Here is a 72,089-nt window from a genome sequence, read left to right on the forward strand (position 1 = left end):
TATTCTGACTACAGAATTGGATTCATAATATCCTAGAACTTTGGATTCTCTTTTTGACTTATATTGGAGTTTTAATGCTTTACAATAAAGTGGAATTTAAGCCTAACTCTAACTGTTTCCAAAAAAAAAAATCCCTTTCCCTTCCTCCTACCTATTCTGCATACCCTCTATAAAAAATATCAGTACTCTTACCTTACTTGTGACCCATAGGCTCCCATGGCCCAGTTGTGGTCGCTGCTACTTAAACTCGCCTGCAGCAGCTGCCCACTGACACAGAGGATCACATGACCAGACCCGAGCAAACTAAAAAAATGTAAGTATACAGATTTTTTTTTTTTTACACAGGGTAGGCAAAATAGGTAGGAGGAGGCATGAGGGAACAATGGTTGGTGTAATGCCACGTACACACAACCAGACTTTTTGACAGCAAAGGTCCGACGGAACGAGTCCCTCGGGCAATTCGATCTTGTGTGGGCTCCATCGGACCTTTGCTTGCCAAAAATCTGGCAGACTTTAGAAATAGAACATGTTTTAAATTTTTCCACCGGAACTCCGCCGGACCCAGTTCCTACCGAGAAATCCGCTCGTGTGTATGCTAGTCCGACTGACAAAAACCGACGCGAGGGCAGCTATTGGCTACTGGCTATGAACTTCCTTATTCTAGTCTGGTCGTACGTCATCACATTCGAATCTGTCGGACTTTGGTGTGATTGTGTGTGGCCAAGTCTGTTCATTCGTCCATCAGAACTCCACCGAAAGTCTGTCGGACCTAGTCCCTTGAAAAGTCCGGTCGTGTGTACGTGGCATTAGACTTGAATTTCACTTTAAGCCTTTCTTTTGAAGTAGGAGTAATTAGAGTGTTTTCTATTTATTTCCTGATTAGAGACTTTAAAAGGGAAACCTTTGCATTTTCTCCAGTGGCTCTATACAGTATGTGCTTTAGTAAACATACAATGTTTTAAATATTTATGTGCTTAAAGAAGAACTAAAAGCTGAAAGCTGTGCCCAAAAATGTCAGGCAGAGGGAAAAGGACTAAGTCTAGGTTCACATCTATGCGGTCTGTGCTTTATGCATTCTTCAGGCGTGTTTTGCGGTGCATTTTGCATTTTTAAACACTTGTTTTTTATGCATTTTTGCATGTAGTTTTAGTGCATTTAGCATTTTGCATTTTGCATTTTTTTCTCTTTAACCACACTGTGTATAGCTGGTTGCTAAGGAGTGGGCTGGGTAGCCTGCCGCTGCATCCTTCACAACCAATGAGTCATCGGCTGTCAGCGGGGTTCCCTGCTGGCAGATCAATGTAAAAATAAGGAATTGCCAGCAAAAAAATTGTAAAAAAAACGGCGTGGCTCATCTGATTTGGAGGGTATCCCCATGCCAAAATGTAAAAACGAAATGGTGTGGGGTCCCCCCCAAATCCATACCAGACCCTTATCCGAGCATGCAGCCTGGCAGGCCAAAAAAGGGAGAGTACGAGTGAGTTTCCCCCCTCCTGAACCATAACAGGCTGCATGCCCTCAACATGGGGGGGTGTTTTGGGGCAGGGGGCTCTGCGTCACATGACATCACAAGGGGTGGGTTCTCCGGGGGATATCACCGGATGGCCATGCCCCATGGCTATATAATAACTGGCAGACAGTGGAGCTGACAAAACAGAGGGAGCCGAGACAGTGTCAGAGGAGGACTGCTTTTCTTAATTTTTGGTGAGTCAGCGGTGGCAGAGACGGAAGACATCACTAGAGGGAGAAGACAGCAGAGGGAGAATATACCACTGGAGGGAGAAGACTGTGAAGGGAGAAGAAACCACCGTAGGGAAAAGACAGCAAAGGGAGAAGAAACCATTGGAGGAAGAAGACATCGGTGGTGGTACCAGAGAAAGAAGACATGTTGGAGCTACAGCGGGGGACATTCTTCATTTTTAATAAAGGACTACTGTTTTTCTTTATTTTTGACACTTTTTTGGTGAATGAATGTGGGTGCAATGTACCCCATACTCATTCACATGGGTGGACTGGAATCTACAGGCCCCCTTGTTAAAGGGGGATTCAAGATTCTGATAAGCACCCTGCCCGCAGACCCCCACAACCACCACCCAGGGTTGTCAGGAAGAGGCCCTTGTCCCCATCAACATGAAGACAAGGTGCTTTGGGGTGGGCTTCCTTAACAATTAGCTATATACAGTGTTTTTAAAGGGAAAAACATGAAACATGAAATGCAAAATGCTTCAAAAATTGCATCACAAAAGCAACACTTGCATATCTGGTGCAACTCCATTGAAGTCTAATACACACAAAATGCAGGAAAAACGTCAAATCAGCTGCAAAACGCATAGATGTGAATGTGTACCATAGGAAACCGTGTTAAATGGACTGTAGTGTATTTCTGCAAACTGCAAAATACACAAAAAATGCATAGGTGTGCTGGTATGGTAAGAATTGCTGTATTTAAGGTTTACATTTACTGACTTATCATGCTTTGTTTTGCCCTGTGTGACTACATGAATGAACTCATCTTGGTACAGACATGGCCTACAAAATGGACAGCAGTGAGAACAGTAGTGACATCAACAAAATTTACTCCAAAACTCCTGAGACTAGCAATCAGAGGCAGCTGTACCTTAATCTTACAATGCAGACATACAAACATGAGGTTATAGGTACAGGAGTGACTAGGCACACCCACATACTATTTTTTTCAGGAGGAATTCACAACAAAAGTGAATGTTTTAGGGTACTGCTGAGGCTCATTTAATACTTCTAGATACTGTATATATCATAGAAAATCTATTTTTGAGTTCAGGTCCACTTTAATGTTGAGTTGAAGTAGTAAATTATAATGTTTAATTATATGACAATAAAAGATGTACATGGGCTGCATTCTAACCATAATCTTTTAAAAATAATTTTCCCTCTGCTAGCCATGAAATCCTAGCAGATATTTTTAGCATTACACCACTCAAAAAAAAAAAAAAAGTATTGTTTGGAGTTATACAATAAAGAATTAAAATAAAAATAAAAACATTTTATTTACATGTGCACATGAGCCAACAACCTTTTTTTGCTCTGAACGCATTTCCGCAAAGCCTGTTTTATTTCCTTGTTTCTTAGACAATAGATAAATGGATTTAAAAGTGGAGTCAAAATGGAGTAGAACACAGAGATCAACTTGTCCTCTTCAAATGAATAACTTTCTCTTGGCCTAACATACATAAATATAACAGCCCCAAAATATATTATAACCACAGTCAGGTGGGAGCCACAGGTGGAGAACACTTTCTGACGCCCTACTGTGGATGGTATCTTGAAAATGGCAGAAATAATACTGATGTATGACAAAAGAATGAACATGAGGCAACTAAAAATAATGATCCACATTAAGCTGAAAAAATAGGATTTTAGCAGAGATGTATCAGTACATGAAAGCTTTAATAACGGTGAAACGTCACAAAAGTAATGGTTAATGACATTTGGTCCACAAAAAGATAATCCTACTAAGGAGACCATAGGTAATAAAGAACCAAGGAAGATACCCAGCCAACAGCCACATGCTAGGCTCCAACAAACCTTTGAGGTTACAATGGTATTATACCGTAAAGGATGGCATATAGCCACATATCGATCATACGCCATAATGGCCAATAGGAAATGCTCTATTCCTCCAAGTAAAAATAACACTGAGTAAAGCAAGCTCTGATGGATATTTTGTTTATGCTGGTTAGAAAACCTAAGAGCAGCTTAGGTACAGTCACCGTCACGTAGCAAACCTGCATGAAAGCAAAGTTGCTGAGAAAAAAGTACATAGGACGATGAAGGTGACTGTCAGCTTGAATTACAGTAATGATAACAATATTCCCTGTCACTGTTAATACATAGGCAATAAAGAAGATACAAAAGAGGAAGCGCTGAAAATTCAGATTTGTTGGAAATCCCACGAGTATAAATTCTGTTACAGCACTTTTATTCCAGAAACTCCAATTTTGCATTGTATTCTAAGGCAATCCTAATCATGAATTTTTTTTTTAACTTTTTACATAATATATGCTAACATACAGTATATGCTATATTTATATGCTATATGTCAGTTAAGCAGATGATTATTATAGTTTTTTTTCCTTTTGAGTACATAATAAAACACAAAACAACAGTATTGATTGTCTCATTATTATCTCATTATTATTATTAATTATTATGATTATTTAGATATGGAAAATCCACAGTTATTTCTGTTGATATTTTCCAGTTAATGCAAATAAATTTTGGATTAACAATATACATAACATATTTTTTTAGCAAAAAATATACACAATCATACACAATCACACAGCATAGATTCCAAAGTAAATATTGCATGTTTTCCTAAATAATAAAGGGTTGACTGATTATTGAACGAAGAGTGCTTATTCCAAAGTTCCAATTCTTCAATTTAAATTGCTCTACCGAAATGAGACCATTAAAAATGAATTCTAATTAAGATCTATTGGGTTAATGCACTTAAATTTTAGCACATAAGTATAAGTACTCTTTATTGTATAACAAAAGTCATTTTTTTCTCTATTAGGATAGAGTAAGGGAGGGTTGTAATCTTGTCAGATGTTCAGTTAACAGGTGGGCAGATTTTTTTGTCTCTTCCTTTTCCATAGTGAAAACAGGAAGAGAGAGGAAATACTTGATTGACACCATGGAAAATGTCCCCTCTGTTCCTGTAATGGTGACAACCAAACATTTGAAATGTACTTAAATCCCATTGATAAGGAAAGCAGGACAAATAGACAGGGTGAATATCTGTAAAAGGGGCACAGGCAGCAATAAAAACCTGACAGGTATTCTTATCCCTCTCTATTCTATCTAAAACTAAAATAAAACTCTGTCTTAAGTTATACTTTAATAAATAAGGCAATTAGTACTATTTTGATGTCATGGAGAATGTGTATTATATGTACAACATGTGGAAAACATTTATGCTAAACAGAACTGAATCAAATAAAAAAAAAATCAAATTAAGGTACAGGATAAAGTATACATTTTTCACTGCTAAAAACATAATTGTGATAAAAACATATTTTCATCACAGGATGATTTCAATTACCCAGGAGTAAAAAGTTAGAAAGTATAAAATTTGGACCTAAAAATTTGAAAAACACTCCTTAACTTCAACATTATGGTGTTATCTAAATATTGGTATTAACAATCTAATACAGTTTTAAAACATATCTTAACTATTTGCTTGTTAATGGTTAGAAATTTGAAAGGGCCAAAAAACTGCTATGCCAGCAGGAGAATTGCTCCTTATATTATTTTACCCAAATTATCAAAAACTGCCTTTTACATTTGCATCCTAATGTCATACAGTTTTCTTTCTTTTCAGCTTCAGCTATTAAGATTTTTTTTTTTTTTACTGATGTTTATGCACAAAAATAAACAGTGTACATCCATGCACAACAATATGCCTTGTGCATGAAAGTGCCTGGTCTTCTGTCCCAGACTGTCAATATGACTGGCTCCTTCAGGCACAGACACTTGACTTGTGCTGTACTCAGGGCTGCTGTTAGAAATCACAGGGCCCCGTACAGCCTACTTGACAGGCCCCCACCCTAAAATATCAAATTATATTTTTTTATAAAATTCAATGGTTGCAACGCTGTTTTGTAGCCATGTCAGAAATTATACTCTTGCTACTGCCACACCCTAACACCTGTTTTTTGTATACTTTTTTAAAATTTCTAAATGGTCATTTTTCATTGCGAGACTGTGCTGCAACTGTGAGCCAAGTATTTGGCTTGCAGTTGCAGAATGGCGCCATTGAACTCAACAGGGAGTTTGATATGTGGTGCTGCCTGTCAAATTCTGCAGCCTGCATTAAAAATGCCGCAGCTGTGTAGTAAAACATTGCAGTCACAGCATGTATAAAGCCCCGACTGACCATATTGTTAGGATTTGGGTGGGCAGCCAGGGATAGCGGTAAATCTATGGCTCAGCCGCCCATGTGAAAGAGTCCTTAGGCCACATTCACACTGCATTTCCTGAACATGTGATAAAGTGAATGGGAAATGCATGCTTTGCACGCATTTTAGAAATGCAGTGCAGACCTGCATTTTGTCATGTGGCAAACTTGTAAAGCTACATGCCTAAAAAAGTTCTAGAGCTTCTAAGGTGCATTTGTCAAATGTAGGGCAGCCCAGTCAAGTTAATAGGCTGTCCTATGTGTGAAATCCCCAAAAAAAAAAATGTGCACAGGAATATTTTCTCCCCTTACAGGAAGTGTGAATGGGGCTCCAAGGGTGGCATATAGAAATGGCTGGGCAGAGATATCTGTCAGCTGGAGGAAGAGATGTATTTACTGGCCCCTAGCACCAGCACTGCAGTGGCAGCCAGTGTCTACCTGCAGTTATAGGCTGGCTTCTGGCACATTCACCCCCTCTCTGAATCCTGAGCTTTATGCAAATCCATCCCCTCCCCCACTCACCAACTTCCAGCAGAAGCACAACAACATTCAAGCATTGAAGCCACTGCAGATTACAGTGCACACAGAGCACAGTGTGGAGGTCGACAGAGCAGAGGTCAGGATTCAAGGAGGAGGTGGAGCAAGCAGAGAACTTCTTTCCTCCTTGATCTTTCTTCTTTGCAAGACATAACACTATCGATCCCAGGGGAAGGAGAGGGGGAAAGTTTCAAGACCAGGCAGCGCAAAGATTTCAATGCAAAGTCAGAGAGAGACTCTACAGCTGTCCCCGCTGCTCCAAAATCAGAACGCAGCATGAGAACAAAGCCGGCATGGAACAACTTGCTAAATAAAGGAACTGCAGGCAAGTATGTAAAATTGATCCCCCGCAGAGCAACAGGAGGTAGAAAGCTGGCAGCACTGCAAGGGGTTCCACAAGAGTCACAAGGCAGTACAGCTGGCTCTCTTCTCATGAAGGTGCCCGGGCCCCCTTTTAGTCTGATGGGTCTGATGGGACTCAGGCCCGGTACAAAGGGGCAGGCTGTACTGCCTTATCAGTGGTCCTAGCTGTACTACTACAACATTACATATCATTTCACTGTATAGCTCATCTGTTCTTCTTAATGGCTGTCATATTGTAGCTTGATCTACAGTTGTGCTCAGAAGTTTACATACCCGGGCAGAATTTATTATTTCTTGGCCATTTTTCAGAGAATATGAATGTGCCGGTTCACATTACAGTGACTTGGGATTCGACTTGTCAGACCTCAAGTCGCCCCACGTTGCTAGACATAAGAAAATCCATTGAAGTGAATGAGAACCGTCTTAATGTACACTATTGAAGTTGATCCGACTTCAGAAAAGGTTCCTGTACTACTTCAAGGTGACTTCTAGGCAACTTGTACCCATAGATTTCAATGGAAGTTGCCTCCAAGTCAGGTCTCCATCTATATTGAAGTGACTTTACGGGAAAAATAAAATAATTTACCCAAGTACTTCCAACATTTATCCAGGCAACCCCCTCCCTCCCACAGAGCTGATTATTCTGTGATTGGCCACAGCCAAAGTCGCCTATCCTGGAGGCAACTTTAAGTCACATTGTAAGTTGCACAAAGTCATGCTGAAGTCATCTCCAAGTCGCCTTGTAACGTTTCACTGTAAGTCGGGTTGCCCCTGTGTAAACCAGCATTTATGGTTAGTGTTTATTTTTATGTTAGTGTTTATTTATTATCAATGAACTGTGTTTACTCTTTTTGAAATCATAATGACATCAGAAACTACCCAAATGACCCTGATCAAAAGTTTACATACCCTGGTGGTTTTGGCCTGATAACATGCACACAAATTGATACAAAGGGGGTTGAATGGCTATTAAAGGTAACCATCCTCACCTCTGATCTGTTTGCTTGTAATTAGTGTGTGTATTAAAGGTCAATGACAGACCCTTGCATATTTCATCCAGCGCTGCACTGATGTTTCTGGATTCTGAGAAATGGGGAAGCAAAAGAATTGTCAAAGGATCTGCGGGAAAAGGTAGTTGAACTGTATAAAACAGGCACTTGAAGAAAGATGGGCTGCATGGTCGAGTCGCCAGAAGAAAGACATCACTAAGTAAATGCCACAAATTATCCCAATTACAATACGTCAAACAGCACAGAGACAAGCCTCAGACCTTCTAGCACGTAGTCATTTGGAGTGATAAGACCAAAATTGAGCTTTTTGGCCACAACCATAAACTCTACATTTGGACAGGAGTCTTGTTGGCAAGATGAATGAAGTATGTTATCACAAAATACTGTAGGAACATTTGCATTCATCAGCCAGGATGCTGCACATGGGATGTACTTGGACATTCCAACATGACAATGACCCAAAACACAAGGCCAGGTCGACCTGTCATTGGCTACAGCATAATAAAGTGAAGGTTCTGCAGTGGCCATCTCAGTCTCCTGACCTCAATATCATTGAGCCACTCTGGGGAGATCTCAAACCTGCAGTTAATACAAGGCAGCCCAAGAATTTACAGGAACTGGAGGCTTTTTGCCAAGAGGAATGGGCAGCTTTACCATCTGAGAAGATAAAGAGCCTCATCCACAAATACCACTAAAGACTTAAAGCTGTCATTGATGTTAAAGGGGGCAATACTTGGTATTAACAACTGGGGAATGTAAACTTTTTATCAGGGTCATTTGGGTAGTTTCTGTTGTGATTATGATTTAAAAAGAGTAAACACAGTTGATTGAGTATAAATGGCTTCAGCCAAACACTAACCATGAGTGGAAGAAACAATTTTGGGTTATCATTCATATTCTCCGAAAAATGGCCAAGAAATCTGCCAGGGTTTGTAAACTTATGAGCACAACTGTATGTTAAAAATAATTTGCTAAGCAGCATTTCATTTGGTGTCTCAGTAATACAATACAATTTTTTTACTGTTAAGCCCCTGTATTGTGGCCTGTGAAGAAAAATGCTCCTCTGTTCCAGGTATATGGTTGAGTCAGATTGTGTTTTACCATGACCTTATAAACATCATTTGGAAATGGAATATTGAAGCTTCTGCTTGGAACAAATGTCAAATAGGCTTGGTATCTCAACTTACACATTTTCTTGTATTTTAATTTCTCCTAAATGGCATGGCTCTACTGCTAAAATCTATAAAACTATGGACTACAGTAGTAATGAAAACACTTTGAAGAATCAGCACTGTAAAAATAAAATCACATAAATTCAATTTCAAATACCTAATACTTGCAGCAGATAAACAATCAAGGTTCAAGTAACTTTAAGTGTTGTGAGAATCTAGATCTCTCACAAACCTTGTGAAAAGACTACAGTTTCTAAATAATTTTATATACGCTACCTTAGCAATCAGCTATCCCTTTGACATTAGAACTCCTGAGAGCATATGTGTAAATATACAAAATAACAGTTACATCACACATTTTTTTTTTAAATGTGCATTAAGAAACCCTATAATCATTTATAATATAGCCTTAAAAAAGCAAGCAAATGCATTTTTTTCTTTAAGGCTGGGTTCACACCTATGCGAATTGGATGCGTGGTTTCTCCGCATTCAATTTGCATAGCAGGAGAATGTGACTGGCTCTCTATGGAGCCAGTTCATATATCTCCTGGCCAGATGCGGGGCACACTGCACAGAAACACTGTGTTTTTAGCTCAGTTTCAGGGCCAAATTCAGGCAAAAATTTGTCCCCGATTCATCCCTGAACCGGAGAATGGGAATGCACAGCGTTCCTGTGCGATCCGCAGCCAGTTCCAGTGTGAACCAAGCCTTGAGTTCATGGTTATGGTGTTCTGGATACCTGGTGCCAGGGGGTTGTCACTTACTATCATGGGGGGTGTTGGTGCCGGCACCATGCGGGCGCACAGCGCCATAACCCGCAGGGAAGGTATCTTCCACTGCGGATATGGCGCAGGGATTGTCCCACCAGGGGCTGTTTTGGTTCCCCCGAAGGAGCCGCGTGACGCTGCATGCGTCTAGTCTCCTAGCATGATGTGTTAATACGCGTCATATCTGGGAGGTGGGGACCCATGTGGGCAACACATCACTAGCGGCCAGGGTGGAGCTTGACAGCCTCGGTGGCCAATCTTTTGTCGCTCCGTGCTGCCCGGCCGTTTGCGATGTTGAGCACGGTGCGCATGCGCATGGCATCGGCCGGGCGTATGCGCAGTGACAACGCGGCCGACTTGGATGACGTCACGTCGGCTCGTAAGCCGATTGGTTGACTACGAGTGGGGCATGTATACTAAACAGCACGCTCTGCGCGAGTTCTGCACAGCTGATCTCAGTTGGCTACACTACACGGTTGACACTACTGTGGTGAACGCACGGGTGAGCGCTGGGATATTTTATTGATTTACCCTGATCTTGTTGGTAATATTATGGCATTGCTTGGCATTTAATATACTATACAATATGATTGCAGATGCTTGGCTGGCTCCTTATTAACCATCCAGCGCTGTTCCCTGATGGAGGTCTCCCTATCGTTGTTATTATCCTCATGAATCCAGAGATCCCACTAACTTAGGGCTACAGAGTTTAAAGATATGTAGGCTACATCACAGCCTTCGTCTGTGGTGAGTTTTTATTTTTATTTTTTATTATTATAGTTTTCTGTTTAAAATATCCCAGTTAGTTAATAATTTTCAATATTAAAAAATGAGTAGATATTCTGCCACTACAAAGACCTATATATATTTCTATATCCACAATTTGAAATTTGATATTTAAGTGATATTTTAAATATAATTATATGATAACATAAAAACCAACTCATAATATAATAATAAATAATAATGATAGAAGTGATTTGGGAATATCCTGATCACAGTATTGCTATATTAAATTTATAATTTTTACAACTTTCTGCATACAATAATAAGAATAATAAAAACTTATATATTACTAGCTGCCTAACTCTCTTCTATCTGTGGGCCTTTTTTAGGATTTAATCCTGTTCCGGGCTGCAGCCTGTTCCAAGAACTGTTAAACCTTTTTCTCCATATGGTTGTTAAAATTGATGGATATGTAGCGTTTCCTTTACATGGTGTAGTCCAATTTCCAACAGTCCCTACATGAAAGCAGCTCTCTGTGTAAGTTTCAATAGTATTTATTTTTGAATATTTTAGTACCGTTTGTATTATGTTATACATGTCCCCATGGTGACCATATTGCTCCTTACCTCCTGTTTTTGGTCGGTGAGCCTTTGGCGCCTTGTTTAATCCTTGACACCGCATAAGTATGTTCATACCTTATATTTCTTTTTTTTGCATGATATGCTCAATATGATTGGTATCTATGTGTATAATTAATTGTTGTTTATGTTTATTTCCTATTGCCTTACCAGTCACATTAATACATGCTCCAGAAGAAGCGTACAATCCACGCGAAACATGTTGAGCCTTTTCTCCAAACAGCATATATTATGCCGCGAGCATTAATTCTATATATGAGAATATTAAAGTAAATGTATATTGTCTATCACCATTTCCCGAATTTTTGGAAAATGTATAGAGTATAGTCGCGGTAATTATTGTATGTGTGGCAGCACGCAGGTAAAATCACCTGGTTGTATTCAGGATGGGAAATATGTGTGTCCTAGATTCAGGCTTTATGCAGACTTTTACAATTAGAGGGGAAGAGTTAATGAGCCCAGCTGTAGTAAGTGGGCTCATTAAGACCTCTACAAAAAACCCCAGCATGCATAGGGAGATGCTCCATCCTGGAACCAGTTTTGTGTGTATAGACTGGGGAGTCTGAGATCTGTTCTGTGCGGTGAGTTAACGCCTGTGTGGTAAACCCCTACAATAGAGACAGGGACTGGGGCAGCACAAGGCTGCACCCAGTAGTTAGACAGGGAGTCTACGTGTGTAGTTAGAGGTCAAGCTGACCAGGATTTATTTTCTTGTTTTATTTTGTTTGGCTGTTTATGTATCACTGCATGTAGCAGAAATAAACCGGATCTTTTGTTTTTTGAACCTACACCGCTGTCTGCTGTGCCTGACTTTGTGTTGTGAACCCATCCAGGGGGTCACACACACCCGCTACCGAGCTAACCCCTCACAGTTGGTGGAGAATTTTGCAGTTTTTTTTTTTTTTTTGTTAAGGCCAGCATGGAGGAGATACTGAGACAGCTGGCTCTAGCAAATGCAAATCAGCATCAAACAAATGCGGGTTTACAAAAGAGCCTTGCAGCTCAACAACAGAGCCTTGCAGCTCAACAACAAGCCCAGCAGCAGGCAAATGCAAATCAGCAGCAGATAAATGCAACTTTGCAGCAGAGTTTGGAAGCCCAGCAGCAGGCAAATGCAAATCAGCAGCAGACAAATGCAACTTTGCAGCAGAGTTTGGAAGCTCAGCAACAAGCCCAGCAGCGATCTGAAGCCCGCTTCATAGACCTGTTGCAGAAGCAAGAGCAGAATTTTCAACAGCAAATAGAGACATTGATACAGCAACGTCCGCAGACCAATGAAGCAAGTGGGTACAATAATACCGCAACCTTTGGTGTGAGCCGTTTACTGACAAAAATGACTGGAGAGGATGATCCGGAGGTGTTTTTGACCACATTTGAAAGGACTGCTGAAAGGGAAAAGTGGCCTAAGGAGCAGTGGGCTGGACTGGTGGCCCCTCTGTTAACTGGGGAATCGCAGAAAGCTTATTATGACCTAGAGCCTGACCAAGCAAAAGACTATGTGGTGCTAAAAGCAGAAATATTGGCACGGCTGGGTGTCACCCTGGCAGTCCGGGCTCAGCGTGTGCATAACTGGACTTTTCAGGTTGGAAAACCTCCCAGGTCTCAAATGTATGATCTCATTCACCTGAGCAGGAAGTGGCTGCAGCCAGAGATTTTGACCGCACCAAACATTGTGGAACGTGTGGTTATGGATCGTTTCCTGAGAGCTCTTCCTACTGCCATCCAAAAATGGGTAAGCCATGGAGACCCAGAAAATGCAGATAAACTTGTGGATCTGGTTGAGAGGTACTTGGCTACAGAGAACTTGACCACCTCTTCCAGGGACTCACGGACTTTCCCCCCTAAGACCAGATCATCCCCAGTGGCGGGTAAGATGACTCCAAGGGGTGAGGGTGGAGAGTGTGAGAGGGTGGGAGTTCTACCTAAGGTCTGGCGGGAGCAGCCCAGGAAGCCCATGCTGCAAGAGGCAGCGAAAAAAATTATTTGCTACCGCTGCCGGCAAGAGGGACATATTGCAGCCAATTGCCCAGTTGTGGATGAGCCTATGCAATGTGACTTTATAAGGGAGAGACGTCAGTCGCTGTTTGCGACAGTTGCATGCACTGCCATTCGGGGACCTGAGAAACATTTATGTAAAATGTGTATTAATGGTAGACATGTTGATGTGTTGCTAGATTCAGGTAGCCTGGTAACATTGATAAAAGCTGAATTAGTTACTACAGAGGTCTCTGGGAAGAACAGGGTGGCTGTTATTTGTGTGCATGGGGACACCCGAGAGTATCCTGTAACTTCAGTGTTTTTTGAGACCCCCAAAGGTAACCTCTCTCATCAGGTGGGGTTAGTGTCTCAGTTACCACATGATGCTATTGTGGGAAGGGATTTTCCAAAATTCTGGGAACTCTGGGATTGTCCTGAGGCCCCCATTGGTGCCCCTATAAACCAGGAAGATGACCAGAATTCCTCTGGGAGTGGTGAGGACTCTCCTGAATTTCCCTTGTCGGTATTGGCGGGGGAAACTCGAGAAACTGGGGAGGAGCCAACATCCTCAGATGAAAACATGCCGTCTGTGGAGTTTTCGGATCTTGAGGTTCACAGGGAAAATTTTGCCACAGAACAGTTAAAAGACCCCACCCTAATAAAGGCACGGGAAAATGTGGTGAAAATAGATGGCGAGTTAGTGAACCCAGATAAGACTTGCCCTTATCCTTACTTCACTATGGAAAGGGACCTGCTATATCGAGTGGCTCAAAGGGCAGAAGAAACCATTGAGCAACTTGTAGTGCCCAAACCTTACAGGAAGTTGGTGTTAGAATTGGCTCATGGACACATTCTGGGAGGTCATCTGGGGACAGAGAAAACCAGAGAGAGGGTATTGCAGACATTCTATTGGCCTGGGGTCATGAAGGAAATAGAAAAGTATTGTTCCTACTGCCCTGTGTGTCAGAAGTCGGCACCTATGCCACATTTCCGTAACCCACTGGTACCTCTTCCTATCATTGAGGTCCCCTTTGAGAGGATCGCAATGGATTTGGTAGGTCCGATAATGAAGTCTGCTAGGGGGCATCAGTACATTTTGGTTATATTGGACTATGCCACCCGTTATCCGGAAGCAATTCCTCTCCAAAATACCTCGGCCAAAACCATAGCCAAAGAGCTATCCCTTGTTTTTAGCCGCGTGGGTATTTGTAAGGAACTGCTTACGGACCAAGGTACACCCTTTATGTCCCGGGTTATGAAAGAATTATGCAAGTTGTACAAAGTGAAGCAATTGCGTACATCTGTGTATCACCCCCAAACAGATGGGTTGGTTGAAAGATTCAACAAAACCCTAAAACAAATGTTAAAGAAGGTGGTGGATAGAGATGGAAAGAATTGGGATTGTCTAATACCCTATCTGATGTTTGCCATTAGGGAGGTACCCCAATCCTCTACGGGTTTCTCACCCTTCGAGTTGCTCTATGGGAGACACCGAAGAGGGCTGCTGGATATCGCCAAGGAAACTTGGGAAAATGAGAGTTCTCCTCACAGGAGCGTGATTGAGCATGTCGCCCTGATGCAAGATAGAATTGCACAGGTAATGCCAATTGTAAAGGAACATTTAACCCAAGCGCAGTTAGCACAGCAGAGAGTGTACAACCGTGGGGCCAAGACACGTACTTTTTCCCCGGGGGATAGGGTCTTGGTGCTAGTCCCTACGGTTGAAAGCAAATTTCTGGCCAAATGGCAAGGTCCATATGAAGTAATTGAAAAAATTTGTGAGGTGACCTACAGGGTTAGACAGCCAGGAAGGCGAAAGCCGGAGCAGATCTATCACGTCAATCTGATGAAGGCCTGGAGGGATAGGGAATCCCTAGTCGCAGAGACTTTGTCACAAGTACAGCCTGATTGCTTAGTTCCTGAGGTTGGAATAGCAGACACCTTATCGAAACCCCAACAACAGGAGGTTAAAGAGTTTGTACTTCGTAACAAAGAGATTTTCTCTGAGCTTCCGGGACAAACATCTGGCGTAGAGCATGACATTATCACCCCGCCAGGAGAAAGGGTTAAACTAAAACCTTATAGAATACCAGAGGCCCGAAGGGAGGCAATACGTGGGGAGGTTCAAAGGATGCTGGAATTGGGTGTGATAGAGGAGTCCCAGAGTGACTGGTCCAGTCCTATTGTACTAGTGCCCAAACCTGATGGGAGCTGGCGGTTTTGTAACGATTTTAGACAATTAAATAAAGTTACAAAATTTGACACCTACCCCATGCCACGTATAGATGAGTTGGTTGACCGGCTGGGAACAGCCCGATATATGACAACTCTTGATCTCACCAAAGGGTATTGGCAAATTCCCCTGGCCGAGTCGGCCAAGGAGAAAACTGCGTTTGTAACCCCAGATGGGGCATTCCAATATAAGAGAATGCCGTTTGGGTTACAGAATGCACCGGCAACATTCCAGCGGAAAATGGATAAGATTCTGAGGCCCCATCATAAATATGCTGCAGCTTACCTGGATGATGTGATTATCCATAGCACAGACTGGGTCTCACATTTGCCAAAAGTACAAGCAGTCCTAGACTCTATCCGGGAAGCTGGGTTTACGGCCAATCCAAAGAAGTGTACCATTGGACAGGAGGAGGCCAAATATCTTGGGTACACTATTGGGAGGGGGGTGATAAAACCCCAAGTCAATAAAGTCGAGGCCATACAGAGTTGGCCACGTCCCAGCAGCAAGAAACAGGTACGAGCCTTTCTGGGAATCGCTGGCTATTATCGACGATTCATTCCCCATTTTGCTTCTCAGGCTGTGCCCCTCACCAACCTGACAAAAGAGAAAGAGTCGGTTATGGTTAAATGGTCCCCAGAGGCTGAAGAAGCATTTCAGTCCTTAAAAACAGCCTTATGTAGCCAGCCAGTGTTGTACTCACCAGACTTCTCTAAGGACTTCGTTGTACAAACTGATGCATCAGACGTTGGGTTAGGAGCAGTGTTATCCCAGGTCTGGAACGGGGAAGAGCACCCAGTCATTTACCTCAGCAGGAAGTTAAAGTCCCATGAGGTAAATTACTCCACGATTGAGAAGGAATGTTTAGCAGTGAAGTGGGCTCTAGATTCCCTTCGGTACTATCTGCTAGGTAGGCACTTTGACCTGGTGACTGATCACGCTCCTTTAAAGTGGATGGCTCAAAACAAGGAGACCAATAGAAGGGTAAATAGGTGGTTCCTGGCCCTACAGGAATTTAACTTTACAGTTAAGCATCGCCCTGGTGTTAAAATGGGGAATGTGGATGCTTTGTCTCGGATACATGCGTGTCTGGCTGCTTGTGTTACAACCCCAAGGTTGAAACAAGAGGGGGGGGGGGTATGTGGCAGCACGCAGGTAAAATCACCTGGTTGTATTCAGGATGGGAAATATGTGTGTCCTAGATTCAGGCTTTATGCAGACTTTTACAATTAGAGGGGAAGAGTTAATGAGCCCAGCTGTAGTAAGTGGGCTCATTAAGACCTCTACAAAAAACCCCAGCATGCATAGGGAGATGCTCCATCCTGGAACCAGTTTTGTGTGTATAGACTGGGGAGTCTGAGATCTGTTCTGTGCGGTGAGTTAACGCCTGTGTGGCAAACCCCTACAATAGAGACAGGGACTGGGGCAGCACAAGGCTGCACCCAGTTGTTAGACAGGGAGTCTACGTGTGTAGTTAGAGGTCAAGCTGACCAGGATTTATTTTCTTGTTTTATTTTGTTTGGCTGTTTATGTATCACTGCATGTAGCAGAAATAAACCGGATCTTTTGTTTTTTGAACCTACACCGCTGTCTGCTGTGCCTGACTTTGTGTTGTGAACCCATCCAGGGGGTCACACACACCCGCTACCGAGCTAACCCCTCACATATGTTACATAAGAAATTACGAGTATTGCTGTGATATATGGTTTTAAACCTACAGTATGTTGTATTAAATATGATACAGAGATATTTTAAACAAATAAAGTTTATGATTTTATATTATGGTTATTGTTTTGCCTATGGTGCCTAAAAAGTCCAGAAGCCCCTTGTCGTTGTATTTTTCATGAACCAAGCCTTAGTTTTTGCTTTTACGTGTGGGCATTCTAAATTTTGTTGGCTCACGTAGTCTTCTGTTTATGCACAGTAAGCCCCTGTACACACGGTCGGAGATTTCCACAACCAAATCCGTCGGATTTTGCCCGTCGAATTTTGTCGGTCGGATCTTGTCCGAAACTGTTGCATACACACGGTCGGACAAAGTTGGCGAAAAATCCGATCTTTCAGAACGTGATGACGTAATTTCGTTACGATGGGACTACGTTCAGGCTAGTAGCCAATAGCTTTGATGTAGGAATTTGATCTGAGCATGCGTGGCACTTGGTCCGATCAAAATTCTCTACACATGATCGGAGTATGTCCGATCGGCCCAGTTGGTCGGGAAATATTTCCAACATGTTGGAAAATTGGGTCCGACGGAGATGTGGACGGAATCAGTCCGATGCATACCACACACAGTCGGATTATCCGACGACACGGTCCGATAGGACACATTCCGACGGATTCTCCGACCGTGTGTACGAGGCTTTAGAGTATTTTAGCTTTTTACTCTAACTTCCATATGTCCCCAAAATGAAAGCAATGTAGTCTCATGGGGACAGGGGTTATGTTTAACCACTTGACCTCCAGAAGGTTTTACCCCCTTCATGACCAGAGCATTTTTTGCTATTCAGCACTATGCTACTTTAACTGGTGCTTGCTTGGTCATGCAACACTGTACCCAAATTAAATTTTTATCAATTTTTCGCACAAAAACAGCTTTTTCTTTGTGGTATTTGATCACCACTGGGTTTTCTATTTTTTATAAAATAAACTAAAATAAAAACATTTGAAAACAACAATATTTATTCAAAAATGGGGGCCAAAATGTATGCTACATATCTTTGTTGAAAAAAAAAATCCCATAAGTGTATATTAATTGGTTTATGTGAATGTTATAAATATGGTATATACAGTATATATTTGAGTTTATGCAGCTTTTAAGCCCTGACTTTCCGACTGCCTATCACATTTCTTGAGGCGTTAAAATGCCAGGGCAATACAAACACCCCCTAAATGACCCCTTTTTGGAAAGTAGACACCCCAAGGTATTTGCTGAGGCATGTAAATAGATAATGGAAGATTTTATCTATTTATTTATTTTGCCACACATTTTTGAAAAATGTCATAAAAAAGATGTTCTTTTATTTTTACGCAAAGTTGTCACTTTATTGAGATATTTGTCAGACATGCTTCGGGTCTCCAAAACTGTGATAGGTAGTCAGGAAATCAAATGCGCAAGTTACACCCTTTGAAAGCCTAAAGATGCTTGCTGGATTTTCCTCCCCCATACGTGACTCGGCGCCCAAAAAGCCTCACACATGTGTTGTTCTCATGCTCAAGAGAAGTATAAGATTGTTTTGGGGTGTAATTCTGCATATACACACGGCATGTGATATAAATATCTCATTAAGCCCCCATCCACACCAGTGCATCTTGCCCTGCGATTTGACAATTCCAAATCCCATGACAAGTTACACTCCATTGCCAGAAATGGAACCATTCATATTGCTGTGTCACAGCAATTATGAAAAAGATTCCGGCACTACTTTTTACCGATTTCATCGTGACTTGGATAGACTTCTTCTAAATGAAGTCACAAGCCGCAATAAAATTGGCAGTGCAAATCGTATTGATGTGCGGCTTTGAAATCGCGCTGAAGTAGCATGATTTCAAAGTCACACTGGTGTGAACCAGGACTAAAGGGACAACTTTGTGTAAAAAAAAGATTTTTTTTACAAAAACTTATGGCAAAAATCAAACGCTTCCATGGACTCAACATGCCTCTCAGCAAATACCTTGAGGTGTCTACTTTACAAAAAGGGTAATTTGGGGTTGTTTGAACAGTCCTAGTATTGTAAGGCCTCTATCGCCATCATTAGGGGAAAAAAGTATATGCTGCAGCAGAGGAGCTACTGCCACCTATTTAAGCCAGGCTCCTAATTCTTGGCATACACTTTCTTTTTTTAAAGAAAGAGAAATCTCCCTCTTCAGTGCTGCAGGCACTGACGTATATATTTTGAGAGCAGTCAGAATACATAGATCAGTGCTGCAGCTGATTGGTGCTACTGCAAAACAAACAGCAACAGTTAAAGGGGTTGGAAACCTTCACTTTTTTTCACCTTAATGTATCCTATGCATTAAGGTGAAAAAACACCTGGCAGTGACCGCCCCCCTGTTTTACTTACCTGAGCCCTGGAACTTGAACCGACAGGGATGCACTGTCTCTCTGCCTGGGATTCTCGGCTCTTGATTGGATAGATTGATAACAGCGCAGGCATTTGTTCCCGCTGCTGCCAATCAAATCCAATGATGCGGGTGCCAGGGGGTGGAGCCGAGTGATATATTCGGCTATGGACGCTGAATGCGGGACTTGGGAGCGTGCTCGCAAGGTAACCCCCTCAGGAGTGCGCTTCTCCTAGGGTGTTATCTGATCTGGGGAGGAGCTGCGAGAGCTGCCGGGGGACCCCAGAAGAGCAGGTTCAGGGGCCACTCTGTGCAAAGCGAGCTGCACAGTGGAGGTAAGTATGATATGTTTGTTATTTAAGAAGAAAAAAAAAACATTACAATCACTTCAACAATAACAATATAACATTAACTCAATTAAACAACAACTAATATCTTTAAAGACGTGTCTTTTGCAGAATTGTTTGGATCCCTGTAATGTGCCATACTGTACCCTAGACCAATAGTTCACTAGGGTGTGGTGCAGAGGTTGGTCAAGGCAGGAGGGACAATAAAAATGGTGTCAAACTCCTCAAATGAAAACAAGATCCCCTCCAGGGGCTCCTCGCATAGGCAACCTCCTCAGATGACAACAGGCTGTCATGCTGAAATCCCCCAGTAATAAACAATGGAGAGGGGAGGGACATCTGTGGAAGATACCTCTAAGATATCCTCTAAAAAATGATTTTGACAAACAAGGGCAAAACATTTTAAATTTACCCCTATTCAAGATGGGCACCATGACCTCAGGCCAGACCACACATACGCGGTCGGCGGCACTAGGAGCTATGCGGCCCGCTCGACTCAGCCTGGCCCATCAAGCTGGCTCCTGACATCCACACATGCGCAGAGCGGGCAGGAAGATGCTGAGGGACCCAGAAAAGCCGGGGTGAGGTCTGCGCCATCCACTATAGCACCCAGGAATGAGGGTACAATAACATAAGGAGGGGAAGGTGGTGAGGCGGAAGAAAGGAAAGTTAAAGAGAATAGCAGGGAGAAATTAATTGAAGTATAAGGCTTAGTGAAAAATAAATATAGCTGCTGCAGGCTTCAGCAAATGCCAGTATATAATTGTAGATAGGAGCTCTTAGTTAAGAGACAACTGCTGTCCCAAAAGACCCGCAGAAGGGACTCACTATCTTATCAGCACATTTAGCTGCCCAAGAATAGGGACTGGGAGAGGTTTGGACCCAGCTGGAAGCTGCCGACTGCAGAGGTAAGGGACGTTTGACCACCATTCACTGACCATGAGGTATGAGGAAAAAAGGAGAATGCTGGGAGTGCACTAATCCTTTTCAATAATATTCACTGGTCCTGAGGGAGGAGCCAAGGTGGAGCTTGTTACTGGTATGCTGCCATGGAGGCACCAGGAAAAAAGGTTTTCCTTTAGTTCTACTTTAAGAGTAAGCTTCCCTATAGCATTTAGAAACCTTTTTTTGCTGCTTCTTCAATCGGTCACTTTAGGTCTAGTACAACTTGGAAAAAACTATAAAAAATTATACATCCAGTATTCTATGTGATGCAAAAATATCTGGAAATTGTACTGTTCCATAACACCACATATAGCTTAAAGACATCTCCTAAGCATGTAATCTAAGTTGTTTTTTTTTGTTCCTACATCACACGGAAAGTTGTACTAAAAGGATCCTCTCCCCATAGTATAGTATTTTTAACAAAAAAAAAATGTAATTTGGTTAAATGTCCCCCATGGCAACGGCCAGCTCCTTGTGCATTTTTTGATTATAGTTTGCCTTTAGACTAGAAAATAGCCAAAATCTAGTTTCAAGAATATACACTTCATTGGGGTTTGCAACTTAATTTTGTGTTTCATATATTTCATACAGAATTTGAATAATTCTCCATGGATTTAACCTGGGGAGAGTTACTTTTTCCTTATAAATAGTTTAAAATATTTAGAACTGACTCCATTTGCACCATAAAAATTACCTCCTAAAGGAAATGTATTCAACTACTGAAGAATGGGTTTAAAAGAATTAGAGTGAGACAAAGGGTTTAGAATTCCTTGAGGTATAAGAAAAGGAAAGGAACTTGGAGTGGAGTTGAACTGGTGATTTTAGTGTTGAGAATCATTAGTATGCTTGTGAGACCTAGCAGAAAAATAAGAGTAGTAGATTGCTCTCCACAGCTGGAGAGGCACTAGTGGAGTGGGGGTAAGTCATAGCCTAGTGAGAACCTACAGTGCCTTTGCGAAAGTATGACATGATCACTTGCACAGTGCTCCTTGGGATGTTTAAAGCTTGGGAAATCTTTTTGTATCCAAATCCGGCTTTAAACTTCTCCACAACAGTATTACGGACCTGCCTGGTGTGTTCCTTGGTCTTCATGATGCTCTCTGCACTTTCAACAGAACCCTGAGACTATCACAGAGCAGGTACATTTATACAGAGACTTGATTACACACAGGTGGATTCTATTTATCACCATCAGTCATTTAGGACAACATTGGATCATTCAGAGATCCTTGCTGAACTTCTGGAGTGAGTTTGCTGCACTGAAAGTAAAGGGGCCGAATAATTTTGCACGCACCACTTTTCAGTTTTTTATTTGCTAAAAAAGTTTAAAATATCCAATAGATTTCGTTCCACTTCACAATTGTGTCCCACTTGTTGGTGATTCTTCACAAAAAATAAAAATTTGATATGTTTGTAAATGTTTGTATATGTTATGTAAAAATCTTTATGTTTGAAGCCTGAAATGTGGCAAAAGTTTGAAAAGTTCAAGGGGGCCAAATACTTTTGCAAGGCACTGTATCTATTGATGGCGGAGGAAATAATTTTAGGACTGCGTCCTGCATGTTTTGTAGGGGTTTTAATGGGTGGTGCAATACATTGCTACATCACGCTGTTCTTTTTTTAACTTTTTTTTCAGTGTAATAAAATGACACTTAATTTAACTCTATGAAATGCATTGTGCAATAGACATGTGCAATTTGTTTAGTTTCAAATTCGTTTTTTAACGAATTTCGACAAATTTGTTAATTTGGAAATATCCGTATGAACAAAAACCCATTTAACAAATTTTTCCAAATAATCGTAAATTTGAATATTCGTAAATTAGAAAATTTGTAAATTTGTAAATTCAAAATTTGAAAATTTCGAAAACCCGAAAATCTGAAATTATAAACTACACTATTACTAACTATTTAATTATAGGTATTGGAATTTCCTTTCAAATTTGTCTGTTAGTGAACATAGCAAATACGAATTTTTCCAAAGTTACGAATTAACCGAAATAACGAATGCCATATCTAAACAAATGGAAGATAATTAATTAATAATAAGAAATTACAATATAAAGAATAAAAAATGTTTTATTATATTATTATTTGTTATTAAATTGTTATGTTCCATTTATTCAGATGTGGAATTTGTTATTTCATTCACTAACAGCCAAATTTAAAAAGGAAATTCCAATACCTATAATTTGATAGTTATTATTAGTTAGTTAGTTATTCTTTAAAATTTTTGGATTTTCTTTCTTATTTTCGGATTTTTGAATCTACTAATTTATGAATTTAAAAATTTTTGTATTTTAAAATGTTTGAGTTTGCAAATTTATGAATTTTACAAATTGCAATCATAACAAATGACCTGAAAAATGAAAGAAAAAAAAATGAAATAAAACAAAAACAAACACATTTTTCAAAAGTGCACATGTCTACCCTGCAATGACACGCACTGAGGTGTGTTGAGCTGCATAAAAGTGCAGACTTCTGTTGAATGGGAATTTTGGAAATGTTATGTCAATCAGAGGCTGTAGACAGTTGGCTCCAGCCTGCTGATCAGTGTATTCTGACAGCAGAAAGCTCAACTGTCAGAATGCAATGGGGGTTATTTACTTAAGGCAAATACACTTTGCACTACAAGTGCACTGCAAGTACACTTAAAGGTGCACTTGTAAGTGCAGTCACTGAAGATTGCTATAGATCTGAAGGGAAGCTCTGAAATGAGGGGAAGCTCTGCTGATTTTATCATCCTATCATGTGCAAGCAAAAATGCTGTTTTTTTTTTTTGCATGCCCCCCTCAGATCTTCCACGACTGCATTTTCAAGTGCACTTGTAGTGCAAAGTGGATTCGCTTTTAGTAAATAACCTCCAATGTCTCAGAGGGGGATTTCTTCATTCTCTCTTTCTGTCTCTCTTTCTTTTTTTTTACATATAGATATGACTAAGGGCTGGTTCACACCACAATTTTGTGCATTTTTGCATATGTGTTTACATATTTTTTTTTTTGTATGCATTCCAGTGCATTTGTTCCTCTTTCTTTTAAATTTGACACTTGGGGAATCTTTATCTTAATTCAGGACAATGAGGATTATTAACGAAAGGCAAATCAACTTTGCACAGCAAGTGCACTTGGAAGTGCAGTCGCTGTAAATCTAAGGGGTAGATCTGAAATTAGGGGAAGCTCTGCTGATTTTATCCTCCAATCATATGCAAGCTAAAATGCTGTTTTTTATTTTCCTTGTATGTCCCCCTCGGATCTACAGCAACTTTACTTCTAAGTGCACTTGCAGTGCAAAGCGGATTTTCCTTTATTAAATAAACCTCAATGTGCATTTTGGTACATTTTGGTACGTTCCAGATGTGGTCCAGATAAAGAATGAAGCAGTTTCTGCACTGGAACTGACTGCACTGATTTGAATTAGGACCATTGGAATACATGAAAAACACTGTTTATATGTTTTTGATGCAGTTTAGAAATTTTCTGGAAAGCATCTGCTGTGAATCAACCCTAAAAGCATAAGATGGTGAAGAATCTTTTATGCCACTCTAACATTATGGTCATAATAATACCCCTAATTTTTTAAGTGAGAAGTGAGATAAGTAGCAACGATACTCACCCTGACTGTAATCTCCTTCACACCTATGAGAATGCAATTGAATGAGTGGAGTTGGCAGATATAACTTCAGCCTGTACAATACTAAGCAACAATTATAAAAACAAAACACGTAGAAGAAGAAATGAAAAGGGAAAATGTTTAAAAGATAAAAAAAAAAAAAAGTTAAGAGAAGACAAAACGAATATAATATGTCAGGTGAAGAATAGCCTGAATCCCTCCCCAAAGCCCGAAGCATGCCCCCACCCCTACCACCCTCCAACCAGAAAAAAGGGCCAGTAGTTACAGTTGTGTGGAACATATAGTGCTTTCTATAATGTGCCACAGTTTCCAGATTTTATTGTGCTTTTTGCCAGTGGATCAGTGAATTAAGCTGTAAGGCATTCCATTTGTTTAACTTCCATAATTCTCATATGTAGGTTGGGTAAGGGAGAAGGTTTAGTACTCTTCCATTTAGGCACAACCAGGGACATTGCCACTGTAAGTATATGTGACAACAATCTATTGGTGGATTTAGGGAAGGCAGGTGGAGGCAGAGCCAGAAGGAAAGTTTTGAGAATAAAGGGGATCCAAGAATCAAACACCTTGTGTATAAGTGTATGGATAGACTTTCAAAATGGTATAATCATCAGGCAATGCCAGTATATATGCTGTAAGGAGCCAAATTGTTTTTGCATTGCCAGCATCTATTGTCAGCAGATGGATAAATATTCAACAACAGTTCTAGGGTCTGATATCAGTAGAAGAGTATTTTGTATTGAGTTTCCTTCCAAAGCAAACAGTTTCAGCTTTTAGAAGCCTGTGACCATATTGCTTGTAAAAACTTTAAGGATAGTCAGTGAGGAATCTGCTCCCACCTTTTCATATAGAAATGTTTGAATAAGGGTTCCAAGAGTAGAGCTATCAATGTTTTGTAGAGGGTGGAAATGAGACCTTTGCAGTAAGGGCCTGTTAGACAAGTTTGTTCAAAATAATTCAAATTAGGAAATTGTAGTGCAGTAGATAAAGATTCAGCATAGTGGCGTTCTTGTAGGTAACCACAGAATATGTGTTTGGGGAGATCATATTTAGTTTGAAAGCCCTGAAAAGAAAGTAATGTCTTATTTCTGACATCTGACCCAATTAAAACAAGGCCTTAGTTTTCCATGGAAGAGACATCAGTAAGGTCAAACTATACAAAATATTTGGATTGAATAAAGAACAGGCTACTAATGAGGCTTGTGTTGTAACAGTATATTGCTGCTTTTCACAGCACTAAAGGGTATGAGGAAGTGCCAATGGTCTGAGTAAGGTGTCTATATGAACATCACTACTAGGGTCAGGGCTCAAGTCCTGCGGGAACGCATGGGAACAGAGTTCCTGTACTTTTTCAACAACAGGAACTCAGTTCCCATTAGCAGCCGTGTCCTGCAAGACTTTGAAGTATGCGAGCTGTATGGCAGGTGCTACACCACGAGGGGTGGACTGACCATTCAGGCATTGCCAGTAGGGGGGCCCCATGACAGCTTCCTCTTCAATCTACCTGTCAATCACAGCTAGCTGACGGGTAGATCAGGTCCCTGCTGCTAACAGATTGTATTTAGTCAGACCTCTTGTGATGCGCTCCTCCCTCCCGGCCCCTCCTGATTTTCTGTCTCCTCATCCTCCCCCCCAGTCTCCTGCATATTCGCTCTGTGTGTCCAGCTGAATCCCCCCCTCCTCTATCTTCAGTGCCATATAATGAGAGAACCCAGAGGGGCAGCACAGCTATTCTGCTCACAGGACATGCAGGGAGAGAGGTGAGCTGAGGGAGGAACACCAGTTTGGGGTGGTAAGCTGAGCACAATACCTGGCAAAGTTTAATGCCAGGAGGGAAGTTTATGTGGAAATATGTGAAGGGTTGGAATAGCAGTGGGTGTGTGTTGGAGCTCTGCAGAGTTTGCAGCCCCCCAAGCTAACATATATCTCCTAAGCAGGAACACATCACTATCTCCCCAAGCATTCTGTTCAGATAATGTGCAGTTAATTTATGACCTTTCTGTTTAACCCTGTGTTATCCAAACTCTGTTCAATGAAAAGTGTAAACTCCTCACATAAACACTCTATATACAAAATAACATTCCCCAATAAAGATCAGAACATGATGTTCACATTTGCATTCAAGCACAATTGAATGAATGCTGATTATTCCGAGAATTACCGTATTTATGTTTATTGAGGATTGTTTTTTTTTTTTTTTATGTGCTAACAGTTAAGCCTTATACACACAATATGAAAATTGGATGAAAAATACCAATTTTGAAGTGTTCGTGTATATGAGCGTATGATTTTATTTTTTATTTTTTTAGTGGGCGAGTAGATCTTGGGTGGGAGTTCCCACACTTTTTTCCCCAGGACTTGACCCCTGGTTAGAGTGAATGGATGGCAGCCACAGTTTCTCCACCTCAGTTCAGTATGAGTGTATCGTGGACCAGGAGACCAAGGAATATAGTTGTGCTGCTACATATGATCTTACTTTTGTTTGCTGACACATATGTTTATTAAAGTGACTGTAAAAGCCTTTTTTTTCTTAAATAACAAACATGTCATACAGCTCGTTTTGCACAGAGTGGCTCCAAACCTGCTCTTCTGGGGTCCCCTGGCGGCTCCTCCCCATATCTGATAACCCCCCCAGAGAAGTGCTTCCCCGAGGGGGGGTACTTTGCAGGCGTGCTCCCGAGTCCAGCATTTGCATCTATAGACACAGAATGCCGGACTCGGGCCCCGACCCCGGAGCCCGCGTCATTGGATTCTATTGACAGCAGCGGGAGCCAATGGCTGCGCTGCTATTAATCTATCCAATCAAAAGCTGGGAGCCCGTGGAGAGAAAGACAACGAATACCCGCAGACTGAATGAAGGGGTTCAGGTAAGTAAAACGGGGGCCTAGGGGGCCGGTGCCTGCCAGGTGTTTTTTCACCTTAACCACTTGACCACTGGGAACTTAAACCCCCTTAATAACCAGACCAATTTTCAGCTTTCAGTGGTCTCACATTTTGAATGACAATTACTCAGTCATACAACACTGTACCTATATGACATTTTTGTCCTTTTTTTTCGCACAAATAGAGCTGTCTTCTGGTGGTATTTAATCACCATTGTTTTTTTTGTTTTTTTTGAGCTATGAAAGAACAATACTGAAAATTCGGTAAAAAAACTAATTTTTCTTTGTTTCTGTTATAAAATTTAGCAAATTAGTAATTTTTCTTGATACATTTTGGCCAAAATTTATACTGCTACATATCTTTGGTAAAAATAAGTATAAATTGGTGGATATTATATGCTGCCAATATCTGAAAATTGATCACACCTGAAGTACTGAAGGTCCATCTCATTTCTTGAGACCCTAACATGCCAGAAAAGTACAAATACCCCCCAAATGACAACTTTTTGGAAAGAAGACATTCCAAGGTATTTAGAAAGCGGCATGGTGAATTTTTTGAAGTTGTCATTTTTTCCCACAATTCTTTGCAAATCAAGATTTATTTATTTTTCACTAAATTTTCACAAAAAGTTAGCAGGTTATTTCTCACACACAGCATACGTATACCACAAATTACACCCCAAAACACATTCTGTTGAGACTTTTACACAATGTAGCCACATACAGAGGCCCAACATGCAGGGATCACCTTCAGGTGTTCTGGAGCACCCAGGCCAAATCTGACATTTCTCTCCTACATGTAAAAATCATCATTTATTTGCTAGAAACTTACATAGAACCCCAAAACATTATATATATATATATATATATATATATATATATATATATATGTTTTTTTAGCAAAAACCCTAGAGAATACAATGGCAGTCGTTGCAACTTTTTATCTCGCATGATACTTGTGCAGCAATTTTTCAAACGCATTTTTTTTTGGAAGCCCAGTTAGCCCAGTGTTTTTGCATAATGTGAAAGATGAAGTTACGCCGAGTAATAGATACCTAACATTTCACCCTTCAAAATTGCACACGCTTGTGGAATGGTGCCAAATTTTGCTACTTAAGAATCCCCATTGGTGTCAATTTAAAAATTTCTACTGGTTACATGTTTTGAGTTACAGAGGAGGTCTAGGGCAAAAACAATTGCTCTCACTCTAACGTTTGCAGTGCTACCTCACATATGTGGTTTGAACACTGTTTTCATATGTGGGCAGGACTTATGTATGTGTTCACTTCTGCATGCAAGCACACAGGAACAGGGGCGCTTTAAAAAAGTTTTTTTTTGTTTTGTTCATTTTACTTTATTTATTTTAGTTTGACACTTTTTTTCCCCCAAAAAGTTTTTTTTGGTCACTTTTATTCCTATTAGAAGGAATGTAAACCTCCCTTGTAATAGGAATATGGCATGACCGGTCCTCTTTACAGTGAGATATGGGGTCAATAAGACCGCCCATCTCACCTCTAGGCTGGAAAGCCTGAAATAAAACAAAAAAAGATCCTCACTTCGATCATAGCGGTGAGCCGGTTGAAGAACCGGAGGGCAGCGGGAGGGGGAGGAAATCCCCTCTCTGCATTACTCTGCATTACTCTGCAATACCCTGCATTACTCTGCAATACCCTGCAATACCCTGCAATACTCTGCATTACTCTGCAATACTCTGCATTACTCTGCAATACTCTGCAATACCCTGCAATACCCTGCAATACCCTGCAACACTCTGCAATACCCTGCAACACTCTGCAATACCCTGCAACGCTCTGCAAAACCCACCAATACCCTGCAACACTCTGCAATGCTCTGCAGCACCCACCAATACCCTGCAACACTCTGCAATGCTCTGCAACACCCACCAATACCGTGCAACACTCTGCAATGCTCTGCAACACCCTCCAATATCCTGCAATGCTCTGCAACGCAATACTCTGCAACGTCATACTCTGAGATACCCAGCCATACTCTGAGATACCCAGCCATACCCAGCCATAGTCAGTGATACCCTGCAATACCCAGCCATAGACACCCCCCCCTCCCGCCGCCCTCCGGTGCTTCTACCGACTCGCCAATACGATCAAATCCAGAATCTTTTTTTTTTTTTTCAGGCTTCCCAGCTTAGAGGTGAGATGCGGGGTCTTATTGACCCCATATCTCACTGTAAAGAGGACCTGTCATGCCATATTCCTATTACAAGGGATGTTTACATTAATTGTAATAGGAATAAAAGTGATCAAAAAATGTATTTTTGGGGAAAAAAATGTCAAACTAAAATAAATAAAGTAAAATGAACAATACATTTTTTTTTTTTTTAAAGCGCCCCTGTCCCCATGTGCTCGCATGTAGAAGCGAACGCATACGTAAGTCCTGCCCACATATGAAAACGGTGTTCAAACCACACATGTGAGGTATCGCTGCGAACTTTAGAGCGAGAGAAATAATTCTAGCCCTAGACCTCCTAGGGCAGCACAGTGGTGTAGTGGTTAGCACTCTCACCTAGCAGTAAGAAGGTTGCTGGTTCAAATCCCAACCACAACACTACCTGCCTGGAGTTTGCATGTTCTCCTTGTGCCTGCGTGGGTTTCCTCCCACAATCCAAAGACATGCAGGTAGGTTGATTGGCTTCTGTCCAAAATTGGCCTTAGTATATGAGTGGGGACCTTGGACTGGGGGCTCCTTGATTGTAGGGACCGATGTGAGTGTGCAATGTACAGGGGTAGGGACAATTGTAGACACTCACTCAGGTTGAACTGGATGGACTGGTGTCTTTATTCAACCTAACTAACTATGAAACTATGAAACCTCCTCTGTAACTCAAAACATATAACCAGTAAAAAAAAATTAAATCGTCGCCTATGGGGATTTTTAAGTAGCGACGAGCCTGTGCAGTTTTGAAGAGTGACATGTTAGGTATCTATTTACTCGGTGTAACTTCATCTTTCACATTATGCAAAAATTGGGCTAACTTTACTGTGTTTTTTTTTTAAGCACAAAACAGTTTTTTTTCCAAAAAAAAGCATTCGAAAAATTGCTGCGCAAATACCGTGCGAGATAAAAAGTTGCAACGACCACCATTGTATTCTTCAGAGTGTTTGCTAAAAAAACATATATAATGTTTTGGGATTCTATGTAATTTTCTAGCAAATAAATGATGATTTTTACATGTAGGAGAGAAATGTCAGAATTGTCCTGGGTGCTCCAGAACGCCTGATGGCGCTCCCTGCATGTTGGGCCTCTGTATGTGGCCACACTGTGTAAAAGTCTCACACATGTGGTATCGCCGTACTCGGAAGTAATAGCAGAATGTGTTTTGGGGTGTAATTTGTGGTATGCATATGCTGTGTGAGAAATAAACTGATTTTGCAAAGAATTGTGGGAAAAAATTACAACTTCAAAAAACTCATCATGCCTCTTACTAAATACCTTGGAATGTCTTCTTTCCAAAAAGGGGTCATTTGGGGGATATTTGTACTTTTCTGGCATGTTAGGGTCTCAAGAATTGAAATAGGCCATCAGTACTTCAGATGTGATCAGTTTTCAGATATTGGCACCATAGCTTGTGGACTCTATAACTTTCACAATTTGTACTTATTTTTACCAATGATATGTAGTAGTATAAATTTTGGCCAAAATTTATGAAGAAAAAATTACTAATCTGCTAAATTTAATAACAGAAACAAAGAAAAATTCATTTTTTTACAGAATTTTCTGTATTTTTTCTTTTATAGCACAAAAAATAAAAAACCCAGCGGTGATTAAATACCACCAAAAGAAAGCTCCATTTGTGTGAAAAAAAGGACACAAATTTCATATAGGTCCAGTGTTGCATGACTGAGTAATTGTCATTCAAAATGTGAGAGCACCGAAAGCTGAAAATTGGTCTGGTTATTAAGGGATTTAAGTGCCCAGTGGTCAAGTGGTTAAACAATATTTCTAACACATAGCATGTACATATCAAAAATTACACCCCAAAATAGATTCTCCTACTCCTCCTGAGTACCGTGACACCACATGTGTGAGACTTCCACAGCCTGGCCACATACAGAGGCCAAGTAGAGCCGAGTATGGCTGAGCATGGCCGAGTATGGCTGAGCATGGCCGAGTATAGCTGGGTATCACCGAGTATGGCTAAGTACAGCTGGGTATCGCTAAGTATGGCTGGGTATTGCAGAATATGGCTGGGTATGGCTGGGTATTGCAGAGTATGGTTGGATGTGGCTGGATATTGCAGAATATGGCAGGGTATTGCAGAGTATGGCAGAGTATTGTAGAGTATGGCAGGGTATTGCAGGGTATGGCAGGGTATTGCAGAATATTGCAGAGTATTGCAGGGTTTTACAGGGTATGGCTGGGTATGGCAGGATATTGCAGGGTATTGCAGGTTATTGCATAGTATTGCAGAGTATGGCAGGGTATTGCAGGGTATTGCAGAGTATTTAAGGGTATTGCAGGGTATGGCAGGGTATGGCAGGGTATGGCAGAGTATTGCATGGTATTGCAGGGTATTTCAGAGTATTTCAGGGTATTGCAGCGTATGGCTGAGCATGGAGAGATGGCTGAGCATGGATGGATGGATGGCTAAATGTGACTGCAATTGTCACAGAGCAGTGCTGTGGCAACTACAAATCCAGCCCACAGGGCTGTTGCCATCTGCTCTCTCCCCTCTCCTCTCACAATGTACCGATCGGTATACAGAGAGTAGAGAAGAACCGGCGTCATTATATGACATCAGTTTGTTTACAAGTGAAATGCTCTGTCATTTGATGGAACGATCACGTGGTAAACGGCCGTGCTCATGGATGTTCTCGGGTGCATGCGAGAACGGAATTCTGGTAGGATGTCATAGTACGCCCTCCCAGAATTAAGCAACCACCTTGTAGCCGTCATTCGGCTATCAGCTGGTTGCTAAGTAGTTAATGCATAAGATGCATTAAGGTGAAAAGAAACAAACCTTTACAACCTCTATAAGTTTAATTTTATTTTATCTGTAGATCTGCTGATTGTTTTGTCATGCTGTTTTCATTACTGGTCATTTTAATGAGTATACATTGTGACAAACGAATGCTACAGCTGAGTTTCTTATAGGTTTCAAAACTCCCCTTTTTATTTTTTTTTATCAGTTATTCAAATGGCTTTGCCTTGTAACAGCATTCTGATCTCACGTCAAAGCATGTTCCAACTAGATAAAAAACAGTCATCAGAGACTAGAAATCAACCTAAATGCAATTTTGAGAGCAGTCTAATTCACTCTATAATACCTTCCTTCTAAATGTTAAAAAGAAACCTGTGCTGATGGATATATGTAGGGTGTCATTGGTGACTCTTCCTACTGAAGATAATAACTATCTGTCTCCCATACTGCCTCTCCGTTTAAAATATATTTTTATACTGATCTTAAACAAAAAATTTACATTTTACTTCTGACCACACAGGATGCATACTTGTGTTGGGTCATTGACTGAGAAAGTATTCAAACTAGAGGCAGCCACACGTTCGAAAGAAGGTCATCAATAGTTCACTAGATATTTCCCTTCATAAAGCCTTCCATTAAAGTGGTATAAATGAAGCACTAATCTATATGGGCTTCTTCAATGAAACAATGCAAACTGTAGTATCCATGGGAAGTACATGTTTCTTGGCTTCAAAGGGTTACAGAACATTAAGCTTTTCTTTCTTGGCAGCAGAAAATATTATCTTTTTGAAGTAAAAAAGCTCCATACAATATGGCTCTTATTCATATATTATTTGTTGCTTCAACAATTAGTGTATTTAATGTGGAATAAAAATATAATAAAAAATAAGTGTCATAATTTTTAAGCATTGCCGTTTCTTCATCTATGCAATGTTTATGTTTGTGTTTAATAAGTGTAAGTTAGTTTGGTTCTCTTTATGTAGCTATTTGGTGTCTTCTTAAAATTACTTTTTTTATTGCTCCATGCACGTCTTTGTTTCTAAAGCTATATATGATTGGGTTTAGCATAGGAATGATAATCCCATACAGAACTGGAACAACCCTGTCCTGGTCAAGAGAATAAGTAGATGTAGGACGTATATATGTGAAGACAATTGTTCCAAAATAAAGTGTCACAACTGTCAAATGAGAGGCACAAGTTGAAAATGCTTTAACTCTTCCCGAGGCTGTCTTAATTTTTAAAATTGTTCTAACAATAAGAACATATGACATAATAGTTAACAAAAATGACCCAACGATCACAGACCCTCCAGCAGTGTACACCACAATTTCATTAATGGATGTATCAGCACAAGACAAGGCCAGGAGTGGTGGGATATCACAGAAAAAGTGGTTTATAGCTCTAGATTTGCAGAATGGTAGCCGAAATGTGAATACAGTATGGGCAAGAGAATTTACTAGACCAATTATCCAACATGTTGTAGCCATGGTCATACATATCTTCCAGCTCATTACTTTAGAGTAAAGTAGGGGCATGCATATAGCCACATAACGATCGCCTGCCATAGCAGCTAGCAAAACGCATTCAACACCTCCAAATGATATAAAAGAATAAAGCTGGGCCACACAGCCAAAAAAGGAAATTTGTTTTTTGGCCATTAAAAAATTTGACAACAACTTTGGGACCGTAGAGGTGGTATAGCATATATCAACAACAGAGAGATTTCGCAGAAAGAAGTACATTGGAGTATGAAGAGTTGTGGATAGTGTGATTGTGATGACCATCAGAGAATTTCCTAGAATTGTAATGACATAGACTATCATGAAGAACCCAAACAGGATAATCTGATTCTTAGCATTTTCAGTCAATCCTAGCAGTGTGAATTCAATAAACCATGTTGTCTTGTTTGCCATGTATCTGCTCAGCACCTCCTGATAGGAAAAGGAAAGCATTAACTCTTTTCAGATAAAGTAGGAATAGATGCATTTTTCTTTTTATTCTTCTTGCACATTGTACAGCAATACACTCTACTACTATTTTAACGACACCTAAATAAGGAAATCTACACAAAGTGTCATTAATAATAGTAACATGCGGTGATTGGACTTGTATGACAATTTATTGCTTACAAATTACAACCAATCTAGGTTATTGTGCTTCACATATATTTGGTTCCACCATTAATAGCAAAATAATGCATGTGTTTTTGTTAATCAAATTTATGTAATGAAAACATTAATTTCTATTTGGTAAAACATATTACATTTAATTGTCCTGTAGCATAACATATTAATCAGTGTACTAGACTTTTGGATTCTTACCTGCTAGGCTTTTGCATGTATTTCCATGTGACATGAGAAGTACAGTACTACATTTCTGTTCAGCTGGAGCTTTTATAAGGCTGTCTACCCTCACTAGGGAAAAGCTAAACCCTAATGAATAGTAACATTTTATGACAATATCAGTGCTTTATTTATTTACATAAAGTGATAATTATTTGCTGACAGCTATGAAATAAATAGCTATTAACTCTTGTGTAGCACCCTCGTGTTTAGACAGGGCTGCTCCTAAATTTACCTGCCAGGTATAGCTGCCTTGGCTATGGCTAATTGTTGAGGATCAGTAGATTTCACTCTGTCTGTAATTGCTGCCCTTCTCTCTTTTGCCGCTTGGTGGCTGGGTACCTGGTGGCATTAGATACGAGAAGGGCAATGCAAGGTCAGATTATGGGTATATAGGGTATCCCAGCCAGGGCAGGGGTTTTCTTAAATCCTTTGGCCTGCTGGGAGAACATATATATTTGGGTGGAGTCAGGTGATCTATGTTCTGTGCCATCTGGGTGGCTGTCTGGCTGGACGTGTCTGGGTGGAAGTGTGTTGTATTTCCCGGGCTGCTAGGGCAGAGTTTGGGTCTATCCTGGGGACATCTGGCTGCTAGATTGTCTGAGGGCCTATCCAGGGAGCAAGAGAGCAGTGCAGAGTTGGGATTGCAGCTTGCAGTCCAACCAGAAGTGAAGGTTGTGCCGGTCGGAGAACCTGTCAGGGTCGGAGGAAGAGGTAAGCTGTCGCCAGTAAGGGACCATCCGCCTTGGTAACTGAAGCAAGTATCGGGGCAGTGTTCTCACAACCCGGGGACGGTTATGAATTGGGAAACTTCAGTGGGAATCAAGCCAGGGACCCAGCCAGTGGAGGTGACACTGGCAGAGCAGCCTTATGTGTCAAGCCAAGGATCGAGCAGGCCAGTGGGGTGAAGCTTGAGAATTATCTTGAGTGCCAAGCTAGGGACCCAGCAGAGAGACTGGGGTGTTGCTTGAGGAAGATACTACTGTGAAGATTGGAGGAACTCAAGGGATTCAGTGGTAGTGAATTATTTAGTCTAGTGGAGACTGGGAGCTCAGTGGGCTGAAGAACTACAAGAAGTGATTGTAGTGGAAGTGAAGAAACTGCTACACTTGCGAAACTGGAACTGTTAAAGACTGTTGCCATAGGAGACAGTATTCCTACACATGCAGATGCTGGATGTCTTTCCCTGCATGGCTGTCCTCCTGTTGAAGTTTCGGAGTCTGACAATTAATCTTGCAACTACCTAAGGGTGTCCTGGCCCTAACCCCCTCTCCCAAAGTTCTGTTAAGAGAAATAAAATCTCTTTTGCATTCAGGAAGTGTCTGGCGCCCAATCAATCTAACTGGCATTATACCCACTATGCCTTGCAACCCACCATCTACAGAAGGATGTCAGCTCTCTCTGGCCCTGGAGGTCCTTAATTAGACCAAAGGAGGCCTGGAACTAGGGATGAGCTTCGAGTTCGAGTCAAACCCATGTTCGACTCGAACACCGTCTGTTCGGCCGCTCGCCGAATTCCGAACATTATGGGCCGTTCGAGTGGCGCTACACGGCCCATAATTCACTGTGGCATCACAGTGCATTGCTGGCTGCTGATTGGCCAAGCATGCACTATGACCCGCATGCTTTGGCCAAGCACAGCGCAGAAAAAATGGAGAGCCATAATTGGCCAAAGCCAGGGTGGCTTGGTCCAATTATGTCTCAGGGTGTTTAGTACATGCCCCACACTATATAAGGCCGCCTGCGTGGCGGCCTTGTGTATTGTGTTGTGGTGGCGGAGAGAGATAGACAGAGAGACAGTGTCATTTGATTTAAGTTAGATAGAATAGGCAGGCAGGTCAGTTAGATTCAGTTACAGTGTGTAGAGGATATATATGCATCCCAGGTGTTGTATAAATATTTATACACTGTATTCAGTTTAGCTAGATCCGTTCCTGTTATTCATCTCATAATATACTGACAGGCAGGGAGCTGCAGTATTTTCACTTAGTCTATTGTGTCCTTTGTACAGTGTGCACCTAAAGCTTACCTGAATACAATTGCCGGTGTTCTCATACAAATACAGGCAGGGAGCTGCAGTATTTTGTTTTAGTGTCCTTTGCACAGTTTGCACCTAAAGCTTACCTAAATACAATTGCCGGTGTTCTCATACAAATACAGGCAGGGAGCTGCAGTATTTTATTTTAGTGTCCTTTGCACAGTGTGCCCCTAAAGCTTACCTGAATAAAATTGCTGGTGTTCTCATACTAATACCACAGGTGGGGAGCTTCAATATTTTCAGTTCGTGTACTGTATCCTCTGCACCATGTGCAACTAAAGCTAACTGAAGACAATTGCTTGTGTCCTCATACTAATAATACTACAGGCAGGCAGTCGATTCTGCTAGCTGCAGTATAATCAATATATATATACATCCCAGCTTTGTGCAGCTACATCTCCCTGCAGGCCATTATTATGTCTGGAAGGCCAACAACAAGAAGCAGACAGTCACGAGCCAATAAAAGAGGGCAAGTAGGCTCTGTGTCTAGAGGCAACAGTGCTGGTCGTGGACACTGTGCATCCTCATCAGCACGTGGCCATGGGACATGCTTGTCCTTTTTTTCGGCAGCTGGCCGTGTTGAGCCGCAACATGCCGAAGACATGGTGGGGTGGATGACCAAGCCATCCTCCTCCTCTCTCACCCAGGCTCAGGGTACTTTGTCTGGCAAAGCAGCTGCCAACGTGGCCTCTTCCCTCGGCTCAATGGCATCAGTCACTCTTTCCCTAGCCCCCTCCATTTCCTCCTGCGGAGTCCCCCGAACTGTTTGAGCACAGTGTTGGGTACATGCTCCAGGAGTATGCCCAGCGTTCTGAAGGCTCTGTTGATGGTACCCAGCTAGAGGAAGGCAGTAACGTAAGCCCAGAGAGAGGGGGTGCCCAAGAATGACAGCAATCTGGCAGTCATGTTCCCCCAGCTGTAGCATACTGCCAGGTTTGCTCCAGTGATGAGGAGGGAGGGGATGAAGAGGTCACTGACTCCACGTGGGTGCCTGACAGGAGAGAGGAGGAGGAGGAGGCACATCTCCAACGAGGCAGGATGCCCTCCAGGGGCCAGCTTAAGGGCAGCACACCGAATACACTGACTGCAGCTAACTGACTAGCCTCCTGCCTGCTCTATCTAGCTCAAATGAAATGAAATCACACTGTCTATCTCTCTCTCTCTCTCTCCACGTTGGAACACACTAGGCCAACTTCCATGCAGCCTTATATAGTGTGGGGCGTGTACTAAACCCCCTGAGCTATAATTGGCCGAAGCCACCCTGGCTTTGGCCAATTACAGCTCGCTAGACAGACGGCACTGTGATTGGCCAAGCATGCAGGTCATAGTGCATGCTTGGCCAATCATCAGCCAGCAATGCACTGCGATGCCACAGTGAATTATGGGCCATGACGCTCCACTCGAATTTGGCGTGAACGGCCCAGAACATTCGCAATTTGACGAACGGTTGAACAGCTGATGTTCAAGTCGAACATGGGTTTGATTCGAACACGAAGCTCATCCCCTAGTCAGGAGTAATTAATGTACAACACAGTGTAGAGAATGCAGTGATTAGGAGTTTGAAATAGACCATCCAGTGTGTAGAGTGTAGTGGTCACAAGTATGGAACATACAACCTATATATAGCCTGGCATACAGAGTGTAGGGATCAGGGGTATGGCACATGCAGTTCAGAGTGCAGAGTTCAGTAGTCAGGAGTAAGAATCTTACATTACAGTTTACAGAATGCAGTGGTCAGGAGTATGTAATGTAAAGCTCAGAGTACAGAGTGCAATGTTTAGGACAGTGGAACATACAGTCCAGTGTATTGAGTATAGTGGCCAGGAGTATGAAATATACAGTAGCATAGAGAGTACAGTGGTCATAAGTATGTAACATATAGTCTGGCATATGGATTACAGTAGTCAGGAGTATAGAACATGCAGCCCAGTGTACAGAGTGCAGTGGTCAGGAGCATGTAGCTTACAACCCAGCCTACAGAGTACAGTGGTCAGAAGTACACTATATTGCTAAAAGTATTGTGACACCTGCCTTTACATGCACATGAACTTTAATGACATCCTAGTCTTAGTCTGTAGGGTTCAATAATAATTTGGCCCACCTTTTGCAGCTATAACACCTTCAACTCTAATGGGAAGGCTGTCCACAAGGTTTAGGGACGTCTCTTTGGGAATGTTTAACCATTCTTCCAGAAGCGCATTTGGGAGGTCAGGCCATGATGTTGGATGAGAAGGCCTGCCATGCAATCTCCGTTCTAATTCATCCCAAAAGTGTGCTATCGTGTTGAGGTGAGGACTCTGTGCACGCCAGCCAAGTTCCTCCACCCTAAAATCACCCATAAACGTCTTTATGATCCTTGCTTTGTGCACTAGTGTGCAGTCATGTTGGAACAGGAAGAGGCCATCCCCAAACTGTTCTCACAAAGTTGGGAGCGTGACATTGTCCAAAATGTCTTGGTTTGCTGACATCTTAGGAGTTTCCATCATTGGAACTAAGGGGCCAAGCCCAACCTCTGAAAAACAACCCCGCACCACAATCCTCACTCCACCAAATGATTTGGAGGGGTGGCCCAATACTTCTGGCAATATAGTGTGGATGAGCGAGTTTGGGATGGAGGAACTTGACTGGCCTGTACAGTTCTGACCTCAACGCAATAGAATGTCTTTGGGATGAATTACAGTAGATGCCTTTTTTCGTCCAACATCAGTGCCTAACCTCACAAATGTGCTCCTGGAAGAATGAACAAACACTCCCATAGACACACTCCTAAACCTTGTGGGCAGCCTTCATAGAAGAGTTGAAGCTGCTATAGCTGTAAAGGGTAGGCCAACTCAATATTGAACCCTACGGACTAAGACTGGAATGCCATTAAACTTTGTGTGTGTAAAGGCAGGTGTCCCAATACTTTTGGCAATATAGTATATATCATGTACATCCAAGCATAAAGAGTGCAGGGGTCAAGATTAGGGTAATGCCGCGTACACACGGGCGGACTGTATGGCCTACTTAGTCCGCCGAAACACATTTCAGCGGACAGTCCGCTCGTGTGTGGGCTTCAGCTGACTTTTTCAGCGTGCAGTCCGGCGTACTAAGTATTTCGGATTTTTCGAAATACTGTCCGTCGTACTCGCATTTCGGCGGACAATCCGCCCGTGTGTATGCCAGTCCGCCGTACTTTTGAAATGAGCGGACTTTTCCCGCCCGGAGAAAAGTCCGCTCATTTCGAGCGGGTATCCAGGTAGGCGGGGCCCGCGAAGGAGACGTCGCTGGCCCCGCCGCCTGGTATGGACTTAAAGGGGAACCCCAACTCCGAAAAAAACGGCGCGGGGGTCCCCACCAAGTCCACAACAGACCCTTGTCTGAGCACGCTACCCGGCCGGCCAGGAAAGGGGGGCGAGCGAGCGCCCCCCCCCTCCTGAGCCGTACCAGGCCGCGTGCCCTCAACATGGGGGGGTGCCTTTGGGAAGGGGGGGCCGCGCGGCCCCCCACCCCAAAGCACCTTGTCCCCATGTTGATGAGGACAAGGGCCTCTTCCCGACAACCCTGGACGTTGGTTGTCGGGGTCTGGGAGCGGGGGGCTTATCGGAATCCGGGAGCCCCCTTTAATAAGGGGGCCCCGGATACCGGCCCCCCACCCTATGTGAATGTGTATGAGGTCTAATGTACCCCTACCCATTCACCTGTAAAATAAAAGTACAAAAAAAAAACACAACACACGAGATAAAATACTTTATTGCACAGCTCCGGGGGTCTTCCGTCTTCGGGGGTCTTCTCGCCGGACTCCTCCGCTATCTTCTTGTAGCTCTTTTGCTAGCGGAGGAGTCCGGCTTTCTTCCTCGCCGCCGGCCTCTTCTCCCGACTTCGGGGGTCTTGTCCCCCTCTTCGGTTCTTCTGCCGGGCCACCGCGCCTTCTTATAGCTCTTTTACAGGCGGTGGCCCGGTCTTCTGTCGCCGCCGCCGCCTTCCGTTCTTCTTCTTCTTCTTCTTCTTCTTCTTCTCCAGGAGATGTTGCCTCGACGATCTCTCCGGCCGGAATGCCAGGGACGCACTGCGCGGCCACTTATATAGGGACAAGGGGCGGTGTCACATGGCTTTATGTCACATGGGTTGGTGTCACATGGTGACCCCGCCCCCTTACGATGTCATAGTCCCCATGTGACATCAACCCATGTGACCAACCCATGTGACATAAAGCCATGTGACACCGCCCCTTGTCCCTATATAAGTGGCCGCGCAGTGCGTCCCTGGCATTCCGGCCGGAGAGATCGTCGAGGCAACATCTCCTGGAGAAGAAGAAGAAGAAGAAGAAGAACAGAAGGCGGCGGCGGCGGCGACAGAAGACCGGGCCACCGCCTGTAAAAGAGCTATAAGAAGGCGCGGTGGCCCGGCAGAAGAACCGAAGAGGGGGACAAGACCCCCGAAGTCGGGAGAAGAGGCCGGCGGCGAGGAAGAAAGCCGGACTCCTCCGCTAGCAAAAGAGCTACAAGAAGATAGCAGAGGAGTCCGGCGAGAAGACCCCCGAAGACGGAAGACCCCCGGAGCTGTGCAATAAAGTATTTTATCTCATGTGTTGTGTTTTTTTTTGTACTTTTATTTTACAGGTGAATGGGTAGGGGTACATTGTACCCCATACTCATTTACATAGGGTGGGGGGCCGGTATCCGGGGGCCCCCTTATTAAAGGGGGCTCCCGGATTCCGATAAGCCCCCCGCCCGCAGACCCCGACAACCAACTGCCAGGGTTGTCGGGAAGAGGCCCTTGTCCTCATCAACATGGGGACAAGGTGCTTTGGGGTGGGGGGGCCGCGCGGCCCCCCTCCCCCAAGGCACCCCCCCATGTTGAGTGCACGTGGCCTGGTACGGTTTAGGAGGGGGGGGCGCTCGCTCGCCCCCCTTTCCTGGCTGGCCGGGTAGCGTGCTCGGACAAGGGTCTGTTGTGGACTTGGGGGGGACCCCCGCGTCAATTTTTTTTCTGCGTTGGGGTTCCCCTTTAAGTCCATACCAGGCGGCGGGGTCAGCGATGTCTCCTTCGCGGGCCCCGCCTACCTGGAGACGCGCTCGAAATGAGCGGACTTTCCTCCATGTGTGTGGGCGAGTCCGTTCATTTCAAAAGTAGGGCGGATAGTATGGCGGACTTAGTACGCCGTATTAGTCCGCTCAAAAAGTGGTGTGTGTGTGGTCAAGTCCGTTCATTCGAAAGTATGACGGACTGTCCGTCGGATTGTATGACGGACTAAGTAGGCCATACAGTCTGCCCGTGTGTACACGGCTTAAGGAGTAGGAAACATACCCTCCACTATAAAAAAGTTCAGTGGTAAGGAGTACAGATTAATTTCAGGTTTGGGTTGAGCATGGGTTTGTGGCAAATCAAACCTATTCACAGTTTGCACACACAATGGCACATCTGTACAAACAAAAAAACCTTTAGGGACCAGTATCTGTCAGCAACAAATACTTTTGGATGATTGGTGTGCACTAGGCAGTTTCTGACATTACATTCAAACACTTTTTTTAATCATTTAGAAGAACAGAAAAAAATTATTTCAAAGAACAAAAAAAAGTGCATGAACTGGTACGCAGAAACCACCTCACATTACATTACATTTACCACACACCCCTATCCCTGTAGATAAAATCAATATATAAAATAAAGATTAGGCAGCCAGTTATCCCCGAATACAATGATCCTGCTGCTGGCCAATTTTATACTGCTCTTTCCTCTGTGGTCTCATTATTTATTCATGTTTTAAAACTCTTTATGATATTATTAATAGGTGAATAAAATAGCCAGTGTGACTTGACAGAACATGACAGGAAATTATGAAGCTATAAAACTGCTAAACTATTCACAAAACACTATTTTTTAGCTGCCTAGACATACTTAAGCTGGCTATATATTGTTCAGTTTTTCATTTAACCAGTGGGCTGAACAGAAGAAACAGACCTGATTACCTCGTTACCATATTCAAGGTGGATGGGAATCATTCTCGAAGCACTATTGTATTCTGACAGTGGGGCGACTCCCCCCTATGTCAGAAAACACAGATCAGTGCTGTAGTCATTGGCTTCAGCTGCTGATCGAGTGGCTTTTATCTGGAGGGAGCTGTTGAACATAAGTCAATTGGTAGATTGACTTCTGTTTAATTGCAGTGGTCACACGTGGAGCAAAATTTGTCTGCTGCCTGCCGAACTGGTTGAATTTCAGTCCATATATGGACACCTTTAGACTTTACACAATGAACTTCATAAACATATTATTTTTTTTTATCCACAACAAAAAAGGTGATTCTGTCAAAAGCATTGGATTGCTTAAGCAAAGTCAGCTGATGCATTCTATATGTATAAACATCTGTCGCAGCAGAAGCAGGCTGTCACATTTAACATTTTTTAAATGTGAACTATCCTCCTACACCTTCCTCACTCCACCAGTCCCACTGTACCTTACCTGTGGGTGAAGTGCTATAGAGTAAAGCCCGGTGCCGCAGGGATTAACAAAACCATGTAGGCAGAGGGCTGGCATGATTGTGTAAACAGTGCATGTCAGCCCTGTGTGATAGGGGGCGCAGAATTGGCTGGGAGTGTAGGGGGTGGGTCCTGACGTACAGGGAAGGTGATCCCGCCCCCTCCATAAGGCAGCATTCCGGAGGAGAGTTTCCCACCCTCCCTCCCTAAGATTGGGTTGTATATGTCGAGTGGTGTTTTTTCTGTATTGTGTGTTTATGTTTTTTCTTTTCAGGACAAAAACATGGACTGTCGTGGCAGTGGCTGATGTTTGGTCTTTGTGGGTGAAGGAAGAGAGTTCTGAATGAAGAGTCAGGATCTGTCAGTGGTATGGGTCCTGAGGGTGGTACCCCAGTTAATGGAGGTTATCTGGTAATTGGTTATGGGGCATTGCGGTAGGTGGGTGTCTCCGAGTCAGCCTGATGGCTTGAGGCCTAATAACCCATGTCAGAGGGACCGCAGTGTCATAATTTGTGGATATTGCTGAGTGTTATTGGTGAACCTGCAAAGACCAACACTAGGGGGAGCTGATGTTTGTCATAACTGATGTTGTTATTGTTTTTGTTGTTGTCATATTATTGTTTACGTTATTTAAAGAGTTATATATTTTTGGATATTTATACAGTTTGATTAATAAATTAATGGCTGCTATGGCCTATTTTACTCCAAAAGTGGTATGGATTTTATTTATTATATAAATGGGGGGTAAGTTGGAGTATAGGTTGGTAGCAAATGCATATATGTTATAAAAAGCAAAGGAAAAAGTAGGGGAAAACACTGCGCTATGACTAAATGAAAACAAAAAAACAGCTGCCAACACTTAAAACAAACAAAGTTCCACAATCAAAAGGTAAAAAATAGTGTAGCGCTTCTATAATAGTGAATGTGATCAACACATACACAAAAAATTCCAAATAAATGGTCACATGAAAAAATCCATATAAATAAAACAAAGTCCAATTAGAATGGGTATGCACTTCCGTGATGTAACTGGTGCAGAGATGGTTAAGCCGTTTCAAGGAAAGAGAAGGGTCTTGCTAAACAGATATGCCCATGTAAAACAGCTTGTCTGTAGACATTAGAAAAGTAGATAAATACTCTTACCAACTGTGTTGGACTCATACGGTCATATGACGGTTGAGTCTGTAAGGCTTGGGGTCCCAACCTAGGACCAGAGGGTGGATCGATGAGGGTCCGTCAAACTGGTGAGGAAACTCCAACCAACTGTGTGCCAAGCGATGTGTTTCACGGATGGAACATCAGGATGATTTCTTATCCAGCTCGAACCTAGCACAATCAACACCGATACCCCGGTCACCCCAAAATAGGGTGAAAGATGTTTAAGGGTTTTAGGCCAAAAAAGAAAAAGGAAAAAGAGAGCTCCACATGGTGCGGGTCAGACGGTATAAAACGGCAAATTTATTTAAAAGTCAAGAAATTTTATAAAATATTTTATGACTTAGTGATCACAAAGAGATTAGATAAAAATGAAAATAAAAGCAATGTAGGGTGCCAACAGCTAGTCCGACGCGTTTCGACATATATGTCTTCGACAGGGGCATATATGTCGAAACGCGTCGGGCTAGCTGTTGGCACCCTACATTGCTTTTATTTTCATTTTTATCTAATCTCTTTGTGATCACTAAGTCATAAAATATTTTATAAAATTTCTTGACTTTTAAATAAATTTGCCGTTTTATACCGTCTGACCCGCACCATGTGGAGCTCTCTTTTTCCTTTTTCTTTTTTGGCCTAAAACCCTTAAACATCTTTCACCCTATTTTGGGGTGACCGGGGTATCGGTATTGATTGTGCTACGTTCGAGCTGGATAAGAAATCATCCTGATGTTCCATCCGTGAAACACATCGCTTGGCACACAGTTGGTTGGAGTTTCCTCACCAGTTTGACGGACCCTCATCGATCCACCCTCTGGTCCTAGGTTGGGACCCCAAGCCTTACAGACTCAACCGTCATATGACCGTATGAGTCCAACACAGTTGGTAAGAGTATTTATCTACTTTTCTAATGTCTACAGACAAGCTGTTTTACATGGGCATATCTGTTTAGCAAGACCCTTCTCTTTCCTTGAAACGGCTTAACCATCTCTGCACCAGTTACATCACGGAAGTGCATACCCATTCTAATTGGACTTTGTTTTATTTATATGGATTTTTTCATGTGACCATTTATTTGGAATTTTTTGTGTATGTGTTGATCACATTCACTATTATAGAAGCGCTACACTATTTTTTACCTTTATATATGTTATACACTAGTCATACCCACACAGCTGGTAAAGTTGTCCGGGGATTTAAAATCCCCACTCTTCTCTCTCTTCATTCAGGGTTTTTGTGATAGATAAGAGCACTTTGGTCAGCACCTCCTTGCAGGGTGCCCTGGTGAAGATCTGATATGTATGCTTAGACCCTGCATCTCTCAGTCTACTAGTGAACAGTGGATGAGAGTGTGGACGGTCAGTCAATAGAGTATGAATATAGGGCAGGACATAGTGTTCCCAGATCCTTCTTGCAGCATCAACAGTGGCCACCAGCAGAAGGATATATGGAGTGTAACAATACTGGGGTCAGATACATATGAAAGAGCATTCATACTATGTACTGGTTTTCCTTATATAGTGTGCAAATGGAGCTTTTAGAGGCCTGTGCTCATATCACTTGCCATACTGTCAACGGCAATTCCTCCCTCACAATCTGCTCCCACTTTTTCAAATACAAGTGCTAGGTAGGAGCTTGGACATGGGTAGAGATTATTATTTTATAGATCTGGGAAATTAGACCATTGGAGGACCAGCTTTCCAAGCAAGTTCTTTTGAACGGCATCAATTTGGAAAATTGTAAAGAGTTTGTGAGAGAGTGTGTATAATAGTGAATTTCTAGGTAACTAAAATAAAGCCCCCCCAAGAAGTTGGAATCTTTCTATAAGTCCTGGAAATAATGCAGTATTCTGGTTCCAACATACACCAGTTGACCAAAATGGAACAAAGCCTTTCTTTGCAAAAGTGAGACACCTGTGAGGTTGAAATGTCCAGTATAGCAGGCATAAATGAAAAGGAAATTGCTAAAGATGACTTGGACATGAGAGGGTATTCACAGGAAAGAAATAAGCCCCAACAGATGAGTAATATCAATTGTTGTGTAGCTACTCCATAACATGGAATTTGGATAAATGGGAACCAACCATAGTTTCTCAACCTCTGTCCAGTAGTTATAAGCATGGACGGTACCACAAAGCAAGGGAACAAAATTGAAAAGGCAGGTAGAAAGTAAGTTCTTCTTAATCACAGGGGCAAATACAACAAATTTAGCAAACCCATGTCTCTTGTAGTTCTATTAGTTTGAGGTGTTTTAAGATGAGAGGAGGGAATAGAAATAGACAGGGTCTCAAAAAGGTTGCAATGGTTGCAATGCAATCAATGAAAGAGAGGTTGTAGAGTGTGGTATGAGTAGGGTTTAGGTGGATGCCTAGGTATTTTAATGTGGAAAATGTCCATGAATAGAGGAACGATAGGGACAGATGTTGATGTGTTTTAAAAAGGCATAATGAGAGGAAGGACCTCATCCCATTTCCTTTGCTTCATCTAAAGGAAACATCTTCTCCCCCTCATTCTTCCCTCCTGAACAAATAATTTTTCCTTGTCCTCCCACTCGTCTGAAGCAAAAATTCCTCCCACCTTCCACGGCAAGTAGAAAAGCACAGTAAAGAGCCAAGATGATGGGTGGCTGGGGTTCTGGTAAACAAGCTTATTAGCCATTATCTTTGGCAAAAGCTGTCAGGTTCCTATCTGTAATCATCAAAATATTAATTTTTTGTATTGTATTGCCCATGTATCACCCCACACTCTGACACACTTGCTGTGCGGGAAAATTTATTTTTTATTTTTTACCAAAAAGGATTGCTTTATTGAAGCTATAAAAGCAGTACAAGGTAGTAACAAAGATTCAAATTGCCATGGTATTATAGAGGTATCAATATGATATTGTACACAGTACATATTCCAAATATAAAAAAAACTGTTTTGGAAAGAAGACCACAGTGTGGGGAATGTTTATTGCAGATTTCTGTATATATACCATAGTGACTTAAGGTGCATAGTCACTAGACATGTGCATTCGTTTTCGTCCGAATGCATTTTCGTCCGAATTTCAGCTATTTTTGTTTTCTTTTTGACAAACGATAACGAAAGCACAAAATCCGAAAAACGAAAGATCCGACATAAATAAATGCTTTATTTTCGTTTTCATTGTTACAACAGTTCGATATAGAATAGGAGATTCGACATTACTCTGACAACAATCTGTGTCTATAGAACCTGTGTTCGAATGTGCCTAACCTTACCTCTATTAGTCCAAGATTATATAGAGAAAATATTCGACAGAGAAAAAAGATTTGACAGAGAGAAAAGATTCTGCAAGATACTGTCCTAAAAAGTGTTTGGGGACCCGGGTCCTGCCCCAGGGGACATGGATCAATGCAAAAAAAAGTTTTAAAAACGGCCGTTTTTTCGGGAGCAGTGATTTTAATAATGATTAAAGTGAAACAATAAAAGTGTAATATTCCTTTAAATTTCGTAGGGGGGGTTGTCTATAGTATGCCTGTGAAGGGGCGCATGTTTCCCGTGCTTAGAATTATCCCTGCACAAAGTGTAATTTATGCAGGAAAAAAAGTCCTTTAAAATCACTCGCAGCTATAATGAATTGTCGGCTCCGTAATACAGAGAACACTCATTGAAAGTCATTGATAAAAAAATAAATAAATAAATTAAAAAAAAAGTGTGGGGGTCCCCCAAATTCAATTACCAGGCCCTTCAGGTCTGGTATGGATATTAAGGGGAACCCTGCCTCAAATTTAAGAAAAAATTTGACGTGGGGTTCCCCCTAAATATCCATAACCAGACCCTTCAGGTCTGGTATGGATATTAAGGGGAACCCCGCGTCAAATTTTAAAAAAAATTGACGTGGGGTTCCCCCTAAAAATCCATACCAGACCCTTTATCCGAGCACGCAACCTGGCAGGCCGCAGGAAAAGAGGGGGGGACGAGAGAGCGGCCCCCCCTCCCTCCTGAACCGTACCATGCCACATGCCCTCAACATTGGGAGGATGCTTTGGGGGTCTGTGACCCCTCAAAGCACCTTGTCCCCATGTTGATGAAGACAAGGGTCTCATCCCCACAACCCTGGCCGGTGGTTGTGGAGGTCTGCGGGCGGGGGGCTTATCAGAATCTGGAAGCCCCCTTTAACAAGGGGACCCCCAGATCCCGGCCCCCCCTGTTTGAAATGGTAAGGGGGTACTTGTACCCCTACCATTTCACAAAGAAAGTGTAAAAAATGGTTAAATAAAACAAACACACTTTTGAAAAATTCCTTTATTAAAAATAAAAAAATAAAAAAAAGATTCCAGCGGCGGTAATCCACTCTTGCTATCCAGCGACGGACGGTCATCTCTCCAGCGATGTCTCATCTCATCCAGCGCAGCGATCCATCCTTCTTCTGTCTCCGTGGAGGAGACACTGCAAGGATTCCGGTGGCTGACGTTTCTTATATACGGAGGGCGGGCCACCCGTCACCTGACCCCGCCCCCCTATGACGCAAGGGGAAACCCGGGGTTCCCCGTGACGTATAGGTGACCCCGCCCCCCTCTGATGTAACGGAAACCTGCCTGTGTTACATCAGAGGGGTGCGGGTCACCCCTACGTCACAGGGAACCCCGGGTTTCCCCTTGCATCAGAGGGGGGCGGGGTCAGGTGACGGGTGGCCCCGCCCTCCGTATATAAGAAACGTCAGCCGCCGGAATCCTTGCAGTGTCTCCTCCACGGAGACAGAAGAAGGACGGAGGATTCGCTGTGCTGGATGAGATGAGACATCGCTGGAGAGATGACCGTCCGTCGCTGGATAGCAAGAGTGGATTACCGCCGCTGGAATCTTTTTTTTATTTTTTTATTTTTAATAAAGGAATTTTTCAAAAGTGTGTTTGTTTTATTTAACCATTTTTTACACTTTCTTTGTGAAATGGTAGGGGTACTTTTGTACCCCCTTACCATTTCAAACAGGGGGGGGGCGGGATCTGGGGGTCCCCTTGTTAAAGGGGGCTTCCAGATTCTGATAAGCCCCCCGCCCGCAGACCTCCACAACCACCGGCCAGGGTTGTGGGGATGAGGCCCTTGTCCTCATCAACATGGGGACAAGGTGCTTTGAGGGGTCACAGACCCCCAAAGCATCCTCCCAATGTTGAGGGCATGTGGCCTGGTACGGTTCAGGAGGGAGGGGGGCCGCTCTCTCGTCCCCCCCTCTTTTCCTGCGGCCTGCCAGGTTGCGTGCTCGGATAAAGGGTCTGGTATGGATTTTTAGGGGGAACCCCACATCAATTTTTTTTTAAATTTGATGCGGGGTTCCCCTTAATATCCATACCAGACCTGAAGGGTCAGGTTATGGATATTTAGGGGGAACCCCACGTCAAATTTTTTCTTAAATTTGAGGCAGGGTTCCCCTTAATATCCATACCAGACCTGAAGGGCCTGGTAATTGAATTTGGGGGACCCCCACGCTTTTTTATTTTATTTATTTATTTTTTTTTTTATCAATGACTTTCAATGAGTGTTCTCTGTATTACGGGAGCCGACAATTCATAATAGCTGCGAGTGATTTTAAAGGACTTTTTTTCCTGCATAAATGACACTTTGTGCAGGGACAATTCTAAGCACGGGAAACATGCGCCCCTTCACAGGCATACTATAGACAACCCCCCCCCCCCCCCCCCTACGAAATTTAAAGGAATATTACACTTTTATTGTTTCACTTTAATCATTATTAAAATCACTGCTCCCGAAAAAACGGCCGTTTTTAAAACTTTTTTTTGCATTGATCCATGTCCCCTGGGGCAGGACCCGGGTCCCCAAACACTTTTTAGGACAGTAACTTGCAAATTAGCCTTTAAAATGAGCACTTTAGATTTTGAACGTTGGAGTCCCATAGACTTTAATAGGGTTCTAAAGTATGCTATATACTAGCTCCGTCGAATCTTCTTTATACATTCGACAGACACCATAAGCCTTCAAAGACAGATTCGACCGTGATTCATGTGGATTTTCGGACGAATGCAATTTTTGAACGAAAAACGAAATAAATAAAAACGAATTTCGGGAGTAACTAAATAAATTAAGTTTTCAGACGAAAACGAAATTCCGAAACGAAATATTTTACTCTGCACATGTCTAATAGTCACCACAGTAAATGGTTAAATAATAGCAAGAAGTTTTGCAATAAGGTAAACTGAAGAAGAAATAAACCCTAATAAATAATCAATATATGAGAAATATACTGCAATTTTTAAACTAGGAGAAATTTACTGCATTGGTTAAACAGTAAGCAGAATAAAGTGCAGAAAAAATGACTGATTTAAAGCACAACTCATCCTAAACCTTACACTGGGCAACCCTAACTGGGGAAATATTTACTACAATAAAACCGTCAGTGATGTACTACTATGTTCCTTTGGTGTTGTGGTGGAGTGCTCAGATTAGTGTCACTTTAAGAACTAAAACAGGCAGTGTTACTGTGCTTCTTGCAGACAATGTGTAGTGCAGAGTTGGAGTCAGTGTCTTACTCTCCAATTAAATAACAGTCTCGACCAACATCCAAGACATCCTCTAATGTTACAGAATAGCTGCCACTGTGTCTCTCTTTCTCTCAGGTGCAGTATTTCACCTGCAGCTTCAATTCCATTCCAAGTCATCCCTTCTTTCTTTCCTTAGCCATGAAAGTTAGACCAATCCTCCTACTCTTCATCCCAGTGCCTCTGGAAGCTAAAGTCTTTTCCTTTTAGAGTCTGAAGTCAACGCAGTCTGTAGAAACTACACTTGCCACAATCCTCCACACTTCTCCTCAGAGTCTCTAGCAGTTTACATCCTCAGTGCACCCCCTAGTGGATGGAGGGCAGGCTTAAGACTGGCTGTTCACAGCTCTACAATACAGTACTTCTCCTGTAACTGTGGCTCTGTAATAATATCTCTACTGCCAGACACATCCTTTTCCTGTCAGTGCTGCAGAATGGCACATTTTTCTGGATTTGCCTCAGTTTTACACTAAGGGTATCTAGAGTTTGGTTTTATGAAGAGGCAAACAGAATTTGCATCCATTCCACCTGTTTCTTTGGCTTCTATCCTCCAGGTCATTGTTCTTGTTATATATAAAATTACGCAACCGCTCCAATTCAGAAGGATTTTTCCAACAGACTTATGTCAATAGAAAAAAGGGATTTTTTGACAAATGAGTGGACCGGGCAGCCATTCACTGTAGACCCATTGCTTTTCAGTCTACACATTCCCTGTCATTCACTGCAAAAAATTTCATGGGACAAACCAAGGAGAATGTCCCTTAATTCATCCAAGCTTTAAATATAAGCCCCCTGGATTCAGATAAAACATTTGTTGTCAAACCATGCATGATTTATCAAGCTGTCTGATAATGTATCCTTAGGGTGTTGCTAATACACACATTTTACATGTACAATGGTATATAGGCTGCAATATAGATAGATATATTTTCCAAGCTCTAGTTTCTTTAGGGAAGCAATTAGAAGTATTCTGTCTTTCTAATTAGTTAAGACTAGACCCTTGGGTACAACTCTACAAAATGTTAGTGCACTATACTATATGCACAGCATTTATAAATAAAAGACACACTAACATTACAGTACTATCATGTGTGAGCACAGAATAACCACAGCACAATGTACTCTACTTTGTGTTTTTGCTTCTTTTAATGTGTTTCCTCTGCTTTCTGTCTGTAATAGAAAATTTAAGTTGAACAAATACATGTTATTTACTATGGACCAAATGTTGAAGGAAGAATAAGGTATGCATTAGCTTATTTGTGCTATCAAAGTATTTCTAAACTTTGCAAAGGAAAAAAAAATCTTTAAATAGGGACACATCTGTAGAGTGATTAATTCTTACAAATTATAAACAAACAATGTGTTCACCTTTTTATAGGCTACAACAGATGAGGACCAGGTATAGTTCAACTCCTGCCAGCTATTTTGAGAACATTTTAATAAAGTTGCACAGTCTGAAAAATGTCAATGTCTACTGCAAGATGCCAGTGGAATAATTAGAATTTGGCATACTCAGTGTGAAACCTTTGGGAAGAGCTGCAATGGAAATTTTACACCATTAATGCATATTTGTCACATCAGCAGAAACTCAAAAATTTACCATAATTTTTATGTATATTACACCTAAATTTAAAGGTTATGTTATTTTTACAAATGTTAATTCTTTATGTAATGTAGCTGAATAAAAGATAACTGTTTTCCTTTTTGCTTCTAAGTTACATGAGGATGCAAGGTATGAACAGCACCCAAGTCACAGTTTTCGTCCTCCTTCAACTTTGGGACTCCCCTGTTGGACGTTTTTTTTTCATTATGATGTTTACTATTATTTATGTCCTAACAGTCTCTGGAAACCTCATTATCATCATTATCTGCAGGTTTGAGAAGAATCTCCACACACCAATGTATTATTTCCTTAGTCATCTTGCGGCTTTGGAAATGTGTTACATTTCTGTCACTGTCCCCAAAATGGTTCACAGTTCAGTGACAGGCAACAGCTCTATTTCATTTGTAGCTTGCCTTACCCAACTGTACTTTTTTGGATCACTAGGGTCAACAGAATGTTTTTTACTTGCTATAATGGCTTATGATAGGTTTTTAGCAGTTTGCAAACCATTACATTATCACTCTCTCATGACCTCCAAGATCTGTACCTGCTTGGTGAGTTGTTGTTGGTCATCAGGTTTCATATCTACTATGTCCTCTATTCTTTTCATCTCTGCATTGCAGTTTTGTGGCCCTGACCATATACAACATTTCTTCTGTGACATCACACCACTCCTCAGACTGTCTTGCACTAATGTACATCATACAGAGTTGTTTATCTTCCTCCTGGCTTCTCTCATACTGGTGGGATCCTGTATCATCACCTTGCTATCATACTTCAGAATACTCACCACTGTACTGGCAATATCTTCAGGAATAGCAAGGAAAAAAGCGAGATCAACATTTACATCACACCTTACTGTAGTTACAGTCTACTATAGTACAATGATCTTTGTCTATGTACGGCCAACTACTAGTGGATTCTCTGGTTTCAACAAGATTCTGGCTGTTCTTTACACAATCTTAACTCCATTGCTTAATCCTTTTATTTACTCCTTAAGAAACAAAGAAGTGCAGGCAGCTCTTAAAAAATTTAAGAATAGGGCAATCTTTTTTATAGATGGCTTTTCTCTGTTCAGTAAAATAAAAATGGTAAGGATCTCAACCAGTTCAGTATAATCGATCATCTATTATTTAGGACTAGAATGTTTGCCAAAAAAAGCAACAAGATTGCAATTCTTACTTCTTTACCATTGGGTACACACAGCTTATTAACTATTTTTTAGATGGTATAAATCATGATTGCTTCCTGTTTTCCAGACTGCTCCATGTATCCCAACTCTTATGCCCCGGACACCTCTCCGACGGGAAATGTTGGATGTGAGCTTGTTGGCGGAAAGTCTGACCGTGTGTATGCTACATTGGACATTTGTTGTCGAACTTTCCGCCAACAAATGTTGGCTAGCATGTTCTCAAATTTTCCGCCAACAAATATGTGTTGTCTGACTTTCCGATCGTGTGTACACAAGTCTGTCGGCCAAAAGTCCAAAGTACAAACACGTATGCTCGGAAGCAGAAGCGGTCGGTCTTGTAAACTAGCGTTCGTAATGGAGAATTAACATTTGTGACGCAGCAAATTATGAGATTTCGAAATGCAGAGCACAATTCTCTTCTTTAATGGGATAATAATGAAGCTATTTTGCTGGTAATACTGATGAAGTTATTGCAAACAAATTTTAAAAGGGTTTTATTTTCTAGTGATATCAAGAATAATAATATTATTTTTGTTTTATTTGTGCAAGTTACCACAACACCATTATCTCGTAGTTTATAAGATCAAAGATACAGCTATGTTGGTGTCCCTTGTCAATTTTACATTGTATTTTTTAAAATGTAACTGCCTACTTTAAAGTAAAACACATAGCCAAGTATTATTCTACACAATTTTTTTAATGTGCATTAAAAAAAAAAAATAGACATGCTATCTGCCAATAGAAAATAACCAAAAAGTGCAGTTTATGCATCCAAAAATATAGAAAATTTACCAAAACAAATCATTATTCAACCAAAAAAAAATGTCAAAGCAATAACTCCAAGGCCAATAAATAACACGTGATCTCCTCCGATTTCGCAACATGTCTGGTTGATGAACGGCCGTTCAGAAACCTACTGAAAAGCATGAAATGAAAAGTGATAAATGAAAAACGCGAAAATAAAAGCACAAATCAACACTCACCAAACTTCTACTAACACGCAATTAGCAGAAGGAGCCCAAAGGGTGGCGATAAAAAGCTGAAAAAAAATACGTATTACGTCTAGTATGTCACTAGGTTTGTAATTGTTGGGCAACACCCTTCGGACAAAATTCCACAGTTTTGTTGTCGGAAAGTCTGATTGTATGTACGAGGCTTAACAGTTCCAGCTCCATCTGGGTTCACAATGGGCAGGGAAGGTGAGGTCAATACTAGACATGTGCGGTTACTTTCGTTCTGAATTAAAATTCCGACAAATTTTTGTTTCTTGGAAATTCGGATGTATCTGAATTTCCAAATTACAATAGTAAACGAATCAGAATTTACGAGAAAAAAATTCTGCCAAAATTCAAATTCAAATAGTTTTCTAATTGTTTTTGAATACTTTTCAAATTCGAATCGTTTTCAAATTCAAAAAGTTTTCGAATATTAATAGCTTTCAAATTTGAAAAGTTTTTGAATTCAAATAATTTTCCAATTTCCTAACAGAATAAAATAGAAAATAAATAAATGTAATAGAAAAAACATAGACTACAAAAGAATAAAACATACAGTAAAATAAAAGAATAGAATATAAGAGAGTAAAACAGAACAAAATAGATTAAAAAATAAAAGAACAGAATAGACTAGAATATAATAGAAACAAATAGAATAGAATAACATAGAAAGAATATAACCATCTTCTGAAATTCGAATTTCAAATAGAGTAAATTTGAATACATAAGAAAAGAATAGACTAGAAGAAAAGAAGAGAATAGGCTATACTAGAATAGAAAAGAATATAATTTAAAAAAAACAATAGAATAGAATAGATTAGAATAGAAAGAATATAACCATTTCCCAAAATTCAAATAGAATCAATCTAAATTTGAATAGAATAGAAAAGAATAGATTGGACTATAACCATCTTCTGAATTTTAAATTTAAGAATAGTATAGAAGAAAACAGAATAGAATAGAAAGAATATAACCATCTTCCAAATTTCAAATTTAGAATAGAATAAACGTGAATAGAAAGTAATAGAATATAATAGAAAAGAATAGAAAAAAATATAATAGAAAATAATAGAATAGAATAAAAAAATAAAAAATATATAATTTAAAAAACAATAGAATAGATTAGAATAGAAATAATATAACCATTTCCCCAAATTCAAATAGAATCAATTTGAATTCTAATAGAATAGATTAGAATAGGATGATGGTTATATTCATTCTATTCTGTTTTCTTTTTCTATACTATTGTGTTATTTTCTATTCTATTCTACTCTTGGAAAATGGTTATATTCTTTCTATTCTAATCTATTATATTCTATTTTTTTAATTGTATTCTTTTCTATTCCAATTGAATTTGAGAAGATGGTTATAATCTTTCTATTTTATTCTATTCCTTTCTATTATATTCTATTCCATTCTATTCTGTTCTTTTATTTTCTATCCTATTTTGTTCTGTTTTACTCTATTATATTCTATTCTTTTATTTTCTGTTTTATAATTTTTTTTCTATTCTATTCCTTTATCTTCTATTCTATTTTATTCTCTTTGAAAATTGGAAAACTATTTGATTTCGATAACTTTTCTAATTCAAAAACTATTTCAATTCAAAAACGTTTCGAATTCAAAAATTTTTCAAATTCAAATCTATCTGAAAACAAATAAACGGAACTAATTCCGAAAATGAATGAAACAAATTTAACTAGTTAACAAGTTTATGCAAATAATGAATTGAAATGAAACTAAACAAAACAATTTTTTTCATTCTGCACATGTCTAGACAATACGCAACAAAACACCGTACACAACTCCCAAACGTACCATATCCCATTAGTGCTTTTATCTGCAAGCATGGAAAAAGCTTTTGATAAGGGGTGATTGGGTTTTTCTTTAACCACTTACAGACCGGACCATTTTGCTGGTCAAAGACCAGACCCCTTTTTGCGATTCGGCACTGCGTCGCTTTAACTGACAATTGCGTGGTTGTGCGACGTGGCTCCCAAACAAAATTGACGTCCTTTTTTTCCCACAAATAGAGCTTTCTTTTGGTGGTATTTGATCATCTCTGCGGTTTTTATTTTTTGCGCTATAAACAAAAATAGAGCGACAATTTTGAAAAAAACACATTATTTTTTACTTTTTGTTATAATAAATATCCCCCAAAAATATATAAAAAAATATTTTTTCCCTCAGTTTAGGCCGATACATATTCTTCTACATATTTTTGGTAAAAAAATCGCAATAAGCGAGTAATTGATTGGTTTGCGCAAAAGTTATAGCGTTTACAAAATAGGGATAGTTTTATGTCATTTTTATTAATAATTTTTTATTATTTATTTTTTTACTAGTAATGGCGGTGATCAGCGATTTTTATTGTGACTGCGACATCAGACATTTTTGACACATTTTTGGGACCATTGTCATTTCTACAGTAATCACTGCTATATAAATGCAGTTATTCCTGTGTAAATGACACTGGCAGTGAAGGGGTTAACCAGTGGGTGGCAGTGTAGGGGTTAAGTGTTCCTAGGGGTGTGTTGCTAACTGTGGGGGGGGGTTGGGCTTTCATTTAGTGAACACTGATCTCTGCTCCAATCACATGGAGCAGAGATCAGCGTCACTAGTTGCTAGGCAGAATGGAGAAATGCTGTTTACACGGCATTTCCTCCATTCAGCCGTCCCGTGAGACGATCGCGGGTATGCCCGTGGTGATCGAGTCCGCGGGACCCGTGACCGGACTCACGGGGGTCCCGACCGTCACGAGAGCGCGCCGCCGGCGGCGCAGTCGCGATGGCAGGGCGGCATTGAAGATTGGACGTACCTGTACGCCAATATGCCTGCCCGTGCCATTGTGCCGACGTACATCGGCATGCGCTGGTTGGGAACCGGTTAAGCAACATTAACCCATTGGCTAAGGTCAAAAATAATTACACTTTTTCATAAAGAATGGGACTCACCAAGGGTACTCCCTCTCATCACTTATGTTCATACTCACCCCAGAACCTTTTTAAGGTGACAATATCTAATCACGTCATGCACGGCCTCCATAATGAAGGGGGGAGACATAAGATAAATGTCTATGCGGAAGAATTAATTTTCTTTGTAACATCCCCCCGATTTTTCTACCCATTCTTTAGGTAGAATTGCATAAATAATAGAGAATTATCAAATTTTAAAGTTAACTACTCCAATTTAGAAGCTATGGGTGTTAAGATCTCTCACGACCTTAGGGCTCAAATTTGTGCCCACTTCAGCTTCAAATAGGCGGACTCCCATATACAATATTTGGGAACACATACAGTGCCTTGCAAAAGTATTCACCCCCTTTGCTTTTTACCCATTTTGTTACATCACAGCTTTAGTCCAATTTTTTTAAATCTGAATTATATGTGATGGATCAGAATACAATAGTCTAAGTTGGTGAATTAAAATAAAAAAAATATATACATAAAACTATTTCTCAGAAATAAAAAACTGATAATTGGCATGTGTGTATGTATACACATCTTTTGAACGGTCCCAAAGGCTGCAACACCTAAGCAAGAGGCACCACTAACCAAACACTGCCATGAAGACCAAGGAACGCTCCAAACAAGTAAGGGACAATGTTGTTGAAAAGTACAAGTCAGGGTTGGATTATAAAAAAATATCCAAATCTTTGATGATCCCTAGGAGCACCTAGGAAACCAAATGGAAAGAACATGGCACAACAGCAAACCTGATGGCCGCACACCAAAACTTACGGACCGGGCAAGGAGGGCATTAATCAGAGAGGCAGCAAAGAGACCTAAGGTAACCCTGGAGGAGCTGCAGAGCTCCACAGCAGAGACTGGTGTATCTGTACATAGGATGACAGTAAGCTGTAAGCTCTATGTAGTTGGGCTTTATGGCAGAGTGGCCAGAAGAAAGCCATTACTTCCAGCAAAAAACAAAATGGCACATTTAGAGTTTACGAAAAGGCACGTGGGAGTCTCCCAAAATGTATGGAGGAAGGTGCTCTGGTCTGATGAGACTAAAATTTAACTTTTTGGCCATCAAAGAAAACGCTATGTCTGGTGCAAAACCAACACATCACATCACACAAAGAACACCACCCCAACAGAGAAGCGTGGTGGTGGCAGCATCATGCTGTGGGGATGTTTTTCAGCAGTCAGAATGGGAAACTGGTCAGAGTTGAGGGAAAGATGGATGGTGCAAAATACAGGGATATTCTGAGCGAAACCTGTACCACTCTGTGTGTGATTTGAGGCTATATCTACTCCAGGCACTTCTTATCAAACTCCTGGGGATATTATTGACAGATATATGCACCTAAGAATACAAAATGGTTAGACAGCCATCCTCATTTGAATGGACTTGTCTTTGCAAAATTCCAGCAAGACATACTTCATCACTGTTATATGCCTCATTGATAGTAGGGGCACTGCAAGAATTCCCTTTCTTACAGTGTTGCTGTTCCAGCAGGTTTACAATGAATTCTGGTGTTGCCTTGAGTGAGAAGACACCTTACTGCACATTTTTGGGACTGCCTAAAACACAGAGATTTTTGGCACATGGTAGAACAAACAATTAAAACCATTACAGGTGTGTCTTTTGAGGGAAATCTGATAGCATACCTATTCCGTGACACCTATCTATTCAGTCACTTCCTCAATGCAGTCTGCATTCCTGCATTCCTGCGCATAGGAAACATTCATCACTTCCTACTAAGTTGCACTGGCCTACTAAGATCAGAAGGAGAAGCAGTGGCAGATCTGTACGCCGTACTTCTTTTACAAGGACCAGACACCACTAGCTTCCCAATTGTAGGCTGGGCTGTATCTTCTACACCTTGGAGCTGTGGCCTTTTTGAGCAGAAGGAGAGAGAATATTGGGCATCCCTCCGCTTATATAAGCTTATATAATTGTGATAGGTATCGTTGCACTTTTAACTTTTCTGACCCTTGTGTCTTGTTATTATTGTCATGTCCATTGATTTTTAGCAAATGGTACTTCATGTTGTTTGTCCTGCTGCTTTTCTTGAATAAAGAATTTAGAAATCTGAATGGCTTGGACAAAAATGCAATGCAAAAGTTTATCATAGCAACAGCAATTAAAAAAAAAAATTATTGACAGCTATAGGGAAGCAAGGCATATTTTACATATCTCGTATGATCAGATTTTAAGATTAATAAATGCACTTCATCTACAAATTTTAAAAGGGAAACATGTACATACCTGTATCTGTAAACAGCACAGTGGTACATAATGTTGCCTATGGATCCTGAGTTAAATTAGAAAAAAAAAGAATATAATGGGGTTTCTTTTTCAATTCATGAGTTCATCAGTTTTCTTTCACAATACAAACACATAATGGTACATTGATTATGCTTTTAACTAAAATGCAGTCTTAAGTGTTAGAATGAAAATGGCTGGTTGTTTACTAATTCATAAGAAAGTACAGTCTTACCATGAAAATAGAAACTTGGGTGATGTCTCAGGTGATGTTATTGACCAAGTGTTGACCCATTGATCCAGGTTTCCCAGTGCTATTGTTTAAACTCCATCAGCAGCAGGAAACTATAATTTGTAATTGGAGTAGTCAGTTGATCAGTTGGTCATTGTGCGTCACCTATTATTATTATTATTAATATTATACAGGATTTAGGGGTATGTTCACTCATTTCCTTTCTACTTCCGTAGTGAATCACATGTCACTGCCAACTGCTGTATGTCAACAAACTGGAACAGATAACCTGAGAGACATCTTTGACTAAATATGGTGATGACTTTACTGGGTGGATGCTCAGGATCCCCTGGCCACTTTGCCTACAAACAAAAAAAAATTCGGCAGGAAATTATCATTTAGTGGCAATAGTTTTTAATACATGTTCACTTCTAAAGCAGTACAATGTACTGGTGAATAACTTGTTATTTAAAATAATTAGATGTGTCCCTTTAAGCCACATTGAAAGACCCATGCCCCACTGAATGGTATTTTTTTTTTTGATTGTACATCTCCAATGGCAGTTTTCAGCCAGTAATGCCCGTTTTTTTTTTTTTTTTAAATCAAAGCTTAAAAAATGGTTCTGAAAAATTAAAGCATAAATGGCAAGATTCTGTAGAGTTTAATAGGATTTTCCACTACGCTCACATTTTTTTTGTTTAATATTTGGCAAACCTCCAACAATCCAAACTTTGATTGGTTTGCTCATCACTGCTTTCAAGTAATGTTTGTAAGCTTCAGTGATAAATAGAATGTAACAATTATTACTATATGGTATTTTCACTGGCTCACTTATTTGCAGATCAAAGGGGTGTCTTTGGATATACAGTACACATTAGGTCAGGTAAAGAAACCTTACCAGTACCTTCTATCTTTAGCTATTATTTTTCCGCTGACCTTTTTTTTAACCATAATATTTAAAAAAAATTCATTCTTGTGTTGTTTTTTAGCGTTATACAAAAAAAAAAGCATCACTGAAAAACAATATTTTTTTAATTTCATTTGTCAATGCTTTATAGCAGAAATGTTATTGTCATTTAAAACAAGGCAAATTATACAATAAAATATATATTTTGTATCTATAATAACACCAACTGCATTTATACTAACAATTTTAAACTAGAACTTTTCCATTTTGTTAGGGCATTTTGTCAATAGCATAGAAAATGTCATTTTGAAAGACAATATTGCCAAATAAAGTGTAACGATTTATGTATTATATTTTTAATCTAAGTATGTATTACATCACTTTTGACATGGACATTCACTGTACTGTTCATTTAAGCACAAGAGACTCCATTTTGTTCTCACTGTTGAAATGTGTTCTGTAACCTTCACCTAACACACAGACAGATCTCCTACTAAACGCTCTCTACTCCCCCCTCCCTTCTCAATGTTTTACTTTTGCAATTGTTCTATTCGCTAGCTTTTAATAATATATTGTTATTTGTTAGCTTTTAATAACATATTTCTATTTGTTAGTTCTTAATAACATCTCACACCACCCCTTTCTTATCTATGTATAAAATAACATGTAATAATACATTCTGACACTGAACGGACATTTTAAACACAGGATGTTATGGGTTAAGATCACACTTTCAGGGTTTTAAAGCAATAGATTGACTTTAAAACCCCCATTCCAAGCAGGGCCAAGAAATTACCCAGGCTGATGCACAGGTATGAAGGAGCAAGTGACTTGCTCCCTTTTCTCTTGGTGGTTGGCTCAGCATTAACACATGAAGTAGGAAACAGTCCTCTCCCCAAGGTAAGTTCTGACCATGAGACTCTGAGCTTACCTATGGCCTTCTTCTTTTACTCCTGACAACTGTAGGAAGTGGAGAGTGCCCTGTTAGACCCCTTTCACACTGGAGGCGCTTTTCAGGCACTTTAACGTTAAGAATAGTGCATGTAAAGCTTCTGAAAAAAGTCTCATCTGTTATCCCAGTGTCAAAGCCCAAGTGCTTTTACACAAGGGTGCTGCACTGACAGAACGTCAAAAAAAGGTCCTGCAAGCAGCTTCTTTGAGGCACTTTAGGAGTGGTGTATATACTGCTCCTAAAGTGCCCCTGACCATTGAAATCAATGGGCAGTGCCGCCAAAGCGCCTGCAAAGGGCCTCTGCAGTGCTGCTTTGCAGGCATGTTTAACCTTGTATTCAGCCGCTAGCGGGAGTTAAAAGTGTCCCGCTAGCACCCGAAAAGTGCAGCAAAAACTATGGTAAAGCGTGGCTAAAAACAATGGTACTTTACCGCCAACTCCCAGGTGCTGGCAGTGTGAAAGGGCTCCTATGGTGGGGGACAATAAAGGAAACTCATGTGTACACAGCACTGGTTTGCTTGAAGGGAATATTTCAAGGATTGAATGTTCTAGAAGGTTTAAAATCATTCATTAATTTCAGATGAGGGATAAAAGACACAAATGAATGCAGCTCTAAAATACATAATACATCATTAAATGTAATGAAATGTTTGTTTAATGCAAGCCATATACTGTAAGTACCTGAATTTAACTTGATATTAGCCTATTGCAGTTCATGTGCATTAGGGATGAAGGAAATAACAGTACAAGAAGACAGTAATGCCCTATACAAACGCTCGAACATTCGGACGACAAAATCCGTTGGATTTTTTGAGACAGATTTTGGCCCAAACTTGTCTTGCTACACATGGTCGCACAAAGTTGTCAGAAAATCTGATCGCTCAGAATGAGGTGACGTACAACACGTACGTCGGGACTATAAACGTTGGATTTGTGTACACACGATCGGAATTTAAACAATCGGATCTTGTTGTCGGAAAATTTTAGATCCAGCTCACAAACTTTGTGTGATGGAAATTCAGACGGAAAAACTCAGATGGAGCCCACACACGGTCGGAATTTCCGACAACACAATTCGATCGCACATTTTCCGTCGGAAAGTCCAACCGTGTGTACAGGGCATTAGTTCATGTGCTGACAAGGAACATAATAAGGGCTCATGTACACAGGATGGTTGAAAATCTTTTCTGAATGCTTTAAACTTGCCAGCTGGAAACCAACTGTGAAAAATGTCCATTTTACAGCTTTTACATACTGTGTTTATGTGAGTTTAGCAGCAGTTATGAGCCTCAGGAGACCCTCCCAAATGCCCACAATTCATGAAACACAAGCAAATTATTAACTATTTCCGCCATTCTGTAAGAGAAGAGAGAGCAGTGTACTTGTAGATAGTGGTCCTATTGTTTGTGTTTTCACTATGGATTCCATCATGAGCATGTGTGAGGAAATGCTCTTAATGTTGCTGTTGCTGAGGATTCGAAGGCATAGAAAATTGAGTGAGAGGACCAGAGTTTGTTGCCACTGGACTCATCCAATGATGGAGGCAACAGCATGTGCTGAAACTTGTGTTTTTTCAACATTTTTATATGTTCAAAAATTATCAGAACATTTTTCCACTTAAACGCTTATAAACGCAAACACACATAAACGCGGTTTACCGCAGTTACACATGGTTACAAGCATTTGGCGTTTAAAATGCAGGTAAACTATAGTTCTGAACGCAATTTTTTTGCTTTGAAAAAAATTTCTGTAAGCTCAATTGCCTCTAAACTACTATAAACAACTGAATATACATGTACACATAAGATAACATAGAGTTCAGGGGCTGCTGAAAAAAACTCCCAACTGCTCCTAAACTTCACGTTAGCAGCTGTGGTGTACATGAGGCCTAAGAGGACAAACTCGATTGACAAGAGAAGACAGGTCCATGACAGTTTCAATTTACAGGAAATGGGTTGAATAATGCCTGACATCAGACTGTGGAGCTCTTGTAGTGGAAAGAGATACTGTGGAGAACAGCTCTGAACTTAGGGTGAGTATTACATTAAATAATGTTTTTATACAGTACTCTAAAATGCTATTCATTTTTACAGTGTTACTTTTTAGCTGGAGTTCTGCTATAACCGGTAGGCTTGGGGGTAGGCTGTAAACAATTTGTCTGTAGTGTTGCGTCATAATGTAAGTCTAAACCCAAAAGCTAAAACCTCATGTAAGCTTTAAAATGCTAATGTAATGTCTGCAATTGGTTTTCAATCTTTGGATTAAATTTGCAGATTTCATTAAAATAATGTCTAGTGATTGTGCCTTGGTGGTCCTTGTGCATGCACATTCTTTTATAGCGTAACACATTCTGTTCCTGTCAATCAATTGTGCAGGCTTACCTTGTCACATACCCATGATCCCCTAGTTTAGACTGCAAGTGACTGTGATCACACATGGAGCTACAAACTTTAGAAAGAAAGTGATTGATTGAAGCCGGGGGTGAGAGCAAAAAAATTATGAAAAATTGTGAAAACAGTGATTTATGAAAGAGAAGAAAAAAGATTTAGCAAAATTTCATTCAGTAAGGGTTTGGATCTACTTTAAACACTAAGGATTATTTTTGCAGGTTATTTTGTGTGTATTGTGTGTAGTGTAGTGGAAGTTTCATTTTAAAGGGATGTCTTTAAAGTGATTGTAAAGGTTTTTTTAAATAACAACAATTTTTTTTTTATCTGCTATGTTCAATAGTTTTGCACAGAGCAACCTTGATTCTCCTTTTCCTAGGATCCTGCATTGGCGCTCCTGGCTCTTCCCCCCTGCCGAGTGTCCCCATAACAAGCTGCTTGGGGGCTTTCATGCAGGATCACTCATGAGCAACGCTCTGTGTTTTCATTGACACATAGAGCACGGCTCAACCGTGTCAGTCCTGTGCCCTCCAAGAGTAACTGTGAGGAGTTACAGGGTGCAGGTACCACCAACACCCAAGACCCAATCTTTCTACATCTTTGTAAAATTTTTAAGAACAGAATCCAATCCTGCTTTTGCCAAGGGTAACTGTGAAGGGTTATGGTGTGAAGGCACCACCAACACAGAAAGGCTCAATTTTTCCTCACTTGTTACTTCTATCCAATGTCTGAGACTTTATGTAAAAAAAAAAAACGTTAATCTTGGCCTGAGCGTACTATAATTTGGCTTCTTCGAATAAGGATTGCTCACTGTGGTGCAAAACTTTGTTATTTCCATCCAAAGTCTGCCAAAGAAACACCAGAATTTATCCAAAAACTGGCTCCCCAAGTGGTTGTTTACAAAGTAAAGAAAGCTTGAGAGAAAATCTATTTAAACATAATTCTTTTTTCTGTCAGTATAATGTCATACTATAATGTCAGTTTTGCTGCAGCAGGTTCTATACACAGCACAAATACCCCACTTTACAGGCAGACTAAGGGGACCTCCCAAGCACTATATTTAAAGGAATTTTTCATTTTTATTGTTTCCCTTTAACTACTTCCATACTGGGCCTATTCTGGCACTCCTTTCCTACATGTAAAAATCATAATTTGTTTGCTAGAAAATTACACAGAACTCCCAAATATTATATATGTTTTTTTTAGCAGACACCCTAGGTATTAAAATGGCGGTTGTTGCAACATTTTTTCGCACGGTATTTGCACAACAATTTTCCAAATGCGTTTTTTTGGGAAAAAAAACAGTTCAATTAATTAAAAATATAACAAAACAGTAATGTTAGCCCAATTTTTTATAATGTGAAAAATGAAGTTACGCAGAGTAAATAGATACCCAACATGTCACATTTTAAAGTTCCGCACACTCATGGAATGGCGCCAAAATTCTATACATAAAAATCTCCAGAGGACGACGCTTTAATTTTTTTTTTTTACAGGTTACCAGTTTAGAGTTGCAGAGGAGATCTAGTGCTAAAGTTATTGCTCTCGCTCTAATGGATGCGGCGATACCTCACATGTGTGGTTTGAATGGCGTTTACATATTTTTTCTTTTTGCTTATTTTACATAAAAAATATTTTTACACTTTCTCTTAAAAAAATTTTTTTTAGCACTTTTATTCCTATTACAAGGAATATAAACATCCCTTGTAATAGGAATGTTGTGTAACAGGTCCTCTTTATGAAGAGATGCTGGGTCAATAAGATCCCACATCTCACCTCCAGCCTGCATGAGATCAAAAAAAAAAAATCACGATCCCATGCTTTCCAGCCACGATCGTATCTTTGTTTACAAGCGCGTCATAATGTCATTCCCAGGCCTCCGGTGGTCATAGAGATGACTGGTGACCATCTGGTCACTGAAAATCTCTATGATCGTCACCCGGCGGCGGCTGCTGATTCTTTCTCCTGGTCCTCGAGGGCACGGGAGAGCACAGAGAAGCACCGGAGGGTGGCGGGGGGAGATGTCCCTTCCCATCGCCTGTAAGAATGATCTAACGGCTGAACTTCCAATATGATCATTCTTATGGTGTGCAGAATCACCGGCTGAAAAAGAGGATATCTGAATGATGCCTGTAGCTGCAGGCATCATTCAGATATTCCCACTGATGATGCACAAGAAAGCCCGCCAACAGTTTTCTGAAAACATGCAGACTAAGGACAAGGATTACTGGAACCATGTCCTGTGGCCTGATGAGATCAGGATAAACTTATTTGGTTCAGATGGTGTCAAGCTTGTGTGGTGGCAACCAGGTGAGCAGTACAAGTACAAGTGTGTCTTGCCTACAGTCAAGCATAGTGGTGGGAGCGTCATGGTCTGGCACTGCATGAGTGCTGCTGGCACTAGGGAGCTACAGTTCATTGAGGGAACCATGAATGCCAACATGTACTGTGACATACTGAAGCAGAGTATGATCCCCTCACTTCGGAGACTGGGCCGCAGGGCAGTATTCCAACATAATAACGACCCCAAACACACCTCAAAGATGACCACTGCTCTGCTAAAGAAGCTGAAGGTAAAGGTAATGGACTGGCCAAGCATGTCTCCAGACCTAAACCCTATTGAGCATCTGTGGGGCATCCTAAAACGGAAGGTGGAGGAGCGCAAACGTCTCTAACATCCACCACCTTAGTGTTGTCATCATGGAGGAGTGGAAGAGGACTCCACTGGCAACCTGTGAAGGTCTGGTGAACTCCATGCCCAAGAGGGTTAAGGCAGTGTTGGAAAATAATGGTGGCCACACAAAATATTGACACTTTTGAGCCCAATTTGGACATTTTCACTTGGGGTGTACTCACTTTATTTTTGAGGGGACAGCAAATTTACAATGTTATACAAGCTGTACACTCACTACTTTACATTGTAGCAAAGTGTCATTTCTTCAGTGACGTCACATGAAAAAATATAATAAAATATTTACAAAAATGTGAGGGGTGTACTCACTTTTGTGAGATACTGTATAAATATATATATATATATATATATATATATATATATATATATATATACACACACACACACATACACACACACACACACACACACACACATACACGTGCATTACTCCTAATGAATGATTGTCTTTGGGGGAGGGGGGATTGCAATGTGGAATGTGCCTCATGTGTGTACAATGTGTGTATATTTTGTGTGTGTGTAACATGTGTATTGTGTGTGTATCATGTGTATTGTGTGTGTGTAGCATGTGTACTGTGTGTGTATTGTCTGTGCCTTTTGTGTGTGCAGTGTGTGTCCTCTCCTGCATGGACCCTGGCTGTAAAAGAGGAGAGCTGCCTTGTAGTGGAATGTCCAGGATGGCATAGATGTGGATGGAGATGTGGATCCCTCTTTGACAGGGGTGAGGGGAGGGGGTTGTTGTGTGGAAGACCTGCAGATCTCACTCATGGTCAACAGAGCACATAGTAAGTGTCCATGCCCCTTTATCCAACCATGTGTGTTGCAACTTGCACAGCACAGACCTGCTTGGTGCCACTGCTGCCTGCTGCACGATGGCTGCTTGCTCCACTGGCTCTCCGCTGCTAGAGATCATAACCTGCACACCTCCTGTTTACTGCACCACCGCCTCCTCTTTCTGAGCTGTGGCGTATGAAGCACTTGTACTGGCAGGAGCCTGTACAATGTCACCTGAGCTAATCCTGCGCCTCTCACCTGCTACACCACTGTTTGCACTCTGCAGGAACGCATCCTCTGACAGCCGCATTGTTGTATGACGCTGGGAGATGAAAAGGACACTTCACCAGGGGCGAACACATACCCCGCATACATAACCACGGGCAGTCCATGCTCAGCAGCATCCCCACAATCCTGGAAATTCATACAGCGGCAAAAAGAGATAGCGAGAGTGGGGTGGTGACCGGGGCGGGTTCTGTGCTGGTTGGTATAAAGAGACTCTCCCATAAGGCTGCATAGAGGGATAGAGGGGGCCACCATTCGGTCTGAATGTGTTTCTGGGTTTCAGGCGAGCTGAAACTCAGAAACATGACTCAAAAATCGGACTGTCCGGGTGAATTCCGCATAGGTGGCAACCCTATGTTCTTCCATTCATTCAGGACTACAAATTAATTGGGGAAATCACAAATTTTACCTATTGATAGAGAGGCCCGTGATGGAGCTGACCCTACCTTTATTATGGTCATCCAGTATCAGATACTTAGGTATTGAGATTTCCTCGGATACTTCGGAATGTTGTGTCTTAAATTTAGTTCCACTTCTTGACAATATGAAATCTAAACTGAATGCATGGGCTATCTTCCTTGTCTTTAATAGGTTGCATAAATCTGTTTAAACTAAGGTTGTTACCTGGTTTTATCTACATGTTCTGATATGCGCCAGACTGGATTCCCCAAAAATATTTTAAAACAATTAATTCTAGTCTAACTGCTTTTATTTGGGGCTCATAACAGCCAAGATTTAAGTTGACAGTTTTGCAACAGCTGTTTGGCGAGGTTTGGTTTGCCCTGATCTCCACAAATATTTCCTGGCTGCTATTTTCACACATGCCCACAACTGGCTCACATAGAATGAGACCAATGCGACAGTAGTATTAGAGGCTTCCTGTGTAGGCTCCTGTGGGTCACTTAAAAACTTCTTATACAGAGGGGCCTCTGCTTCCCTTCTTTTTTTTTTTATTTAATAAGTTTTTATTGAAAGGCATATTGCATATTACAATAAAAATTCAACCAGCAATAAAACAATATTCTTTTGTAACATGTACCAATGTAACACTTATCACTTAACAACTGCCCTTCCTATAAGCATCTTCTAGCCAATTATTTAGGAATGTGAATATTAGCCAAACATTACTCCAGTGCGAATCATTATTCATGGCAACGAGACTGGTACCCCTATATACTATGAGTGTTACCTCTGATGGTGTTACATTTCTTATGAACCTCAAATCTCTGGTCTCTGGTGGGTGAGCCACTAACAATATGCCATTAAATGAAGAGAAAGACAGAAAGTAAGGAAAATAGCAATTAAAGAAGAGAGAGAAGAGAGGGAGGAAAGTGGGGTAATTGTCCAGCCATTACAATATATCATTTTTGACATAAACATTTGTTGCTTACAATTTTTACTTTTGGGCCATGATTTCTGCATATGTTGAGGGAAACTTAAAGACGAGCCAACAGGACCATAATTTGGATGCTAACTCGGCTTTGTCCTTAAGCTTAAGTGTGCTATTTTCCATATGATAGATACATTCCACCTCCACTAGCCAATGGCGTAGCAAAGGGAATTTCTGCTTTTTCCAAAAATTCAGAATAAGCGCCTTAGCAGCATTTAACAAATGGGGAGTAATCGATTTTCTATATGATCCTATTGGTTCATTTGCACAATGAACCAGTACCTTCCATGGGTCATTCTGAACCCTACTACCTTGAATTTTTTCAATCCAATATAGTATAGTGGCCCAGTATGGTCTAATAAAAGGGCAAGCCCACCAAATATGGGCATGTGATCCCGGGTAGCCACAGCCCCTCCAACAAAGATCTGAGATGGACGAAAAAGACTTATGGAGTATAGCTGGAGTGTAGTGCCACCTCGTTAACATTTTGTAATTCACTTCCACAGTTTGCGAGGATATAGAAGAAATATGTGAAAGATGAAGTATCGTAGTGCGTTGGGTGTCCGATAACTGACCTTGTAGCTCCTGTTCCCATTTAGCTAGAAACGAGTGCTAAGTCATAGGAGACAAATACAGCAGGGCTTGATAAAAATTAGATATAGGCTTGTCAGGAGGTTGGTTCCCAGCAAACAACCTCTCCACAGGGTTCAAATCTTTTTCTGACCGTAGAGGTCGATGGAGGGATTTAAAAAATTTTGAGAGCTAACGGTATTTCCACTGACTCATAAATGAAAATAGCCCACTCGGAATGATGGCCGATATAGGTAGAATACCAGAATCAGTTGCAACTTGGTGTAGCAAAATAGGTGTCTCAGAAATCCAAATGCTGAAGCTAGAATCCATGTTTCCCAGTGGGAAGTAGTCATGTCCTGTCAGTTGCATAAGTGGTGAGTTGTATGATCATCCCTGTGTTTTGCCTCAGAAATCCAATTGCTGAAGCTAGAATCCATGTTTCCCAATGGGAAGTAGTCATGTCCTGTCAGTTGCATAAGTGGTGAGTTGTATAATCATCGCTGCGTTTTGCAAAAAGAGTCCCAGGATGTAAATGAAGATTTGGTAGGTGGAGAGGCTGTCGGGGCCAACCTGTGAAATTTACTGGGTATCCAAATCAAGGGGAATAAATCCTTCCTATTCAGATCCATTTCCAATTGCACCCACAGCTTGGAGTCTTTTTGGTATTTCCAGTCCGATAACCGATTTAGTACTATGGCTAAGCTGACCTTCATACTTGGGTCTAATTCAACCATATATAAGCAATTTGTGTTTTTTTACGATTCCATACATATTTACCTATTACGGATTGTATTAACTTAAAGAACCCAATAGGAATTGTATAAGGGATCATCTGGAATAAAAAGAGCAGCCTGGGTAATAATTAATTTTTACAATTAAATTTTTCCTAGCCACAAATGTGCCAACTGTGTCCATTTTTATAGGTCTGACCTAATTGCGTTCAGTAAAGGGATATAATTTCTGCAAAATAGAGAAGCAGGACTAGAGGTGAGTTAAATTCCTAGATATTTTACAGCTAGTGGTTGCCAATGGAAGGGGAAGGAGGATTGTAGTCTGACCACCGTTGCATGTGGGATTGATATATTTCATATTTCTGACTTGGATAGGTTTATTTGAAAATTAGATATTGCACCAAATTTATTGAAAAATTACATAAGATTGGTTAGGGAGATAAGTGGTTGTTGTACATAAAAAAGGATGTCATCCGCACATGTGGCATACTTATGCTCCGACATTCCTACTTTAATTCCATGGATGTTGGGGTCACTACGTATCATCACTAAGAAGGGTTCTAATGACAAGGGAAAAAGAATGGGGACTAGGGGGCAGCCCTGACGGGTTCCGTTATGAAGGGAAAAGCAATCACTGAGTGTACTGTTAATTCTTAATTTAGCTGAAGGGGTTTGGTACAAAGGAGATATTTTTGACAACAGATTCGGGCCCACTCCAATATGTGACAATGTGGACAGTAGGTACTCCCAGTCCACCCTATCAAACACTTTTTCCGCTGCTTCCCTTCTTTTTACTATAGTCATGAAAGCCATATTGAAAGCCTGGTTGCTGGCCCAAGCTCTGCATCCTAGCCCCTGCGATCATATCTCACAACATACCCCCCTATAGCACAATCATTATTACTGGAATTCGCCTCTATACCTGATCCTCAGGTTTGGGCAGTAAAGGGCATTAAATATTTAGAGCAGATATGTTTAGCTGGAGAACTAATGTATAATTTTTTAGAGATCTACAACTGAGACATGGCTTTAAAATACAATTTCAACAGCAACCAGTAGCTTTTTATATCTCGACCTTAGAGGACGTACTCAGAGATGACACCCTCACAAAACCCCTCTCAATTATTTATAAGACCATGTCTCCCTCTGTCCCCTTGGGGTTGGAAGCTCTCAAACCTAAATGGGCACTGGACGCCCCTAGCTTGGATGATGTAGGTTGGGAAGAAATGTGGGAATGTGCTTTTCTACAGCTGGTTTCCACAAGGGACAGGTTAATTCAGTACAAACTCCTGCATAGGATCTACCTCATGCCTGCACGTTTACACAGAATATATGCCTCTGTTCCTGCAGAGTGCTGGCGGTGGGCGGCAGACTTTATCCACGTATTTTGGCAATGCCCTAATATTCAAATTTTCTGGGAAGCGGTGATCTCGGTCATACATTCTGTGACCACTATTCAGATGCCCCGGAC

General features: G+C 41.1%; 2 protein-coding genes and 1 pseudogene across 2 annotated transcripts; 1 reads left to right on the forward strand and 2 right to left on the reverse strand.

Annotated features, from left to right (window-relative positions):
• Positions 1-3,014: 3,014 nt before the first annotated feature.
• Positions 3,015-4,005, reverse strand: LOC143939935 (olfactory receptor 6B1-like; annotated as a pseudogene).
• A 27,766-nt stretch (positions 4,006-31,771) lies between these two features.
• LOC143940087 (olfactory receptor 5V1-like) lies at positions 31,772-34,646 on the reverse strand. The gene is made up of 2 exons (XM_077461135.1): positions 34,506-34,646; positions 31,772-34,115 (listed from the first exon to the last, which is right to left on the reverse strand). Exon 2 carries the CDS (start codon positions 34,095-34,097, stop codon positions 33,159-33,161), a length of 939 nt encoding a protein of 312 aa, XP_077317261.1. The 5' UTR covers positions 34,098-34,115; positions 34,506-34,646; the 3' UTR covers positions 31,772-33,158.
• A 17,772-nt stretch (positions 34,647-52,418) lies between these two features.
• LOC143939936 (olfactory receptor 6B1-like) lies at positions 52,419-55,255 on the forward strand. The gene has a single exon (XM_077461028.1). The coding sequence runs from the start codon at positions 52,420-52,422 to the stop codon at positions 53,413-53,415; it is 996 nt and encodes a 331-aa protein (XP_077317154.1). The 5' UTR covers position 52,419; the 3' UTR covers positions 53,416-55,255.
• The last annotated feature ends 16,834 nt before the right edge of the window (positions 55,256-72,089 follow it).

The sequence above is a fragment of the Lithobates pipiens genome, unplaced genomic scaffold (genome assembly GCF_037356315.1).
Source record: "Lithobates pipiens isolate NorthernLeopardFrog02 unplaced genomic scaffold, aLitPip1_a1.2 Scaffold_3, whole genome shotgun sequence".
NCBI lineage: Eukaryota > Metazoa > Chordata > Amphibia > Anura > Ranidae > Lithobates > Lithobates pipiens.

Excerpts from the sequence above, each read along its gene's own strand:
- LOC143940087 (XM_077461135.1), bottom strand. The coding sequence starts at position 34,097 with ATGGCAAACAAGACAACATGGTTTATTGAATTCACACTGCTAGGATTG.
- LOC143939936 (XM_077461028.1), top strand. The coding sequence starts at position 52,420 with ATGCAAGGTATGAACAGCACCCAAGTCACAGTTTTCGTCCTCCTTCAA.